Source organism: Pongo abelii, chromosome 4 (genome assembly GCF_028885655.2).
Source record: "Pongo abelii isolate AG06213 chromosome 4, NHGRI_mPonAbe1-v2.0_pri, whole genome shotgun sequence".
In the NCBI taxonomy this organism is placed as follows: domain Eukaryota; kingdom Metazoa; phylum Chordata; class Mammalia; order Primates; family Hominidae; genus Pongo; species Pongo abelii.
In genome coordinates, this window is record NC_071989.2 from 184,402,970 (window position 1) to 184,475,058 (window position 72,089).

The 72,089-nt window shown below is 43.1% G+C and overlaps 1 protein-coding gene across 4 annotated transcripts; it reads left to right on the forward strand.

Annotated features, from left to right (window-relative positions):
* The first annotated feature begins 3,732 nt into the window (after nucleotides 1-3,732).
* Nucleotides 3,733-53,638, forward strand: SFXN1 (sideroflexin 1). Of its 4 annotated transcripts, none has more exons than XM_024247217.3 (11): nucleotides 3,733-3,828; nucleotides 17,281-17,453; nucleotides 34,121-34,291; nucleotides 35,198-35,296; nucleotides 36,543-36,618; nucleotides 37,210-37,295; nucleotides 38,553-38,680; nucleotides 41,705-41,754; nucleotides 46,999-47,048; nucleotides 47,460-47,507; nucleotides 51,670-53,638. In XM_024247217.3, exons 2-11 carry the CDS (start codon nucleotides 17,290-17,292, stop codon nucleotides 51,764-51,766), a joined length of 969 nt encoding a protein of 322 aa, XP_024102985.1. In that variant the 5' UTR covers nucleotides 3,733-3,828; nucleotides 17,281-17,289; the 3' UTR covers nucleotides 51,767-53,638. The 4 variants fall into 4 exon arrangements, with proteins under 4 accessions (XP_024102985.1, XP_054412235.1, XP_009239575.1 ...); XM_009241300.4 differs by having other exon boundaries at nucleotides 3,765-3,856; XM_054556261.2 differs by lacking the exon at nucleotides 3,733-3,828 and having other exon boundaries at nucleotides 34,150-34,291.
* Nucleotides 53,639-72,089: the final 18,451 nt, after the last annotated feature.

A 72,089-nucleotide genomic window follows, 5' to 3' on the forward strand; every position in this document is an offset into this window, starting at 1 on the left:
TTTCAAATTCATTTGATTACGTATTTCTTTTATAATCAAAAACAACATGGCGGCCGGGCGCAGTGGCTCACGCCTGTAATCCCAGCACTTTGGGAGGCCGAGGCGGGCGGATCACGATGTCAAGAGATCGAGACCATCCTGGCCAACATGGTGAAACCCGGTCTCTACTAAAAATACAAAAATTAGCTGGGCATGGTGGCGTGCAACTGTAGTCCCAGCTACTCGGGAGGCTGAGGCAGGAGAACCGCTTGAACCAGCGAATCAGAGGTTGCAGTGAGCCGAGATCGCACCACTGCACTCCAGCCTGGTGACAGAGTGAGGCTCCGGGAAAAAAAAAAAAAAAAAAAAAAAAAAGGCTAATATCATCCGGAATTTAAAGTTTTCATTAAAGAGTTCATTTAAACAAACAACAAAAAATATAGTTCTCATTGGATTACCTTTCCTGTCTTGATGAAAACTTCACTTTGTGATACATTCAGCAAGATCTTTCCTCAGCATCCTGAACTTTTGCTATGCTCAGAAATGCCCCCAACCTTTGCTGATTTAAGCATTGTTTTGTTTTTGCTGTTCCCTGAATGGTCAAAGTCCATATCAAAATGCAAGAGTTTTGCAACTTTTGTTGATGCAAGCCTAGCAAGAATTCCCAAGCATTCGTTTTCTGAATCAAGGAGAAATGTCATTTTAGCTTTATGGAAGCTGTTTCTGAAAGGGTTGTAATTGAAACAATGACTGGAAATCATACAAACCCTTGCTTTCCACTTTTAATTCCCTCTCATCTTTCTTCCTTCATCCATCTGCTTTTCCCGCTTTTTCAAATCTGGTCGCACTAGCTCGGATGTCACCACCTCTGTGAACATCTCCTCTCCCCAGTTAGTCAGGGATGGAAATTCAACTCACAAGAGTTTAAGATTTTAAAAAGAAGGAAAAAAGAAAAGGAAGGGAAAAGGAAAGAGTTGGGGTGGGGGATGGGGGTTATTGACTCCCATAGCTGGAAGCCCAGGAGGTAGACCAGGAGGCAGATCTAGCCTCGGGCTTGACTGAGTCTAGGGCCTGACATGATGTCATCTGACCTCTGTCTCTCTCACATCTTTTAGACTGGCTTCACTTCCACAGCTCTAGCAGCCCTTAATCCACATTCTCTTAGATTAGCTGTCCCAATATATGTGTGTGGTGGGGAAGGGAGGCAGGGAGGAGAGGTTACTTCTCTTCCCCAGCGCCTACATATAAATTCAGGGCAGAATTCTGTTTGGCCCAGCTTGGGCCATGTACCCATGGCGTGGCAGGCAGGAGGAGATCAAATACCATGATGATAATCGGACAAGATCAAATGAAATGCGGGAGGGGAATTCCCCAAGAGAAATTGAGATGCTGGAAAGACGAAAACTACACGTGACAGAATTTTTGAAGAAAAAAAAATCCACAATTCTCCACAAGTCTATATGTCTACACCTGCTTACCATGTTGCTTGGCAGCTCCTCTCAGCAAAAGATAAAGTCTATTTCACCCTGAATAGGGGCTGGCCTTGTTGACCTGCTTTGACCAATAGGATGCCTTGGAAATGAAGGTTTGCCAGTTTCAAGCCTTGGCATCAAGAGGCCTTGAGTGCATCTACTCTCTCTTTTCTCTGCCTTTGCCATGTGAACATGTCCAGGCCAGCCTGCTGGAGGAATGAGACATGGAGCAGAGCCATCCCAACCCAGTTATCCCAGCTGAGGCCCCAGACACATATGAGAGAGCGCTGCCAAGATCGACAATGCCACTGATGGCCCAAAGGTGACCACAGACACATGAGCAAGCTCTGCAGAGCCCAGCTCAGGTCAGCAGAACCTCCCAGCCAGCCCATACATTCAGGAACAAAACTAAATGTTTACTCTTGCATAGTCCCAAGGTTTTGTGGTTGTCATATAGCATTACTGTGGCAACAGACAACTGATACATTTGTATCTACTAAACCTCTGCCACATGCCCATTCTGCAGGCAACTAGTCAATCCCTTCTCTGTGTTCTCATGGCACTTAGTTATACAATATATTCCACATTCTACTGTTGCAAGTTTTCTATTGAATTGTTACGATTTATTTTAAACAAGTATTTACATGTCTATCTCCTTGCTCATAAGCTCTTTGGAGAAACTGGTTTTGGTTTTTCCTTTTTTGAATTTTTTTTATAATTGTTAGTTTTCTTTTGTGTGTGTGAGAGAGAGAGAGACAGGGTCTCACTCTATCACCTAGGTTGGAGTGCAGTGGCACAATCTCAGCCTACTGCAACCTCCACATCCCAGGCTCCAGCAATCCTCCTACCTCAGCCTCCTGAGTAGCTGGAACCATATGCCACCATGCCTAGGTAATTTTTTTGTATTTCTGGTAGAGATGGGGTTTTACCATGTTGTCCAGGCTTAAAATTCTGAGCTCAGATGATCCACCCACTTCGGCCTCCCAAAGTGCTAAGATTATAGGCATGAGCCACAGTGCCCAGCCAAGAAGGGGTGATCTTTCATATATCTTTTTGAGCCCAGCACTTGGCACAGGGTATGGTACAGAGAAAAAGCTAGTTAAACATTCATAGGAATTTGGAGGATGAGGAATACCACTCAAAATATCTGTGACATATTGCTTAAGTTTTAGAAGTTTTATTTTTCACTTTTGGATCATTAATCCACCTGGAGTTCAGTTTCATGTATTATACAAGCAGGCATTTGGCTATCCCAGTACTGTTTAATGAATATCTAACCTTTTTCCCCTGACCTGGGATGCCAACTCAGCAGGTTTCTACATGTGCAGGTTTCTACATGGATGGCAACTCTATTTGGCTCTGCGAGGCTCTTTGTTGACCCTGGAGCAAACACATCACTTTTCTTTTTTACCATTGTTTTATAACAAGTTTTGTATCTGCAGGACAAGTCACTCTGCCTTGCTCTTTTCTTAAAAGCTTGTTTGGCTATTTCTGGCTCTTTATTTTTTTCATATACATTTTGCAGTCCGCTTGTGCAGTTATAACACACACTCCACCAAGCACAATAGTGTTGTCGAATTTTTTTTTTTTTTTTTTGGAATTGTCATAGGTCATTTGGGAGAGAATTTACGTCTTTAAAAATGGAATCTTCCTATGTAATTTATGATGTAATTCGCCATTTATTAGATTTCATTTGCCCTTTAAATATGCCCAGGTTACCCACCTGGTCCAAAACACCATGATTCCTCTCCTGGATAACCACAGCATCTCGCTAAACAGCCTCTCTGCCTGCACATCCCCTCCCACACAGTCTGTTCTCCATAAAAAAGACAGAGTGCTGTTGTTGTTGCTGTTATTGTTGTTGTTGTTGTTTAAGACAAAAATCAGGTCGTGGCACTAAAGTCCTAAAATCGCCTTGTAGCGCCAGTCTTGCCAAGCTCCACACTTTAATTGGGTGAATGAGTGCGTGAACGGATGCTGGCTATGCCAAGGCCCTGGGAATAAAGAAATGATAAAGAAGCAGTCCCTTAAGGGAAACCCAAATGGAACATAGTGGCCCCAGCCCGTGCAGAGCCCCATACCACCATGAGGATGGGCTTGGAGTTCCTCGTGGAGCCGGGGCGCGGTCGCTAAGCCAGAAGCGGAGTCGCGGGCGCGGGGCGGGGCCTGGACCCGGGCCTGGACCCGGAGGGCGGGTCCTTGGGCCTCGTAGCTCCCGGGCCCGGACGCGCGCTCGCAGGCCCGCGCGAGGACGCGCTCCGGGGACGCGCTCCGGGGACGCGCGAGGACGCAGTGGCGGGAGAAGCGTTTCCGGTGGCGGCGGAGGCTGCACCGAGCCGGACCTGCGAGCAGCGCGGGCGGCAGCCCGGGGGAAGCGGTGAGTCGCGGGCGGCAGGCCCAGCCAGGTGGGTGGGAAACGCGCAGAGGGCCCGGCGGAGGCGCGCAGGCTTGGGCAGGCTCGGGCCGTGCACCCGCGGGCCGGCTGCGGGGAGACCCCGGGCTCGGAGGTCGGAAGCCCCTTTGCGGGCAGGGGATGCCTCGGGCCGGGGGGGTCCCTGCACCTGGGGATCCCTGCCCTCCTGCGGCCGGACAACACCACGCTGCCAGCATCCCGAGGCCCAGCATCCCGTGGGCCTGGTCCCCGGTGGGAAGGGCCCCCCTCCGCCGCGTCCCCGCGCGCCTGGCCGCGCTGTCTTCGGCGCCTGCGTGGCGAACTCGCCCCGGGGACACCAAGATGGCTGCCTCGGGGGCAGCGGCAGCCAGGTGGCCCGGTGCCTGGCCCAGCGCTCCGCGCTCTCGGCTTTGCCTCCTGGTGCTGGGGGTCGGAGGGGAGACCACCTGGTTCCTGCCCTAGAACTCGCAATCCAGTAGGGAGGTGCTGTGCAAGGAAGTAGATTCTTGGAATAGTAGTTGGTCCTACGGGGACCTTGCATTTTCACGCTTTTCTCCTGAACTTTCACATCTGTCACAGGTCTCTAACCTGCCCAGAATGACAATAAACAGTCTACTAAGTGCGTGCCAGGTGACGTAGGTCCATATACTTTTACACTCTTCCGGCCCTGCGAGGTACTGGGTGTTGGCTCTATAATCCAAATGAGAAAACTGGGGCTCTGAGAGGTTGAGTGCCCAAGGTCACACAGCTGGCCATACGTAGTCCAAGGCCATCTGAGTCTCAGTCGTAAATGCTGCGTTCTCAAAGACGCTTTTCCTTGGCTATACTGTCTAAAATTGCATCCCCCGTCCCCACACACACCCTTTGTAACACAAACTCTGGGTTTTTTCTCTTTAGTGTCTTTTGTCACTAGTTGAAATTAACGGTGTTTACTTGTTTTCTTCTCCTCATGTGAACAGGGCCTATTTTGTGTTGCTCAACCTATCTATCCCCTGCGCATAACAATTGCCTGCACCAAGAAGGCCCTCAATGAATATTTGTTGACTGCCTGAATGAAAAAGCCTAGCTCTGCTTCACTCCAGAGCTTGGGCACTTAGCTGCTCCGTAGGCAACTCTTTTCTGCGCCCCCATAGCTTATTCCTTGTACATTTCTCATAGTCCTAGTCCCTCTTCTGCCTTGACTTCTAAATTTTGACTTGGGTGCCTCTGGATTCTCCCTTCTTTGTCCATCCCCCTTTTACTGATCTGCTTCAATGTTCTAGGCATTGTTATAGGTGCCCAGGGAGGATGCAGGTAAATGAGGAGGCTTTGCAGCTCCTACAACTTCAGACTTGATATAAAAGATGAGAGGGAACTGTTTGGGAGGATGAATGGGGTGGCTACCAAGAAGTTCTGGGACCTCAGGCAGGTCCTTTCTCTCCTCAGCAGTGAGCAGGTGTCTCACTTTCAAAAATACAGTGTTTGGGCCGGGCGCGGTGGCTCACGCCTGTAATCCCAGCACTTTGGGTGGCCGAGGCGGGCGGATCACGAGGTCAGGAGATCAAGACCATCCTGGCTAACCCGGTGAAACCCCGTCTCTACTAAAAATACAAAAAATTAGCTGGGCGTGGTTGCGGGCGCCTGTAGTCCCAGCTACTCCGGAGGCTGAGGCAGGAGAATGGCGTGAACCCGGGAGGCGGAGCTTGCAGTGAGCCGAGATTCCGCCACTGCACTCCAGCCTGGGCGACAGAGCAAGACTCCGTCTTAAAAAAAAAAAAAAAAAAATACAGTGTTTGGCAGGGAGGAGCTATCAGCTCCCATCTCAGCTCAGTACGTATTCAAAGGTTAGATTGCGGCTTTCAGGCCTCATGGATGTTCAGAAAAGGGATGATATCTGTGGTTACAGTTGTCAGAGAGGAACCTATATGGCAAGGGGTGTCATAATTCAGGATCAGTGAAGTGTTTAGCATGTTCTTAATTTTCTGTAAAAGTTCTATGAAATCCCATGGGGATGGATACAGAAAGGCACCAACTGGCAGGGAATATCCCTTCCTGCCCCTCACTTCCTGCAGAGAAAGCTGAGAGGACAGCCAGGGCAGCAAAGGTGGTAAGAGCAGACGCGTCATCAAACGTTGTTCTGGAAGACTTACGTTGAAGTCAGGCGTCTGTATCCTGTTGTGTAGCAGTGGTGAGCTGCATTCAGTTAGAGCAGAACCATGAGTGTGACCAATTTTTCCTTTGTGGTTAAAGGTAAGAAATCAAAAGTAGTGAATCCATTTTTTAAAAAGGGGGGAACAAAGGGCTGTTGTCCAGAAAGTGAAAAGTCCTTAAATTAGACTATGTATCAAACCTGCACTTAATTACACAAAGTTCAAAGTTACTAAGTTTTTCTTTAGCAGCTGTTAATTTGTAAAATAGTTTTATAGACTTTGGTATATGGCATCTCTGAGTTGATTCTTATACATGGATGGTAAAACTTCATCCAAATATGTCTAAAATACTAGTTTGGTGTTGTTCATCATTTTTTGCAGGCTGATATCACCATCTCAAACAGAAATCAGTAGATTTTTTTTTTTTTTTAGCTGTAGTAACATCACCCATCCTAAGATACTGCTTAAGAAATCCATGCCCATAGTTGATCTTGAGGACTGGAATATGAGCAGTGGTTGTAATGTTACATCCGTGTTTTTGTTTTTTGTTGTTGTTTGTTTGGTTTTTGAGATGGAGTCTCGCCCTGTCGCCCAGGCTGGAGTGCGGTGGCATGATCTCAGCTCACTGCAACCTCTGCCTCCCGGGTTCAAGTGCTTCTCCTGCCTCAACCTCCCGAGTAGCTGGGATTACAGGCGCGTGCCACCATGCCCGGCTAATTTTGTTGTATTTTTAGTAGAGATGGGGTTTCACCACGTTAGCCAAGATGGTCTCGATCTCCTGACCTCATGATCCGCCCACCTCAGCCTCCCAAAGTGCTGGGATTACAAGTGTGAGCCACCGCGCCTGGCACATGGGTGTTTTAAAGTTAATAGAATAGTGGGATCTGTGTGGGAGGGGAGAACATGGCAGTGGGAAAGGCAAGAGGCCTTGATTCTCCATGTCTTCCTGATTCTAGGCAGGCCCCACGTCTCCATGCAGAACTGTCCTGGAACAGGGAAGCATATGCAACACAAATCCATTGCTGAGTGGAAATAGAATGAATCTAATGCTTTGCACAGAATTCAACTCTCTGATCTATAATTCGATCTCCTGTGCGGCCATGCCCATAACAAAGGAATACTGTATGCAGATGACCAGCCCAACAGAAATCAGGGAATTCGATTTTTAGGCTCCTTGAGTTAGTGTGATTGTCCTTGGCAGACACATCTTCTCTGGCCTCCAAAGGGTCGGAATTGAGTTTCAAAGTCAGATAGAACTGTGAAGGCTATGTCATCTTGGGCGTGGTACTCAATTTCTCAGAGTGGCTCTATAAAACAGGGGAAAATATCTTGGAGGGCTGTCATAAGGATTTAGCAATCTAACAATGCATGGAAAGCCTAGTGTCTGGGTGCTCTGTCATGTCCCTTGGACAGTGGACAGCAGTGACTGACCGGCTGTCTCACACCTGCCTGGCCCTAGCTAAACAAACTGGGCAATCAGACTCTTTCAAAATACAGTAGTTTCAACCAACAGCTTTCCAGCTTAATAATGCAGTTATCATTGTTAATCTTTAGCCAAGATTAAAGGTCTTTGTACTAATTCCTAATAAAGCACATTCTCTGCTAACTTGTTTTCTACAAAATTTTGGAAAATTCTTTTTTTCTCCAGTAGTTAAGCATTTTCTTAGCATGCAGCTAAAAATTTGAAATAAAGTTTATCTTGGAGATAAATTCTTTTTCTTACACGTTTCTGATGATCTTCAGGAAGCTCAGGAGCCATTCCTGGCACCAGGAGCTGCATTTATGCACAGGACGGTGGCCAGTGAGGACAGAAGCTTCCACTCGCGGAAAACCAGCTTGTTAATAATGATCCCACTTTTGTTTGGCACCTTAATAAAGATTAATAAAGGCCTCTTATACTCTTCAGTTTGCTGATCCTACCAACTCTATGAGCCAACTCTTATCTGTGTTTTATAGATGACAGAACTGAGGCTCAGAGGTGTAAAGTAATTCACCCAGTCACATGTCTAGAAAGGAAATGACAGAATCAGGACTGAAATCTAGATTATATTTGCTTAAATCCGGTTCTCATTCCATAGGTTATCAGGGTAGATGCTGGGGAGATTACACCACAGAGCGGGGGGCCTCCATCAGCAAAAACCAGCCAGAAAAAAACAGCTGTGTGTTCAGTCTTTCCAAACCCAGGACCAAGCCAGTGTTGAGTACATAAGAGGCCTTCGGTGGATATGGAAGGCATAAGTTAATTTTGTGGGTGAATGAATAAATAAAAAGACTTTGAGAAATCTATTGGGATGAGGCTCCATGAAACTATATTTACTCAAAACCTTAGTTAAAAGATTGAATTTAAACAGTTTTTAATTTCTCTATGAAATTATTTTTGTCTCTTTTTAGGGGTAAAATAATTTTTCAACATATATCATCTCTAAAATAATTTATTCACTTAAATGCAGTATAATGTCATAATTATTAACAGTTCCAGATAGCCAACATCATTGTGAGAATGTCTTTATGTGATAAAACCTTGAAGTCATTTTTCTTCTTAGCATAAGTGGCATCAGCCAAACACAGAATTTTTTTAAGTCCCACTTTTTTCTCATACCCCACCAAAATTTCTTAATACCGTTAAAATCCAAAAATTTCTTTAAAATCATTCATGAAAAAGATTCTTAGAATTAACACCTCAGTTGGCCGAGCACCAGGAAGCCACATTACAGCTATTGCAATACACGGAGACCGTCTGTCACCAATCATTTTCTTCTAGCGCGTCTGTTCTAGCCCCGTTCTCTTCCCTCCATACCCCATTGCACCATTTCTTCAGCTCATGAAAACTGAGCTTGCTGGACATGAGAAACCTGCCAGTGTGCCGCTGTGTAAACCATAACATTTTGCTACTGCCTTTCTGCAGTCCTGAAGCCAGCTAATAACTGCTCAGTAAGCACCTCTTCCACAGCTTCCCTAGGTCCCTCTGTGTCTGTGGTGGGCTGGGGCCTGCTCCCCTGTCTCCTAGCCTCTCTGAGTGCCTGAAGGCACCACCCCAGCGCTTCTGCATAACTCTGAAAGCCTCAGGTGAACAGGGCAAAGAGAGCACCCTCCCCACTGACTGTCGCCTCAGTCTCCCAGGCATCTTTCACTTGCTTCAGGTGCCGTGAAGCTGATGAACCCACACACTCTGGAACACATTCTTTGGCATCCTGTGCAGTCTGTCCCTCTGAGGGACATTCTTCATGATCCTTGCCGCATCTGCAGTGGGAACGCAGATATCTTGTTCTCCAAAACTTTCTTTTGAAGCATCTGTGGTTTCATGATTATTCACACTGTTCCCAGTGTCAGCACAAGGCTGTGCAGCATGACTTCCTCCAGCGCAGTCTGCAGAAATCCGGAGTCGAGAAGCCTCTGTCCTAGCACTGTCCCTATCCTAGGTCATGAAAGACTGTGATTGATGTTCAAAACACCTCTGTAACAAGATGTCTGATCTTTACCCAGTTTCAACCTTCCAGACAAGCCCAGGGGCCATAATTTGCCAGATGGATGGCTGCATAAGCCAGACCATGGAAAAACAAAGGCCATTCCTGCACAGTCACCCCCACCCCAGGACTTCGTTCTCTCCCCACGATGGTGGACCGCAGCAGCCCCGACCCTGCTGACCCGTCACTACCAGGTGTGCGGGGCACATGCCTTCAGCGCATCTCTGCCTTGCCCGGGGCCAGCAGGTGCACGCTGGAATGCTGCGGACCAACCAAGTGGCCCGGCCAGCCCTGACCCCAGCGGGTGGAAGGGGGTGCACCCTGGGGATCCCCACATAGCGGCCAAGGCCTTAGGGATACCAGCATCTCACTCTCTGAATAGACTCTAGACACAAAGTGGAGCCAGCCCAGGGCGCGCCTAGGCACACCCTCCTCAGCCCAGGCCCCATGCGTAAGGAGCGCTCCATGTCAGCGCACTTGCTAGACCCCATTGATTTTTAGAGACGGGTTTTACTATGTTGCCTAGTGTGGTCTCCAACCTCCTAGATTCAAGCAGTCCTTCCACCTCAGTCTCCAAGTAGCTGGGATCACAGGAGCGCACCACCATGCTCAGTGCTGTTGACTTTAATGTGAATAGGAAATAAGTTTTGGTGTTTGCTTTTTTTTTTTAAGTGGGACTCCTGTTTTTTAAAAACGGATCAATTTATCTGGAGTGCAGGCTGCTCCTGTGCTTGAAGGTGGAAGTCAGTTCATGCGTGAAAGAAGTCTTGCCTAATTGAAACATGGCATCATGTTTAATAATTAAAATGTTATCTGATTTGATATCAGCTGTTTTTGTGAGAATGCTAATGTGGCATTCCTGATTAGTCTGTATGTTTGTTTGTTTTTTAATTCTGGGTGCAGAGGAACACAAATTATCAAATCCAGTTGGTATTTCTTATGCCACTATAGTACAACTTGAAATCCTTTTTAAGTAGAGGAAACAGTGTTATATTCATTTCCTATTGCTGTTATAACAAATTACTACATATTTAAGTAGCTTAAAACAACACAAATATATTATCTTAGAGTTCTGGAGGTCAGAAGTCTAGAATAAGTGGGCCTTCCTTCTGGAGGCTCTAGGGCAGAGCCTCTTTCCCTGCCCTTTCCAGCTGCTAAGAGCTGCAGCTCACAGCCCAGCATCACTCCAACCTCTGCTTGTTCCCACATCTGTTTCTCTGGCTCTGCCTCTTCTGGCTCCTTCCGTCTCTTATAGGGAGCCTTGTGATGACATTGGGCCAACCAAATATTCCAGGATCATCTCCGCATCTCTCAAGATCCTTAACTTAATCGTATCAGCAAAGTCCCTGCACCATGTAAGGTAACATATTCACAGTAGTAGGTGCTCAATAAATAGATATTAAAGATAGCAGCATTTTTTATTAGATCTTCTCACAGCTTCTGGGGATTAGAATGAGACATCTTTGGTAGCCATTGTTCTCCCCATCACAGGTACATGCAGTAGGTGCTTCCAGTGCCAGGATTTCGGTGGATTTAACTGGAGTGTGCAGATAAGTAGTTGGAGTCAAGAACTCCTGCTGCTTCCCTTGCTGGAAAGATGGGGTGGCTTTGAATGACATCCCAGAATCTGATTCTTCCATCTGCAAAATGTGCATACGATGTCTGAATCACACTATTGTTGTGAGAAATGAGGTAGAATATTCTCTAATGTGGCAAGCTTAGGCCAGCATCTAGCCCAATTCCTTGTACACAATGGAAATTCTTAAGATGTTAGGGTTCCCCTCTCCATCTCTCTCCTTTTTCCTTGCCTACTAAGGAAGACATTTTTTGTGAGGCCTCCACAGCATTCTTGATCACTTGTACTGTAGAGTAACCTTAAGGTTATTGTGGTATAGAACTTCGTAGTATAAAGGTCAAGTTTTTATTTAAAGGAAAAAAGGGGGGGCCTCCAAGATATCATTTATCTGCAGACATTAATTGGTGTCATACTTCAAGAAAAATGGCTAGAAGAGAGTGGTGAGTGGAAAGCTGGCCAGTGCCCTGGAGGCTGGTCCTTCTTTGAGTTCTCCCAGACTTGTTTCTGCCGCCAGCATCCGCCATGCAACCTGGGCAAGTTATTTCCCCTCTGGACCTCAGCTTCCGCATAATAAGCACATTGGATAAATCATTTTTAAGACTATCCAGCTCTTATACGTGATAATACTTATATTTTATAGAGTAACCATATTTTTGGCTGGGTGCAATGACTCACACCTGTAATCCCAGCATTTTGGAGGCCAGGGTGGGCAGATCACTTGAGCCCAGGAGTTCGAAACCATCCTGGGCAATAGAGTGAAACCTTGTCTCTACAACCAGTACAAAAATTTAAAAAAACAAAAACTAGCTGGACATGGTGGCAGACGCCTGTAGTCCTAGCTACTCAGGAGGCTGAGGTGGGAGGATCACCTGAGCCCAGGACGTCAAGGCTGCAGTGAGCTGTGATTGTACCACTGCACTCCAACCTGGGTGACAGAGTAAGACCCTGTCTCTAAATAAATAAATAATAAAGTAACCAATTCTAAAATGAGACCGTGATGGCAGCAACTTGCCCTAAAGGTTGCCTTATATTTAACAAATTAGGGATAGTTTGTTATTAGGAGCTAGAATTATATAAAAGCTACATATTAATTTTTGTTTTCATTATTTATGTTAAGCATAAAGGAAAAACAGTGATAGTGAGAATTATAGTTAAAAGGGAAGAGAGATTCCTTGGTATTCAATTTCCTGAGAAAAACCCATATCAGATCTCCACCGGGGAACATCACAGATCACCTAGGCCCAAGGACAGGCACAGGAGGGTAGAGAAGGGTGCAGGGAAGGAAATGGCTCACGGCCTCATGTACAGCCACAGCCTGGTGTCCGCCCAGCGTGAAGTCCACACCCAGAGCGCGTGCTGAATCCCACGCCCAGCCTTATGCTGGACCTCCTGGATCAGAACCTCTAGAAGGAGGATAGCATTTGTCTTTATAAGAAGCTCTCCAGGTGATTTTGATGTGTTCCATTGGTGCAGAACCATCAATCTGCACCAGCAGCTTTGCAGGAAATAAACGGTTTCCCAAGGAGGGGAGGTTTAACGTGTTGTTCCTCTTGCTACCACCATCATTGCTGTTAAATCCACCTCCTCCCGCTTCACTATCCAGAAATGGAAGTGACCGGCTACCAAGGTATCTTCCTTTTGGCCAGTCGGGCTACCAATAGATTTACCTCTCATCTTTCAGGATGCCACTCTCTCCTGGTTTTCCACCCACCAGTCACTCCCCAGCCCGCTTTGCTGTGCCTTCAGTCCTTTCTGACCTCTTCACACCAGAGTCCTTGGATCTCTTTATTTACCTTCACTTCCCTGGTGATCTCATCACATCGCATGACTTTAAATATAATCTCTGTCTGACAACTCCCACGGATAGTCTCCAGATTACACTTCTCCCCTGAACTTAGACCTGCTTATTCTGCTGCCCGCGGGACATCTCCACTTGCTGCCTCCTAGGTGCCTCACACTTACTCCGTGCAAATCTGAGCTTCCTGTCTTCTCCCTCGGCCCTCTCCTCCTCCAGTTTTTCCAACCAAACACCTTAGGAACCGTGCTTTTTCTTTCTCTCACATCCCACATCTAAGATGTCAAGAAATCCTGCTGGCACCATTGAAGAAATACCCAGAATTCCAGTACCTCTTGCCACCTGCGCTGCCCCCCAGCTCTGTCTGGATCTCTGCAGCAACCTTGCCACTGTTCCTCCTGTGTCCACTCTTATCTCCCCACTGTTTGTTCTCCACACAGCAGCCAGAGAGATCCTTTTAAATTGTGAGTCCGTTCATTTCAGTCCTCTGATCAGAACCTTCCAATGACTCCCATTTTTTGCAGAGTGAAATGCAAAGGCCTTGCAGTGGCTACATGACCCACATCATCTGTCTCCAACCTAAGCCATTACATCTCTTACCTCCTCATCTCCCATCTCCCGCTTCCTCACTCCGCGCTCCAGCTCATGCCTTCTTGCTATTCTTTGAAGACATCAGATGCATTTCTTTTTTTTTGAGACGGAGTTTCACTCTTGTTGCCCAGGCTGGAGTGCAATGGCGCGATCTCGGCTCACCGCAACCTCCGCCTCCCAGGTTCAAGCGATTCTCCTGCCTCAGCCTCCCGAGTAGCTGGGATTACAGGCATGCACCACCACGCCTGGCTAATTTTGTATTTTTAGTAGAGACGGGGTTTCTCCATGTTGAGGCTGGTCTCGAACTCCTGACCTCAGGTGATCCGCCTGCCTCGGCCTCCCAAAGTGCTGGGATTACAGGCATGAGCCACCGCGCCCGGCCGACACCAGATGCATTTCTGCCTTAAGGTCTTGGCAATGCCTTTTCCCTCTGCCTGGAATGCTCTTCCCCCAGATATCCACATGATTCAATTCTTCACTTTCCTCTGATCTTGCTGCAGTATTACTTTCTCAATGAGACGTGCCTTGACTACCCTGGACGTGGTGGCAGATGCCTGTAGTCCTAGCTACTCGGGAGGCTGAGGTGGGAGGATCACCTGAGCCCAGGACGTCAAGGCCCTGCTCATGATCCTTCTTATCCTATTCTGGGGTATTTTTGTTTGTTTGTTGTTTGTTTGTTTTCCCCAACCATTTACTTCCTTCTAATGTAATGAATAGTTTACTTTTGTGTTTTTTGTTTATTACCTGTTTTCCTTTCACTCTGCCATCCCAGTGTCAGCTCCAATAGGGCAGGAATTTTTGTCTTCTTTGTTCACCGATACAGCCCAAGAGTCTGTCGTGTAGTAAGTAGGTGCTCAATAAATAGATATTAAAGATAGCATCATTTTTTAAGACCTTTTAGAAAAAAACAAAGCCAACAGATTTTTTTTCTCGTAAGTATTTATTCTGTTATGCATTTAAACTATGGTCTACTTGAAGGTAGGAATTATATCTTTTATTGGCTCATTCAGAAATGGGAGGAAATTAGGCCAGATTATCTGTCTTATTCAGTTGTATGATTATGTATGGCATTTATTTGATGACCTCTAAGGATAGAAACAAATGCTGAGTAATACACGTAATTGTAACTTCAAAATGTGGCCTCATGGACAGGGGCCAGCATGTGAACCCACCTGCTTGAATTCCCCTGCACGCCCTGCAGGTTGCTAAGATGCCTCAGCGGAGCCCAAGCCTCTGTAGACAAGTCTGAAGAGCACTGCTTTTCAGAATAGGAACTGGACTCTTTGCTTCTTGTAATACACTTGATATATTCTAATTCAAAATTTATTTTTTGAATACATTTCTTGTATCCCCATGTTGGTGGCAGCAAGAAGGAAGACACTGCAAAACACATTCAACTCCCCTCCTTGGGGAACTGTTTATTCCTGCGAAGCTGCTGGTGCAGATTGATGGTTCTGAACACAGTGGAACGCATCAAAATCATCTGGAGAGCTTTTTAAAAAGACAAATGTTATCCTCCTTCTAGAGATTCTGATCCAGGAGGTCCAGCACAAGGCTGGGCATGGGATTCAGCCTGCACTCTGGGTGTGGACCTCGTGCTGATGGGCACCAGGCTATGGCTGTACATGAGACCATGAGCCATTTCCTTCCCTGCACCCTTCTCTACCCTCCTGTGCCTGCCCTCAGGCCCAGGTGGACGGTGATGTTCCCCGGTGGAGATCTGGTACAGCTTTTTCTCAGAAAATTTAATACAAAGTAATCTCTCTTCCCTTTTAACTATAATTCTCACTATCACTACCACATCCCTATTTCCTTGGAAACTACAAAGTTAAGATGGACTTGCAATGTTGTGTCCAAAAGTTTCCTAATCTGAAACTCTGCACCTGGGCTGGAAATCCAGGCCAGCTTTCTGTGTCAAGAGTGGGATGTTTCACTCTTCACGTTATGATTTCAGGTAGCAAAGTTTCTGACCCTCTGTGATGACAGAGAACAAGGTTTCTCAGTGAGATAAGAAACAGTGGTCACAAAAAAAGAGAACTGTTAGGACACCGTATAGCTGCATTCCGACCTTGGGGAAATAGGCTTCCTGTTAGCTTTGTAGCTGGCCTTCTCTGTGTTTGTTACCCCAGCCTGCTCTAGGAATAGCAGGGCTGATTTTTACCTTCTCACTAGATTCCTCACATCTGTGGACCTAACATGCTCAGTTTTGATCCTGTGGTCCATGATATGTGTTAATTGGAGATTTTGAGAAAGTATACAAGAATGCCCAGCATTCACATCCGACATCTTAATATACCTCCGAACCTGTAAAGCACTAAGAAAGTAACTTAAGGAAAAGTGACCTGAAAAGAGAATTAAAATTAAAACTGGTATTAGAAATGTAGGGAAGGGAAACAGGTATAAGGAAGCAATGGTTTGAAGCCTTTATAGTGGTTAAAATCCTTTGGCCTGCTAATATCATGCAAAGAGAGCTAGTCTGAGGAAATCACTAGCTGTAAGGACAAAGATGCATAGACAGGGATAAGCATTATATGTCATGGTGAAAAACCGCTTAAACATTAAAGATGTAGTTATATATCCAAAATGAACAGCGGCCACAAGGGTGCTCGTGAAATAAGTGCAAAAAAATCAGGATCTTAAAATACATAGTATGATATCAACTAATTTTTTAAATTGTATAATAACATGTATAGAAAATGTCTATAAGGAAATGTACCAAAACAGTAACGATGATTTCAGAGTGCCTGGATTATGGGAGATTTTGTTTCTTTAGTCTTTATTTTCTATAATAAGCTTGTATTTTTCAGAATACCACAGTAAGCATCTATTACAACAATACAAGGCAGTTCTAAAATAAACATGTATTACTCAGAGAAAGAAATTAATTACTTTTGGAAAAAAAAGTAATGGCTCTTTAGCCAGAAAATAAAAATTTTATGAGGATAATTACATGCTACAGAGTTATTCCTATTCATGGAACTGTGCAAATGTGTTTTTCCCAGTATGTTCCTGGTAGCTTGAAGAACGTAATTTTAAATTTTTGATTGGTGGTTTATGTGCTAAACAAGGCTGAATGAATCTGCCATCTTTTTTAGTTGTGTAATTTTTAGCATTTAAACCTTTTTTTAATCATTAGTCATTTCTCCTAGTAGGAATAACAACTTTAGTAGGCTTCAAACAACTTTAGTAGTTTGACATTGGTTGTTTCACTCAGTAAAATGGGTTCAAACTTCAGACCTTGTTACTGTTATTATTTTTAAACTTTTTTTTTTTTTTTCAGAGGCATGGTCTTGCTTTGTCACCCAGACTGGAGTGCAGTGGCGTGATGATAGCTCACTACAGCCTCCAACTCTTGGGCTCAAGCGATCCCCACACCCCACTGCCACCTCAGCCTCCTGAGTAGCTGGAACTATAGGCATGCACCACCATGCCCAGATAAGTTTTTAAAATTTTTTGTAGAGATGGGGTCTTGCTGTGTTGTCCAGGCTGGTCTCAAACGCCTGAGCTCAAGGGATCTTCCCTTCTCGACCTCCCAAAGTGCTGGGAATATAGGTGTGAGCCACCGCACCCATCCTAAAACTTTTCATACCTTTATTTTCTCCAGAGTCATTCTAGGTATCCAACAAGTAAATATTAAAATACTATGTACTTATAAAGATAAATATCTAGGAAACTATTGAAATTTAGTTAAGATCAATTGAGATTTATAGACAAACTTAGCTTTGAATTTAGATGGCCTTTTTGCCATTTATAGCAAAATTATCTTTATAAATAGGAAGAGTATGTACATCTTTACTTGAAAATGTAAGGTGACTGTAAAGTTTCTAAATATGTAGTGACATTGTAAGCCTTACACGAACTTGCCTTTTTGACTCCTTGCAGTCCGGGACCATGTCTGGAGAACTACCACCAAACATTAACATCAAGGAACCTCGATGGGATCAAAGCACTTTCATTGGACGAGCCAATCATTTCTTCACTGTAACTGACCCCAGGAACATTCTGTTAACCAACGAACAACTAGAGAGTGCGAGAAAAATAGTACATGATTACAGGTAACATTAATTATTGTTTTTTGGTTTAATGTATAAGTAGCTCATCATGTTAGGCTGCTATCTTTAAACCTTCACTTAGTGATTTTACAACTTTTTTTTTTTTGCAATGGAATTCTTTTGACCAAAAAAAAAAAAAGAAGAAAAGAGTAAAAAGACCTGTTATATCCCCCATTGCTCACCCTTAACACAGATATCTAGGGTTCATATTAACCTGACAATGGGAGTCATCCCTCTTAGTTGTAGATACCAATCCCTTTTTCCTGGCAGCTTGCCTTCTGTTCTCCGATAGCACCACCACCTCCGCTACGACATCCACAACCCCTCCATGCATTTTTCTGTCTCTGGACAGAAACAGCATTATGCAAAAACAAGTTGCCAAGAATCAGGAGTAGGTTGGTTCCTTCTGAGTTACAGGCCCAGTAAGTAAAATCCTGTAGGTGGGAGCTCAGATGGGAAGGGTGCTGGTGGCAATGCCTACAGGGAATGCAGATGTGGGATGCACGCCATCAGTTGAGAGAACGATGTTGGAGGGAGGAGAAGATGCTACCGGTGTAGAGATATTCCAAGGCAGCAGTTGGCCCCTTTTTCTGTAAAAGATCATATAGGAACTATTTCAGCCTTTGTGGGTCTCTGTCACATATTATTCTTAATTTTTTATTTGTGTTATTTTTTGTTGTTGTTTAACAATCCTTTAAAAAGATGTAAAAACCGCTGGGCGCGGTGGCTCATACCTGTAATCCCAGCACTTTGGGAGGCTGAGGCGGGTGGATCACAAGGTCAGGAGATCGAGACCATCCTGGCTAACACGGTGAAACCCCGTCTCTACTAAAAATACAAAAGATTAGCTGGGCGTGATGGCGGGCGCCTGTAGTCCCAGCTACTCGGGAGGCTGAGGCAGGAGAATGGCGTGAACCCGGGAGGCAGAGCTGGCAGTGAGCCAAGACCGTGCCACTGCACACCAGCCTGGGCGACAAAGCAAGACTCCATCTCAAAAAAAAAAAAAAAATGTAAATACCACTCTTACCTGGTGGGGCACACAGGCCACAACCAGTAGTTTGCTGACTCCTGCACTGGGGAAAGTCAGTCCAAAGCTGGGGATTGGATTGTTAGAAGCTTCGTGCCTAAACGTGCCCAGAAGTGATACATCAGAAGCAGGTCCTTAACCATCATCTAGGTAGAGAGAGAACCAACGACAGTCAATAAACACTGAGTCTGGCCAAGTTCTGCCGTGTGCCAATGTGCGTAAAGAGGGAATTCACAAACAGCAGATATACAAACAGCAGAACATCCTGGAGCCTTACGAGAAAATAGTGAAGACAGGCAAAAGCCATAGAAAGCAGAGAGGTTGAGATGAAAAGACAACTACATGGTTGAAGAAAAGATGGCATAAGGAAGATTGCCAAGAACATACAAATGTAATTGAAATCGAAATGTTTACTGGAGGCAGTGATAAAGGACCAACATCAGAAATCACACATAAGAAAAAGTAGAATTACCGATGGAGAGAATGAACCTGAGAAGCTTCCCGGGGTGACCAGAGGTCGGCAAACTTTTTCCGTAAAGGGCCAGACGACAAGTATTTTAGGCTTTGCAGGCCATGCATTCTTTGTCACATATTCCTGTTTGTTTTTACAACCCTCTAAAACCATAAAAGCTATTCTGAGCTCACAGGCATAGAGAAACAGGCCAGGCCGTGGACTGGTGTTCGCCAATCCCTGATACAGATGGAAAAGAAGGGTATGAAAAAGACTCTCTAAGAGGAAAAGAGAATGGAGACCGAAGATAAAATTAATTGGTGCTCCTAAAAGGGAAACTAGAAAAAATGCAAATAAGCAATATTAAATATATTTCATAGCAACAGAAAGTAAAATGGAATTTTCCTCAGGTGAGGAAAACCATTTCTCTAATTAAAGAGACCTGCCCTATTTCAAGCAGAGACACCCACACATGGCAATTTTTTTCCTTTTTTCTATAAACTTTTAAAACTTCCAAAAGCATCCATGAACAAGAAAACAACCAAAAGCTATTAAAAAGGAACATGTCAGAAAGGGCTCAATCTTTTCATCTCTATACTGAATGCCTGAAGATAGTAAGCAATGTGTGCAAAGTTCTCAGGAGAAAGAGTTGTCACTTGGGAATTTTAGAGCAGATTGTCTTTATTTGCAACAGCAACAGAAAATATGCAAGTGTGGCTGGGCACAGTGACTCATGCCTATAATCCCAGCACTTTGGGAGGCCAAGGTGGGCAGATCGCCTGAGGTCAGGAGTTCGAGACCAGCCTGGCCGACATGGTAAAATCCCGTCTCTACAAAAAAAGTACAAAAAATTAGCTGGGCATGGTGGTGCATGTCTGTAATTCCAGCTACTCAGGTGGCAGAGACAGGAGAATCGCTTGAACCTGGGAGGCAGAGGTTGCAGCGAGCCGAGATCATGCCACTGCACTCCAGCCTGGGCAACAAGCACGAACCTCCGTCTCAAAAAAAAAAAAAAAAAAAAAAAAAAAAGAAAAAGAAAATATGTAAAATATGCGAGTGCATCAAACATAAACTCTTCATAAACCCTTCTTGGGTGGTCAAAAGATAATACAAAATAGAGTTAAAAAAATAAGCTGTAATATAAGGTGATTCCTCAGACAGTTAAACATGAATCACTGTGTAACCCAGCAGCTCCACTTCTGGGAATATACCTGAAAGAAATGAAAGCAGGAACTCGAACAGATGCTTGTACACTCATGTACATAGCAGCATTATTCACAGTAGCCAAAAGTTGGAATCACCCCAGGTGTCCATCAGCAGATGAGTGGATGAACAAATGTGGTCCCGCCATACAGTGGAATCCCATACAATGAAATAGTATTCAGCCTTCAAAAGGAGGGAGATTCTGATGCATGCTACAACATGGTTGATCCATGAAGACATTATGTTGAGTAAAATAAGCTAGTCACAAAAGGACAAATATTCTGTGATTTCATTTATATGAGGTACCTAGAGTAGTCAAATTCACAGAGACAGAAAGTAGAGGGGAAGTTGCGGGGGGCTGGGGGAAGAGAGAATGGGGAGGTAGTGTTTAATGGGGACAGAGTTTTAGTGGGGGAAGATGAAAATGTTCTAGACGTGGATAGCGGTGATGACCGCACAATAATGGGAATGTACTTAATGCCACAGAATTGTATACTTAAAAATGGTTAAAATGGCTGGGGGTGGTGGCACACGCCTGTAATCCCAGCACTTTGGGAGGCCAAGGTGGGAGGATCACTTGAGGTCAGGAGTTTGAGACCAGCCTGACCAACATGGTGAAACCCCGTCTCTACTAAAAATACAAAAATTAGCCGAGCATGGTGATGCATGCCTATAATCCCAGCTATTCAGGAGGCTGAGGCAGGAGAATCGCTAGAACCCGGGAGGCGGAGGTTGCAGTGAGTTGAGATCGCACCACTGCACTCCAGCCTGGGCAACAGAGCAAGACTTCATCTCAAAAAAAAAAAGGGTTAAAATGGTAAATTTTATGTTACAAATCTTTTACTACAATAAAAAAAGAAAAATATAAGAAAGTCATATAAATAGACAAGTGATGAATGTTGAAACACATAGAAATAGTTGTATCTCTAGTGTGAAATACTGTATAGAATAAAAGAAATTAAAAGTGGCTTTTTTTTTTTTTTTTTTTTTTGAGACAGAGTTTCACTCTCGTTGCCCAGGCTGGAGTGTAGTGGTGCAATCTCGGCTCACGGCAACCTCCGCCTCCCAGGTTCAAGCGATTCTTCTGCCTCAGCCTCCCGAGTAGCTGGGATTACAGGCATGTGCCACCACACCTGACTAATTTTGTATTTTTAGTAGAGACGGGCTTTCTCCATGTTGGTCAGGCTGGTCTCAAACTCCTGACCTCAAGTGATCCACCCTCCTCAGCCTCCCAAAGTGGTGGGGTTACAGGCATGAGCCACTGCGCCTGGCCTTAAAAGTGTTTTATAAAAAATTGTAATAGATAGCCAGGCATGGTGACGCGCACCTGTAATCCCAGCTCGGGAGGCTGAGGCAGGAGAATCTCTTGAACCCGGGAGGCAGAGGTTGCAGTGAGCCGAGATCGCTCTCTGCACTCCAGCCTGGGCAACAGAGTGAGACTCCATCTCAAAAAAAAAAAATACTAATAGCTGTCTGTATCTAAAGCCCTAGATTGTAGTGTCAAAAAACAAAAAGGAAATGGAAGAATTAAAACATCTTGTCTCAAATAGGAACAAAACTCAGAAATATACATGATTTTGCTCCTTACTATATTCAATAAATGCATTAACATGTTTCATTTTAAAGTTAGTAGAATATGCACGAACAGAAAATTGTAAGCCTTGATAATTTACTAACATAACAACAAATTAAAAATTTTTTAAATCAAATCAAAGACTTTAAAATTGGGTGGAAACACTTAAAAAGCTCAGTGATGATATGACATCCCACTTAGAATACCTGAAGCTTGCATGATGTAATTGTACTTACGAAATTACAGTACATTTTTCCAAAAATCCCTAAATGTCTCCCTTTTTTTTCTCTTCACCTTTTTAAAGCATATAGACTCTTAAAGTCTGGGTGATAAATTGCCTAGGCCTGTTCCAAATTAGCTTTGGAGTATTTGTTAGGTTCTGTGCTGATATATACTCTTTCTTTTTTTTTTTTTTTTTTTGAGACAGAGTCTTGCTTGGTCACCCAGGCTAGAGTGCAGTGGTGCGCCAGCTCACTGCAACGTCCGCCTCCCGGGTTCAAGCAATTCTTCCTGCCTCAGCCTCCCAAGTAGCTGGAATTACGGGCGCCTGCCACCATGCCCAGCTAATTTTCGTGTTTTTAGTACAGATGGTGTTTCACGATGTTGGCCAGGCTGGTTTTGAACTCCTGGACTCAAGTGATCTGCCCACCTCAGCCTCCCAAAGTCCTGGAATTACAGGCGTGAGCCACCATGCCTCGCCTGTATATTTTTATATATATAAATTAGTAAGCCAGTTGTTAAATCAGTATGTAAGAAATAACTCAGAGTTTCCTACCTCCCCATCAAGAGATAAATCAGCCATCAGCCTTCAGGGCAGATTAGTTCAAGGGCTAGTTAGGGTTGAAGAGATACCATGTTTTAAGTATGACTGCCAATATATAGTTCTAGTGGGATTCCCACAATGCTATTTGAACAATGCTATATGAACCAAAAAGAAAGTAATAAAAATGGCTAACATTAAAAATCAGGACAAAGGTAATTGCAAATAAAAAGTAAGAAATTACAATTCTAGGCAAATAGATCGAAATATTTTGATATTGATAAAGATATAGTGAATGCCGAACAGACAGTATTCATGAGCCGGTGGTGTTCCATCAAAATATACAAAGAAAGGGTGGTTAGCAATACAAATAGAACTCGATTAAAACACAATCATAGGGCCGGGCGCAGTGACCCATGCCTGTAATCCCAGCATTTTTTAAGGCCGAGGCGGGTAGATCACCTCGGGTTAGGAGTTCGAGAGCAGCCTGGCCAACATGGTGAAATCCTGTCTGTACAAAAAACACAAAAAGTTAGCCGGGTGTGGTGGCGGGCACCTGTAATCCCAGCTACTCGGGAGGCTGAGGCAGGAGAATTGCTTGAATCCAGGAGGCGGAGGTTGTAGTGAGCTGAGATCGCGCCACTGCACTCCACTGCAGGTGACAAGAGCAAAACTCCGTCTCAAAAAGAAAAAAAAACACAATTGTAGTAGGAAATTCTAACATACCTTTTATCATCTTTGATAGATCATCTAATCACATTAGAATTTTTATGCTCTTTTAATTCTTTGATCAAAACAAAAAAAAATAAAATTACAAAGTAAAAACAATGAGAAAATTAATAAGAAACCTTAAGGAATTGTACTCAGGGGAAAGTTTATAGCTTTACATATCTCTGTGATTAAACAATAAAAGCCAACAATGAATGAACTGAGAATCCAGCCTAAGAAATTAGAGAACAACAGAATAATAGGAAAATAGTAAACCCTGCAAGGTACTTCCTGAGTGCTGGATACTGACTGCTTTAATCATTTCACATTTACTAATTTAACCCTCACAAGCTTTGAAGGTAGATAATGTTATTTCCATTTTTCAGATTAAGAAATGGAGGCAGTAACAGAATCCTGCTGCAGTAGGTGGTAGAGCCAGGATTAAAACCCAGACGATCTGACCGCAGAGTTCATGCTGTTAACTGCTACCTACACTGCTTTTCAAAACAGAGAGGAGTTCATTTTAAAAGCCAGAAATTAATTAATAGGATTAAAACATAAATGTAAGAAACTGTCCTTTGATAAATCCAGAAAAGGATAAGCCTCTGGTAAGTCTAACCAATCTAAAGGAAACAAATAAAACTCAAAATATATAACAAAAGGAGTAAGAAAGCTACCTAAAAGAGAAATAGAATATAAAAATAAAGCCTACTATATAGCTTTTTTGCTAAAGATTTTAAAAATCTTAGTGAAATATGTAACATTCTATGAATACAGTATATAGGTTACCAAAATTGACTCAATCCAAAAGAAGGCAGGGAAAGGGGGGAAAAAAGGAATGAGGAGGAGATGAGACAAACAGAAAACAAATAGCAAGATGGTAATAAAATAAAAATCTTTCCCACAAAAATCTCAAAGGCCAGATGGCTTTACACAGGTAAAGAAAGAATTTTTTCACAGGAAGAATATCAAACCGGCCAGGCGCAGTGACTCACGCCTGTAATCCCAGCACTTTGGGAGGCTGAGGCGGGCGAATCACCTGAGGCCGGGAGTTCGAGACCATCCTGGCCAACATGGTGAAACCCCGTCTCTACTGAAAATACAGAAATTAGCCGAGTGTGGTGGCTTATGCCTGTTATCCCAGCTACCCGGGAGGCTGAGGCAGGAGAATTGCTTGTACCCAGGAGTCGGAGGTTGCAGTGAGCCGAGATGGCACCACTGCACTCCGGCCTGGGTGACAGAGTGAGACTCTGTCTCAAGAAAAAAAAAAAAGATATCAAACCACAAACTCCAGCAGAAAGCAGAAGAGTGAGGAAACACTTCATCATTCATTTCATGAAGCTACAAATACCCTGATGCAAAACCAGAAAAAGGGATTAGTGGAAAAATGACTAATACCCCTCATAAACATAGACACAAAAATTCTTAACAGAATTTAACAAATCTACCCAGAAAGGGCAATACCCAAAATAAGCAGAACTCAAGTGGAGTTATGACAAGAATGCAAGATTGGTTTAACATTTAAAAATCACTGTATCAGTAGACTAAAACAGAAAACCATATTATCATATCAATAGATGCAGAAAAAGCAGACAAAATCCAGCATCCATTCATGATACAGCTGTCAGCAAACTAGGAATAGAAGGGGAAGGTACAACTACAAAAACCCTACAACTGACATCAAACCTAATGGTGAAAGTATGAACACATTCCTCCTAAGACTGGGGAGCAAGGTGAGGATTTCTGCTCTCATTACTTTTCTTCAGCATTGTGCTAGAGGTTCTAACTAGGGCAATAAGAGAAAATTTAAACCTTTTTTTTTTCAAAAAAGACAAAGATAGGATATGAAAAAGTAAAACTTTCCTTATTCACAGAAAACGTGATCATCTATATAGAAAGAATTTACCAGGCCAGGTGCAGTGGCTCATGCCTGTAATCCCAGCATTCTGGGAGGCCAAGGCGGGTGGATCACCTGAGGTCAGAAGTTCAAGACCAGCCTGGCCAACATGGTGAAACCTTGTCTCTACTAAAAATACAAAATTAGCCAGGCCTGGTGGCGCATGCCTGTAATCCCAGCTACTTGGGATGCTGAGGCAGGAGAATCACTTGAACCTGGGAGGTGGAGGTTGCAGTGAGCTGAGATTGCACCATTGTACTCCAGCCTGGGTGACAAGAGCAAAACTCTGTCTCAAGAAAAAAAAAAAAGAATTTACAAAAAAAACAACTAGGATAAATGGGTTTAGTAAGGTTACGAGATACAAGATCAGTATAAAAAATCAATTTCATTTCTATCTAGTAGCAATTAATGACTATAATTTTGAAATTTTTTAAATAATGCCATTTTCAGTAGCAACAAAAATATTAAGTACTTGGAGATCACTTTAACAAAATATAGAAAATGCCTGTACACCAACACACACACACACACTCACACAAATTACAGAGAAAAAAAACAGAGCTTGGGTTTTTTTTAAAATGGAGAGATATACAGTGTTCCTGTATTGGAAGACTCAATAATGTTAAGATGTCATCTCTTCCCAAATTGATGTAAGATTCATTGTAATCATCAAAACCCCAGCAGGCTCTTTTTAGACACTGACAAGCTACTTCTAACATTTATGTGGAAATACAGGGAGCCTAGAATATTGGAAACAATTTTGAAAAAGAATGAGGCTGAGAAACTCACACTACCTGGTCTTAAGACTGACTATAAATTAGCTCTCGTAGTACCGACAGTTTAGCATTGTTGTAAGGAGACACATTTAGATCCATGTAATAGAAGAGAAACCTGAAATAGGCACAAATATGTATAGTTAGCTGATTTTACGTCAAGGAGCCAAGATAATTCAATGAGGAAAGGATACTCTGTTCAATGAATAGTTCTGGAAAAATTAGATTGTTATGTAAAAGATGGATCTTGATCCTTATCTCATCCTGTAAACAAAACTTAGCTTGAAATGGATAGTAGACCTAAATATACTAGCTAACACTATTCAACTTCTAGAGAAAACGGGAGAAAATCTTTATGACTTTGATATGGGCAAAGATTTTTTTTTTTTTTTTTTTTGAGACAGAGTCTCGCTCTGTCACCCAGGCTGGAGTGCAGTGGCACGATCTCAGCTCACTGCAACCTCCGCCTCCCAGGTTCAAGCTATTCTCCTGCCTAAGCCTCCTGAGTAGCTGGGATTACAGGCGTGTGCCACCACGCCCAGCTAATTTTTTGTATTTTTAATAGAGATAGGGTTTCACTGTGTTAGCCAGGATGGTCTCGATCTCCTGACCTCGTGATCCACCCGCCTCGGCCTCCCAAAGTGCTGGGATTACAAGCGGGAGCCACCGCGCCCGGCAGTATGGGCAAAAATTTCTTAGATAAGATATAAGAATGAACAATGATCAATTGAAATGGAAAGAAGAGAAAAACACTGATAAATTGGACTTTATCAAAAGTAAAGTCTTTTTATGACAGAAGACACTGTTTAGAAAATAAAAATGCAATTCACAGACTGAAGGAAAATATTTGCAAAACTTATATCTCATGAAGAATTTGTATCCAGAAGATATAAAGAACTCTATCAATATTGAACTATATCACTTGAACTATATCCATCCAGTAATTACTCAACCCAATTTTTTTAAATGGACAAAAGATTTGAGTAGACTGAGGACACTTCACCATAGAAAATACAGGAATAGCAAGTAAGCATATGGAACTATGCTCAGCATATTAGTTACTAGGGAAATGCAAATCCACAAGAAGATGCTACTTCACACCTACTTCATAATCACCCAGTGGGTTCACCTTACCTGCTGCCTAGACAGAACCGATTTATCAAGACGGGAATTGCAATGGAGAAAGAGTAATTCACGCAGAGCCAACTGTGAGGGAGACCGGAGTTTTATTATTATTCAAATCAGTCTCCCCGAGCATTCGGTGATCAGAGTTTTTAAAGAAAATTTGGCAGATAGGGGCTTGGGAAGTGGGGAGTGCTGATTGGTCAGGTTGGAGATGGAATCATAGAGGGTCAAAGCGAGGTTTTTTAATGTTTTCTCTTCCTGGGTGCGATGGCAGAACTTGTTGGGCCAGATTACTGGTCTGGATGGTGTCAGCTGATCCAAAGTGCAAAACATCTCAAGCACTGATCTTAGGTTTTACAATACAGTGATGTTAGCCCCAGGAGCAATTTGGGGAGGTTCAGATTCTTGAAGCCAGAGATTGCATGACCTCTAAACTGTAAATTCTAATCTTGTAGCTAATTTGGTAGTCCTGTAAAGACAGACTGGACCCCAGGCAAGACGAGGGTTTTGGGGGGTGTTACCAATTTTGTTTCAGAGTCAGACCATGAACTGAATTCCTTCCCAAGGTTAGTTCAGCCTATGCCCAGGAATGAACAAGGACAGCTTAAGGATTACAAGCAAGATAGAGTTGGTTAGTTCTGATTTCTTTCACTGTCATAATTTCCTTAGTTATAATTTTGCAAAAGCAGTTTCATAATAACTAAAAAGAGAATTGATAAATAACTGGTACTGGCCGGGCACAGTGGCTCATGCCTGTAATCCCAGCACTTTGGGAGGCGGAGGCGAGAGGATCGCCTGAGCTCAGGAGTTCAAGACCAGCCTGGACAACATGGAGAAACCCTGTCTCTACTAAAAATATAAAAAATTAGCCAGTCGTGGTGGCACATGCCTGTAATCCCAGCTACTTGGGAGGCTGAGGCAGGAGAATCGCTTGAACCCGGGAAGCAAAGGTTGCAGTGAGCCAAGATCATGCCATTGCACTCCAGCCTGGGCAACAAGAGCAAAACTCCATCTCAAAATAATAATAATAATAAATAAATAAATAACTGGTACATCCATCCATCGAACGGATTAACCAACTCATATAAACAACAGGGTGCATCTCAAAAGCATTATGCAAAGTGAAAGAGGTCAGACACAAAATACACAAAATATATATCCACTCACTGTATCATTCCATTTGTGTGAAATTCTTGAAAAGGTAATATAGTGTTAGAAAATAGATCCATTGGCTGGCAGGAAGTGAGGAAGTAACTCCAGAGGGGCCCAAGGGAACTGTTGGAGACATGGAAATATCCTGTACCACAATTCTGGGGCGGTTACATCACTGAGTACATTTTTTCAAAACATCAAATTGGACACTTAAAGTGGATGACTTTTATGGCATTTAAATTATACCTCAATAAAGCTGATTTAATTTTAAAGTGTTACGAGATCATAGGAAAAAAGGAAATGCTTCCCGATTCATTGCAACCCTGATACAATAAATGATAAAAAAAAAAAATACAAAAAGAAACAATGGCCTGTCTTACAAATTGATAATGCAAAAATCCAAAATAAAACACCAACACATAACATCCAACCTTGTGTTAAAACATGAACTGGTAGAATTTATTCCGAGAATGAAAAGGTGATTTATATTTAGGACATTTATTAATGTAATTTATCACATCAGTATGTCAGAGCAAAAAAGCCACAACTTGATAGATGCCCAAAAGAAGGTAAAATTATATATCTGTTTCCCATAAAATAATCAGCTAGGAATAATGTGTAGTACTTCTTTAATTATTAAGAATGCATATCCCACATCGGTAGTGAGCAATGCACGAAATAATGGAACACTAGAGCTGAACTTCCCAAAAAGACCTCTAAAGAAAAGGAACCCTGGCCGGGCGTGGTGGCTCACGCCTGTAATCCCAACACTTTGGGAGGCCGAGGCGGGTGGATCACCAGAGCTCAGGAATTCGAGACCAGCCTGACTAACGTGGTGAAACCCTGTTTCTACTAAAAATACAAAAAATTACCCAGGCATGGTGGCACGCACCTGTAATCCCAGCTACTCGGGAGGCTGAGGCACGAGACTTGCTTGAACCCGGGAGGCAGAGGTTGCAGTGGGCCGAGATTGCGCCATTGCACTCCAGCTTGGGAAACAAGAGTGACACTCCATCTCAAAAAAAAAAAAAAAAAAGGAAATCCTATGGAATACTTAGAGAAAGAAAAGAGGGGGGCGGGGGAAGGGAGAGAGGGATCAAGGGAGGCAGAGAGAAAAAGGGAGAGGGTTTTGGTAGTCAAATTTGAGAAAGTTTGCATTCCACTCTTGAGAATGTCACATTCTATTAACTGTTCAAAGTTTCCAAAAAGTCCAGGAGTGAAAATAAAGCTACTTAATCATTTTTCCCAAACTTGGACATGAGCCCTTTCTTTTTTTTCCATAATGTATGTAATATGTATGAGAATACTCGGCCGGGCGAGGTGGCTCACGCCTGTAATCCCAGCACTTTGGGAGGCCAGGGCAGGCAAATCACCTGAGGTCAGGAGTTCAACACCAGCCTGGCCAACGTGGTGAAACCCCATCTCTACTACAAATACAAAAACTAGACGGGCGTGGTGGCGCACACCTGTAGTCCCAGGTACTCCAGAGGCTGAGGCAGGAGAAGCACTTGAACCTGGGAGGTGAAGGTTGCAGTGAGCCAACATTGCATGCCTGCACTCCAGTCTGGCAACAGAGCAAGACTCCATCTCAAAAAAAAAAAAAAAAAAAAAAAAAGAGACCATAACCAACTGAAAAACCATAGAACAAATTAAAATACAATGAGGGGGCTACTTACAATAGACACAAAACAACAGTAGTTGCCTGTATAACAGCAACAAGCAATTAGACATTGTTTTTTATTCACTTCATAAGAACAATTTTTTTTTTTTTTTTGAGACGGAGTCTTGCTCTGTCGCCCAGGCTGGAGTGCAGTGGCGCAATCTCGGCTCACTGCAAGCTCCGCCTCCCAGGTTCACGCCATTCTCCTGCCTCAGCCTCCTGAACAGCTGGGGCTAGAGGCGCCCGCCACCACGCCCAGCTGATTTTTTGTATTTTTAGTAGAGATGTGGTTTCACAATGTTAGCCAGGATGGTCTTGATCTCCTGACCTCGTGATCCACCTGCCTCGGTCTCCCAACGTACTGGGATTACAGGCATGAGCCATTGCGTCCGGCCAGAACAATTTTTTAAAAATGTAAAGTACGTGGGAAGAAACGTACCCAGAAATTTGCGTCAATGATGAAAACATCTGGAATCATGTTAAGTTTGAGTAAATGGAGAAATGGAGAAATGTGCCTGGGTAGAAAGGCTGGAGAGTGTAGCGGTGTCAGTTTTCTCCAGATTAATACAATTTCAGTCAAATTACAATTGTGATCACCTGTAAAATTGATAAAATAATTCTGACCGGGTGCAGTGACTCATGCCTGTTATCCCAGCACTTTGGGAGTCCGAGGCAGGGGCATCACCTGAGGTCAAGAGTTCAAGACCAGCCTGGCCAACATGGTGAAACCCCATCTCTACTAAAAATACAAAAAAAAAAGCTGACTGTGGTGGCAGGTGCCTGTAATCCCAGTTACCCGGGAGGCTGGGGCAGGAGCATCACTTGAACCCAGGAGGCGGAGGTTGCAGTGAGCCAAGATCGCACCATTGCACTCCAGCCTGGGCGACAAGAGCGCAACTCCGTCTCAATAATAATAATAATAATAATAATAATAATTCTAAGGTTTATCTGGGAGAATAAATTAGTATAAAGCATTTTAGAAAAACAAAAAGAAGAATAGCGTGTGGGACGGTTGCTCTACCCAACATTAAAATTGACTGTCAAGTTAAAATGGTGGGTATTGGCATCAGAATGTGTAGATAAGTGGAAACACAATAGAAAATCTAGAAATCAAGGCTAATATTCACAAACTTTCAACTGATGCAGGCCAGCCGAAAGAGAAAATTAAGAACGTTTCACATTTTATTTTCTTTTCTTTTGAGACTTAGTTTCGTTCTTGTCCAGGCTGGAGTGCAGCAGCACTGTCTTGACTCACTGCAGTCTCCGCCTCCCGGGTTCAAGCAATTCTGCCTCAGCCCTCCGAGTAGCTGGGATTACAGGTGCCTGCCACCATGCCCGGCTAAGTTTTATATTTTTTAGTAGAAATGGGATTTCACCATGTTAGCCAGGCTGGTGTCAAACTCCTGACCTCAGGTGATCTGCCCACCTCGGCCTCCCAGAGTGCTGGGATTACAGGCGTGAGCCATTGCGCTGGGTCCACATTTTCATATTAAGATAAATTCCAAATTCATTAAAAACCTAAATGACAAAAAGAAAACAACTATTCTGAGAATGCTAGAAATATCGGTGAACATTTGTATAATCTTTCTAGATAGAAACTTTATTCCTACCTGATTACATAAAAATAATAATTTTCAGGACAGCAGATAACACAACCAAAAAAATAAAAATTGGGGTTAATCGCAGTGTATCAAGTATGCGTACAAATTACATAAATAACAATGATGCTGCTGTGGATGGTGATTTTTTAAAAAAAGACTAGTCAAGTAGAGAAAAAAGATAGAAGACATAGCCAAAGTTTTAATGTTGTACATAGCTTTTGTTCCAGCAAATTTACTCATTTCTTTCAGAATAATCTTGAATGTGGGGATAGATTTATGTATGAGGATTTATTTACTTCCTCATCCTTTACAAGTGGAGTAAAATTAGAAGCACTTAATATGCCCAACACTAGGAGATTGGTATATATTGCAGTATCTTATAATCATATAGGAGAATACTATAAAGTACTTAAAAAGATGGTGTATTCATTTCTTTTTTTCTGAGACAGAGTCTCACTCTGTTGCCCAGGCTGGAGTGCAGTAGCGCAATCTCAGCTTACTGCAACCTCCGCCCCCCAGGTTCAAGTGATTCTCCTGCCTCAGCCTCCTGAGCAGCTGGGATTATAGGCACCTGCCACTGCACCTGGCTAATTTCTGTATTTTTAGTAGAGATGGGTTTTCACCATGTTGGCCAGGCTGGTCTTGAACTCCTGACCTCGTGAGCCACCACACCCAGCCTATTAATTTCTTAAGGCTGCCATAACAAATTGCCGCCAACTTGAGCCTCACAGTTACGGAGGCTCGAGGTCTGATATCAAGGTGTCAACAGGGCCGTGCTCCCTCTAAGAATCCTTCCTTGGGGCTTCCAAGGTTCTAGAGGCTCTAGGAATGTTTTGGTGCACCTTGGCTTATGGGTACATTGCTGTCATCTCTGCCTCCATCACTTGGCCTTCTGCTGTGTCTGAATGCACATGGCCTTCCTATGAGGACACCATTCATTGAATTTAGGGACCACTCTAATCCAGTATGCCATTTGAACTAATTGCATCTGCAAAGACCCCATTTCCAAATAGGGTCACATTCTGAGGTTGCAGGTGGACATGAGTTTTGGGAGAGACACTGTTCAACCCAGTATAGATTATATAGAAGAATATCTGAAGACACAGAGAAATCGTTTACAGTATATTACTGAATAAAGAAGGTGGTTATAAAGCAGCAGGTCTGGTGTGATGCCTTTAAGTAAACACATCACTTTTAGATTCTAGAAGAGAGACTGAAAATATACGCATGAAAACATTACCAGTGGAGATGATTAGGTAAAGACTCGAGTGATTTTAATTGCTCTAATGGATTCCTGTATTTTCTCAATTTTTGACAATGAATATGTGCTTCTTTGATAAAGGGAAGAAGAATGATGTACCTAATTTTTTTTTTTCATCGAGAGTCTTCTGAGGCTGGGCATGGTGGCTCACGCCTGTAATCCAGCACTTTGGAGGCCATGGCAGGCAGATCACCTAAGCCCAAGAGTTCAGAACCAGCCTGGGCAACATGGTGAAATCCTGTGTCTACAAAAAATGCAAAAAAATTAACCAGGCATGGTGGCGCATGCCTATAGTCCCAGCTACTCAGGAAACTGAGGTGGGAGGATCACTTGAGCTCAGCAGTTCAAGGCTGTGGTGAGCTGAGATCATGCCATTGCACTCCAGCCTGGGTGACAGAGTGAGACCCTGTCTTAAAAAAAAAAAAAAAAAAAAAATTCTTCCTGAACTAGCTTTTCATTCTATAGGTATAAAAATGAATTAATATCCTTGATTACCATAACTTTTGTCTAATTGTTTAAAGTATTTTAGAGTTTACAAATTCAAAATACATTATAAAATATGTCACTTGAAGAATATTTCAAAATTGAATGCTTTCCTATTCCCTATATAATTTCTTTTCTGGCTTTTCCAAACTACAGATAATTTGAGATGAATAGGTTTGATTTTTGTTTGTTTGTTTGTTTTTTTTGAGAGCGTCTTTCTCTGCCCAGGCTGGAGTACAGTGGTATGATCACTGCTCACTGCAGCCTCAACCTCCTGGGCTCAAGTGATGCTCTTGCCTCAGCCTCCCAGGTAGCTGGGACCACAGGCATATGCCACAATGCCTGACTAGTTTTTATTTATTTTTATTTTTTTGTAGTCACCATGTTGCTCAGGCTGGTTTTGAACTCCTGGGCTCAAGCAATCCTCCTGCCTCAGCCTCCCAAAGTGCTGAGATTACAGGCATAAGCCACCGTGCCCAGCCTGAAATGTTCATTTTAAGTGTTTATTGTCCTGTGTGTTTTGAAATTTTTACTGACTATATGTAACAAATTTGTCACTCCATCTAGGCACAAGTGTTTTAGCTGAGCATAAACTTTTTTTTTTTTTTTTTTTTTTTTTTTGAGACAGAGTCTCGCTTTGTCACCAGGCTGGAGTGCAATGGTGCGATCTCGGCTCACTGTAACCTCTGCATCCCAGATTCAAGCAATTCTCTTGCCTTAGCCTCCCGAGTAGCTGGGATTACAGGCGTGCACCACCACACCTGGCTAATTTTTGTGTCTTTAGTAGAGACGGGTTTCACCATCTTGGCCAGGATGATCTCGATCTCTTGACCTTGTGATCCACCTGCCTCAGCCTCCCAAAGTGCTGGGATTACAGGCATAAGCCACCACACCCGGCCAGAGCATAAACTTTTAAAACCTTGTAGCCACTTGTCTCTAGGGCACTGGGGAGATATTTGAAATGAGCAATTGCCATATTATTTGTTGTTTTCTCAGGCAAGGAATTGTTCCTCCTGGTCTTACAGAAAATGAATTGTGGAGAGCAAAGTACATCTATGATTCAGCTTTTCATCCTGACACTGGTGAGAAGATGATTTTGATAGGAAGAATGTCAGCCCAGGTTCCCATGAACATGACCATCACAGGTTGTATGATGACGTTTTACAGGTATGTTATGAATATGTAGCAACAGTGTGTTCACCATTACAGAAGCTCAAAGTATATTTTTGTATGTAAATAATTTTGTTGAAATAAGTATTACTTCATAAGTATATGAAGTGACAAACAAGGTATTTAGCTTGATTGAATCGTTCCGTAATGTACTTATGAATCAAAACATCATGTTGAACTCCTTTAGTATATACCATAAAAAATAAAATTGAAGACAATAAAAAACAAAAAATGGGATATTATCGATGTAAAAGAAAAAAAGTCATTTCACTTTTAGTTCCATTATGTTTGAATGTTGCTACTCTGGGACTCTTTTTTTTTTTTAACCCTTCCCCTCTGCTAAATAGCATCTTCTTAGTTGTTCAAAAGGAGGTTGAATTTTTTTTCTAAATCTTAGCCCCAAAAGAGAGTGAAGTGGAGAAAGAAAATAAAAGAGTCTGCAGGCAAATTCTCCTTTGACTCCATTCATATAGATATAGGTATAGGTGTAAGTGTAGATATAGGCACATTAAAGGTGTATGTGTAGACATAGACATAAAGCATTGCAAGTGCTGTTAGGAGGGCCCAGGACCATTTAGCCTACAAATTGTATCTTTTTTCCCCAAGAGAAGGGATCTGGCATTTATTGAATGTCTATTCTGGACCAGGCTGTCTACAAATTTTATCTTACTTCATCCTCATAGTAACCCTCTGAGCTTGATGTTATCTATATCTACGGAACGAGGAAACTGATGATCCCAGAGGATAAAAGCTTGCCCAGCAAACAGATCCTAAGCCTGTGGCCTTGTGGGTTTCTCCCTTCCCCAGTATGTCTCCTCTCTGGTTACTGGTGTTCACGTTTTCTGTTCCGTGCAGCGGCTGGGCCCAGTGATAGTGGGTATGTGATGGATGGCTCTGTTTTAGGACTACGCCGGCTGTGCTGTTCTGGCAGTGGATTAACCAGTCCTTCAATGCCGTCGTCAATTACACCAACAGAAGTGGAGACGCGCCCCTCACTGTCAAGTAAGGCCAGGAGATTTGACCACTCTCTGCAGTTCTCCAACCTTCATTTTATTAAGTGGTGATACTCTCCTATTTAAAAAAGCCTATGTGTGCATATTTTTATATTGTTCAGAATATTATGTAGCATCCTTTTTTGTAGCTTTTTTTCTTTTTTAAAGTAAAGTGTTTCATTTTCTCTCTCCCTATCAAGAAAACAGTCTTCTTCCAGCCTGCCTTCTCAGACATTACTCGTGCCTTTGGAGGTACTGGTAGGATGATACCTCCTTCTCACCCTGGAGCTCATGGCCCTGTAGAACACACAGCAGGCAGCACTGGTCTGGCCTCTGATAAGTGACAGGCTGTTCCCCCATCTACCCTGCCTGAGTTGACAGACACCAACGTTAAAAGTAGAGGAGACAAAGTGTGGTCTCTGCAGAAATCAAGGGGAGACCATGGCAGTGTGACCTTTATATCTGATATGTTTTTAAAATAGCTCCTCTGTGGAGTCCAAAAGAAAGCAATGAGTTTTAATTTTTTGTCACCTGTTAAAAAAAAAAAATAGGCTCACAAGATTAGTTAACCAAAAATGTTAGTTAGCATAATTGTATTACACTTGAAAGAAAAGTGCTTCTCTTTTTTATCACTTAAAATTGCTTTTGACAACCCATATTCTTCTACTATTGTTATATGGAGCAAAGGATCTTGAAATCTGCAACCGAGTGGTGTTTATCGCAATTAAAATTTCTTTTAAAGGAAAAGAGAATTGCTTGGGCTTTATAGTTTTGGGATGATAAGACTTAGTATTTTTATACAGTTCAGATATCATTTTTTAAATGGCAGCACTTCATTTTTGCTTTCAGTGTGTATATTAATATTTTGAGAAATATTTTTAAGCAAATATGCCCCAAACATTTAGCCCAATATGCACTCCCCTGTATTCATAGCTTCCTGCACACAGCTTCCCTCCTTCTCACCAATACAAAGTCTGTATGTTTATTTATTTATTTTAACCAACTCACTTCAAAGACTATATGTCTACTTTTTTGGAGTTATAGTCAAGATACGTGTGAAGGATCCCATTTTTTATGGATCTGCTTGCTTTTTCTTTAGATTCCCCTATTTGTGGAGTGATAGTGAATGTTGTTTTGTAGACTCTTCATTCTGAATCATGCTCTTTTATATTTCCCTTTTATTTCTCCAAATAATGTTGCACCAGAGTTTCCTGACATGCCCTCGTCGTCTACACGATATCCTTTTTCCTTTTCAGTGAGTTGGGAACAGCTTACGTTTCTGCAACAACTGGTGCTGTAGCAACAGCTCTAGGACTCAATGCATTGACCAAGGTACTCAGATTTTTATTTCCATAATAAAGCTGCTTAATTTGTGATCACCTGCCTGGCTCTAAATCCCTCTATTATTTCTTAAAATAGTTCAAGTCATAGGGATTTCTTGTTATAGTCCTTATCTTCAGCTGCATATTTTAGTTATATCTTCCAATAAGTTTGGGAAGAGTTGTCACCAATAACACCTACCAGGACTGTGGTCTGTGCCTGACTCTGTGTACAAAGTGCTAAATGTTCACCCATCCTGACAGCCCCCCAGAGGCATTGCAGAGGGCAGTGTGCCTCAGGCCACAGCTCTGAAGAGAGGCAAGAGCATTTCTCTCTCTCTCTCGCTCTCTTCTCTCTCCACTCCAAAGCCCATACTACTGCAACCACACTTAGCTACAATGCCTTAGAAGCTTGCATGGTCCCAGCACACCCATGTGGGAAATATACAAATACTGCTAGGAAAAGTTTTGAAAGTGTTCTTGGCCTGAGTTTCTATGCAAATAGGACTCTGCATTTTTCAGAGTTTTCAAGAAGAAATAAGTTATTTCCATTCACTAGTGCAGGAAAAATAAGATAAAGCTTTTGAAATTTTCTCCTCTGCAGCATGTCTCACCACTGATAGGACGTTTTGTTCCCTTTGCTGCCGTAGCTGCTGCTAATTGCATTAATATTCCATTAATGAGGCAAAGGTAAGATGAATATGCACTCTTAGTAGGGATGTGTGCTTGACAGGGGAGTCTCTTGTAATAAATAGCTTTGTTGAAACTTTCAAATGTTTGTTTTAATATGTATAGGTGAAATTATACGAGATCTTGGATTTCTTTCAAAATACTGTGGGGTTGGCAATGACGATGGGCATGTTGATAAAACAAGCTTAGCGATGAGTTACTGATTATTGAAGCAGACTGAGGAGTGCGGGGAGGGGGCTGATGCTGGAATAGTCTTTCTGTGTCTGTATGATAAAAAGTTTACAAGATATATCTCAAGCTTACATTGAGTTGGGCTTGGGTTGGACAAAGTCTATCCAAAGAAAGTTTATTCTCTAAAATAGATTCCTTTTTTTTCCTCCAGAATTTTCTTTTGGGGCTTAAAGTACATTATTCTATATGTTTGGAAGTATTGTTTTAGAACTGGCAAAAATTAAAGGAGAAGAAAGAACAACAAAAGCATTTTGGAATGGATAACGAAAAACAGGGGTAACGGTAGAAGTTATACTTAGTGTTAGTAAATGTAGTTAATAAATATACAATAGGGCCATGTGCGAGTGACTGTTTCCCTGTCAGCATATTAAGTTTGTTGACTTAATAATGCTGTGTGTTGTATCTGTTTCTTATTTGGAAAGTTGCTCAAATTTGCACATGAGCATAGATTGAAGTTCGCATATCCACCCTTTGAATTGTATTGTTCCTGAAAAAGGTACACCCTGTTTTAAAAGTTTACTAGTGTTGTTTTACTTTTATTTCTATCAAAGGAGAATTAAACTTGTCCATGGTATTTAAAAATAGATGTGTCTGCTGGGGGCAGTGGCTCATGCCTGTAATCTCAGCACTTTGGGAGGCCGAGGCGAGTGGATCACCTGAGGTCAGGAGTTCAAGACCAGCCTGGCCAACATGGCAAAACCCCGTCTCTACCAAAAATACAAAAATTGGCCGGCACACTGTCACACACCTGTAATTCTAGCTACTCGGGAGGCTGAGGCAGGAGAATCGCTTTGAACCCGGGAGGCGGAGGTTGCAGTCAGTGGAGATAGCACCACTACACTCCAGCCTGGGCAACAGAGTGAGACTGTAAAAAAAAAAAAAAAAAAATAGATGTGTCAGTACCAAAAATGACACTTGAGTGGGTATTTGCATTAAGTAGAGGCTTGATCTTTCCCAACATAGTACTATTTCAGGACGTTTATTGAAGGCATTGGTGGAGCTCTCTGTATGTGTTTTGCTCTGCAGGGAACTCAAAGTTGGCATTCCTGTCACAGATGAGAATGGGAACCGCTTGGGGGAGTCGGCGAACGCTGCGAAACAAGCCATCACGCAAGTTGTCGTGTCCAGGATTCTCATGGCAGCCCCTGGCATGGGTTAGCAGGACTTTGTCATTTATTCCATAAATACAGGTTGAACCAGCGTTCACGGATCCGTGAACCAGAAAACAAACACAAATATCGCACCTCTTAGTGGAAATTGCCTTCCAGTGGGGGTGGCAGAAAATAAACAAGTAAATAAAGTATATAGTATGTGCAGTGGTGATGAGGGCAAGGGGGCTAGGGCGTGTGGGTAGGGCAGCCAGGGAAGAGCACTGGGTGGAGGTGTGGGAGTGAGCCAAGTGGGTATCGGTGATGAATATTCTGGCAGAGGGAACCACAGGCAGGGGTTTGCCTGGTGTGTTGCAGGCATTACAGGTGCAGGTGCAGCTGGGGCACAGTGAGAGGGGTGGGGAGCAGTAGGAAGGGAGTCAGGAGGCCACAGACGGCAGAGCGTGGATGGCAGCCCTGGCGTTTCACACTTGGGTTTTAGTCTGAGAGGTAAGAAGCCAGGCAGGGTTTTGAATGCAGGAGCAGCACAATCTGACTTAGGTTTTATCTGTGTGACTCTGGGTGGTGGGTTGAGAATGGGCTGAAGGAGAACGAGAATGTTCAGTGGAGGCTGTCCAGGAGGCTGCCTCAGTAACCCAGGCAAGAGGCGGTGATGGGCTGGACCAGGGCCATACAGTGGGACTTTGACCAGAAGGGACTGATGGAGCAAATTGGAATGGTTAGAGCGCTACTGATAAAATGTGTGCCAAGCAACTACTCAGTTTTCCCTATAGGGACTGGGGTCAGCATGACCAAAAATAGAAAGTCTACATTGTATTTAGTTCTGCTGAGAATCTCTAGTCCACCCTAAGGCTGCTTAGAGCTACCTTCAGACCAGGGGCCTAAAGAAAGTTCTCAGACTGAGAAATCAGAGGGCCTGGGAGTTAGAGTGCTCTTCACAGAAAAAAAAAAAACAGAAATTAGTGTGTTTAATTTTCATCATCGAAACTGAATGCAAACAGCACTTGGCAATTAAAATGAAGCTCTCCAATGAAGTATACTTCATCAGCTGCTGTCAAGTCATCCATTAATACTTTTTTGCGATTTTTAAATTCCTTTTGTCACTGTGACTGCTCATCAGCAGGCAAGGAAGAGCAGGCAACAAAAGTTGAAGAAAAGTGCGTGAAGGAAAACTTTGAGGAACATTATATTCACATTCCAGCAAATTGGGGAAAAACTGCTATTATCTGATTTAACACAGGAGTGCCTTGGTGCCCTGTCTGAGGCTAATGTGTTCCGTAGGGGTGGCTGCACAGCCACGGTCCTGAAACATGAGGAAAGTATCCCCTGAGTCCAGGGACCAGCACGTTTGTCACTAACCTAAGAGGAGGCTATGGAGCCCACCCCGGTGTGCCTACTGAGCCCTGATTTCCAGATTTGCTGAAATCGAGGTTGCAGCTCCAGCTTCTGCCCTGGGTTTGTTTTGTTGTTGTCGTTGTTGTTTTTGAGACAGGATATTGCCCTGTCCCTCAGGCTGGAGTGCAGTGCTGTGATCATATGGCTCACTGCAGCCTCAACTTCCCTGGGCTCAGGTCCTCAGCCTCCCAGGTAGCTGGGACTGCAGGCATGCACCACCACACCCAGCTAATTTTTATATATTTTGTAGAAACGGGGTTTTGGCATGTTGCCCAATTGGTCTAGAACTCCTGGGCTCAAATGATCCGCCCACCCCGGCCTCCCAAAACGCTAGGTTTACAGTTGTGAACCACCGTGTCCGTGTCCGGCCCTGGGTTTGCTTTTGATTGTGATCTTTTCTGTTTTGAATTGCCTTACTCCTCTTAGAGTTCAGCCAGCCCAGACGGACAAATCCATTTCTAATGATTTGGTTATTTTAAACACTATTTAGTCCCCAGAGAAGAAATACAATCTTTCTGTCCTAGTGCAATTTATAAGAGTAATTGACATATCGAAGTAGTGGATATGACAGTTTAGCCTGATAAAAGTTGTCAGCAAATGAACGAATGGTGTCCACTGCATACCCAGTGTTTTACATGCATTATTATATCCAATTTCCTCCATTTTATAGAAAAAGAAAACAGAAAGCTGAGGCTCAGAGAAGTTAGGTAACTTCTCCAGGGTCACCCAGCTAGCAAGTGGTCTAGCCCAGCGGTCCCAAACCTTTTTAGCACCAGGGACCCATTTCATGGAAGACAATTTTTTCATGGACCGGGGATCAGGGGGGTGGTTTCAGGATGATTCAAGCACATTAAATGTATTGTGCACTTTAGTTCTATTATTATTACATTGTAATATATAATGAAATAATTAGACAAGTCACCATCATGTTGAATCAGTGGGAGCCCTGAGCTTGTTTTCCTGCAGCTAGGCAGTCCCATCCGGGGGTGATGGGAGACAGTGACGGATCATCAGGCACTAGATTCTCATAAGGAGCGGGCAGCCTAGATCCCTTGTATGTGCAGTTCTCAATGGAGTTCAGGCTCCTGTGAGAATGTAATACGGTCGCTGATCTGACAGGAGGCAGAGCTCAGGCATAATGCAAGCAATGGGGAGCAGCTGTAAATACAGCTAAAGCTTCATTCACTCGCCCATTGCCCTCCTCCTACTGTGCAGCCCTGTTCCTAACAGGCCAGAGATCCATATACCAGTCCATGACCCAGAGGTTGGGGCCCCTGGTCTAGCCTGTACGGAAGCAGTTTCTGCCTGACTCCAAGGCAGGATTCTTTACACCATCCTCCCTGCCTTGTACCCTTTGTTTCATTAATACAGGAAGAAAAAGTTCCTGATATTTTTATTTTTGCCTATTTAAACTTAAAGTTCTTTTCAAGATTATAAAACTTTCTGGCTGGCAGAGGATGTGATGATAATTTTCAAAAATTTAGAAAATCAGAACAGTTTTCAATTTAATGAATTCAAATGTAATAATTTAAAGAATTGCTACAAACTGTTTTTACTGTGACAGTGCAAATAGCCTAAAAGTGACGGAAGCTTTCTGTCAAACGGTTGAAAAAAAAGTGTAAGCTGAAAATTGGCATTAAATAAAGATTTAAGTGGATCTATCTTTATTTCCAGCCATCCCTCCATTCATTATGAACACCTTGGAAAAGAAAGCCTTTTTGAAGGTAAGCTGTGGTCCTTTTGTCATTTTCTCAACCCTTTTTATTCCTTTTCAGATTTCAAACTGTACAGACTATTTCCTACCTAAACAGTAAAGAAATTGAAGGCCAGTTTCCTGGGCTCTTATGTAAATAAAAAGATGTTCCCAGGAAGATTTTATTTCTAATCTCAGATATTTGAAAAAGCTTTTTGTAAATAAAGACTGCCACTATTGAGAGGTTGTAACTCAGTTACACACACAGTCATCTATTGGATGCCTGGCTGGGTAAAAATGAAGAGGTGATGTGAATTTGGAATGACATGTGTACAAGTCAGTAGTCATCCTATCAGGAATGAAAAAAATCATTCGGAGTAGCAGCTTCATGGGGTCTCAGTTTGGGAACAGTTACCACAGTTCCTCTCGTCTCATCTCAGTGACAAACACTGAACAGAAGACATAGTTGGGCATGTTGCATAAGTTTCTTGCTGTGACAGATGGAAATTTCTGTAGATGTACCTTGGCATTTTCTGATGCGAAGGAGCTGGCAAATGATAAAAGCAGTTAGCCCCATCTTAGCCCACCATTGCCGCATTGTTCCAGGCTGTTACACAATGATAAGATGAATAACTATTGTGTTATTCCCCACTTTCATCTTAAGTTGTGGTTTTTTTTAGCTTTGCTTGATATCATACCCTTTGATCATCATTTGGAAGTGTGCCACCATGCCTACTCTTCCCACTGAAGCCCCCTACCTGCCCCACTCCCCACAAGGAAGGGCCCACTGGCTTCAGAACCCCATTGTGAAGGTCCAGAGAGATGATCAGGATGGCTCATGGCTCAGTCCTGGCACCTCACTGGCTACAAGGGGGCCTGGTTGTAGCTGTACTCCTTCAGACCTCAATGAGAGATATTGCTCTAAAAAAGTAATGGCTAAATACCATTAAGGTACCCATACATACCTACCACTCCCCAAGTTCGTGGTTGCTGGTATATGTCGGTGTTGCATTTCACCCACGTAGAGAGGACCACAGGACAGAAATGATAGTATAGTCATTGCTAAAATAGACACAGAGGCAGCTTATATTAAAATCCCTACTTTTCCACGTTCAAAACACTTTCACATTCTATTGTGAAGGTGGGCTTCACCATGCCTCTTCCGCAAAGCCTGAAGAGGTCACTTCCTTGGCAGCTCATGATGCCCATGGCAGTGGTGTTCACCTTCATTGGCCTTCTGCTTGTTCCCACTGCCCCAGGGCCAGGTGTGCCTCCTCTGCAAGGGGGTACTTATCTGGGCTTTTACCTTAGAAATGACCAGACTCCTCCACAAACATGAAACTAATTGAACATTCTGGGCTTTTTTAAATGGTGATGCTTGGGGAGCATTCAGCATGACTCATCCATCCCCCCACGCCTTATCTCTCCCCAAGTGGAGAGCTGGAAAAAAGGCATCAGCTGTGGGCAGGTGACTCACGGAAATTTTTGCAGTAAACCAAAAAGTTCACCGCCTAAAATCTGGTGCTTCTGTGAACAGTTTTCTTGAAGAATAGTTCCTGTTGTCTCTTTAAACTTGGATCATTCTTGATGGCACTTTCATTGGGAGTGAAATTGATATGGTTTGGGTCCTATGCTAATTCTTATTCCTTAAGTTCTAATTCTTTTATATTCCCTTTTATAAAAGTAGACTGCTGTGTCTACTCAGTAGGCTTTCAGGACTGCTAATTGAATGGGAATGTAACATTTATTTTGTTCATTCATGTTTTTTTCAGCAGCCCTTTGCTGAATGCTTGTTTATGCCAAGCAATATGGTAGACACTAGAGTCCCAGAAAGAGGATATGACCCCTGCTCTCAGGGAGCACGTAGCATGGTATGGGGAAGAGGCGCAAGACACATTGTTAAAATACACAGTGTTTAAAGTTTGGGGCACAGAGGGAGCGCATAGGAGGTATCTTACCCAACTGGTGCAGGTGAGCAGAGACTTCTTTGAAGAGGACTGGCTGAGGGCCACATGCTCTACAAAAGCTCAGCAAGTACACAGAGCATGAATTGTTGGAGATTTGTGGATGGTTAGGTTGGCTGGGATGTAGGCAATGTGTAAGGAATTGACTGTACCATATATAAAAATTAGCTCTCAGTGATTCGTAGACTCTAATGTAAAAGTCTACAACTGTAGAACTTCTAGAAGAAAATACAATAGAACACGGGCTAGGCAAAGACTTATTAGACTCAACACAAAAAGCACAGTCCATAAAAGAAAAATTGATGAATTGGACTTCGTTGGATTTTTTAAATTCTGTTCTTTAAAACTATACAGAAAATGCAAAGAGAAGAAACAGCACGGGAAAAAAATGTTTACAAGGCATGTATGTGATAAAGGACTTGTGTCCAGAATACATAAAGGACCCTCAACACTTAAGCTGGGCAAAAGGTTTGAACAGACACTCTACCAAGTACATACAGTTCTCAAGCACCTAGAAAATGTTTAGTATCTTTAGTAATTGGGAAATCTAAATTAAAACCACAGGAGCTGCCATTAAACGCCTATTAGAATGTCAAAAACTAAAAAGATTGATCATAGCAAGTGTTGGTGAGGAAATGGAAGAACTGAAACCCTCCCCACTGCTGGTGAGAATGTGGTACGTTATTTCTGTGAGAAAATAGTGAGGCAGTTTCTTACAAAGTTAAACAGATGCTGCCCTATGATCCAACCATTTCCTTCCTAGATCTTTACCTAGGAAAAATAGAAGCACATGTTCATAAAAGACAAATGTTCATAGCAGCTTTATTTGTAATAGCCAAAAACTAGAAACAGCTCAAATGCCAATAAAAGGAAAATGGATAAACACCTTGTGAATACAAGGGAATACTTAGCAATAAAAAGTAACAAACTAGTGCTACACACAACATGAAGGAGTCTCAAAGTAATTACACAAAAGAATAGATACTGTATATCGAGTCCTAGAAAATGTAAACTAATATCTAGTGACAGAAGATAAGAGGTTGCCATATAGTGGGGTGCAGGGTTTATGGAAGAGGGAGGAACTGCAAAGCGGTACAAGGAACAAGAAAAACATTCAGGGTGGTGAATATTTTCATTATTTTGGTTGTGTTTATGGCTTCACAGCCACATATGTATGTCAGAATTTACACATATTAAATATGGGCAGTTGTATGTCAATAAAACTATTAGAAAAAGATCACTGGGGGAGAAAGAATTAGTCATTAACTTTTGAGGGGGTTTTTTGCTTTTTTTATATTTTTTTTATTTTTGAGACCGAGTCTTGCTCTGTCACCAGGCTGGAATGCAATGACACAACCTCGGCTCACTGCAAATTCCGCCTCCCGGGTTCAAGCAATTCTTCTGCCTCAGCCTCCCGAGTAGGTGGGACTACAGGCATGTACCACCATGCCTAGCTAATTTTTATATTTTTAATGGAGATGGGGTTTCACCATGTTAGCCAGGATGGTCTCGATCTCTTGACCTTGTGATCTGCCTGCCTCAGCCTCCCAAAATGTTGGGATTACAGGCGTGAGCCACCACACCCAGCCTAACTTTTGAGCTTTTTACTTCATTGAATATATATATATAAATATATATATACACACACACACACACACATATATTTATATATCTTTTAAACATATAATTACTCTCTTTAATTCATTTGGACTTTTCATCTAAACATCCTCTGTTTGCACAGTTCTGTTAGGTAAGATATGTTCCTACCTTGAGAAATGTTGTGAGTATCTAGTGAAACACCAAACATCCTCAGCTGACTAATGTAGTATCAGACTTTCTAGTTGTGAGGTAGGGGTGAATAAGGCAGGATAGGGTGCTGGGGTAGGGGCTGGAAGAAGACATGGCATCAGGTTGGGTTTTGCAGGATACTGAAATTGTCTAGGAGCCTTGTCTGTGCGAGGAGCCTTTCCATCAGAATGCCCACCTCCAAGGTGGTACACAGCTGCTCTCTTTTGGGTAACAGGTTAGCCCAGTTTGCTGCAGACCAGAGTCTACTTACAATGAGGAGGCTGCTCTCACAGGGTCAAGTTCATCCATGCACAGGCTCTCGCTAAGTACTATGTTTACCCTCCCATCACCAAGTCTGTCCCGGCCCAGATGTCACCTGGCTAGGAAGTGCTAGGGGAGTATTTAGCATCTCCTTATGACAATCCTTCATCATCAAACAGAGACAGTTGCCAAAGATACAGTGTTTTCCTTTTCATTCTATCTTTTGAGGAGAGGGGCCCCTCTGTGTAACCTGTGAGGACTAGTTTCCTTGACGATGCTTCTCCCTTCCTCTCTAATCCACCCCTTTCCCCCCTCACGCCAACCCTCCTGATGAACCTTTTCTCCAGAGGAGTCTCTTTGGGGACCATGGTACGCCTCCCATGCACATTGTCTTCTAACAGCTTGTGTTGACTCCTAATTAAGCTGGCTGATTTCATTACAACCAGCTCACACCTTGGTTGCAGTGATTTCTGTGGCCTTATTTATATAACCATATATCTCATCACTCTTTATATTGTGTATTTAAGTACCACTCCTTTTTTAAAACTAAAAATCTAACAGCGTTTATTCTCCAGAAGACCAACTTGTTCATTTCCATTAAAAAAAAAAAGTGTGACTAGCAAAAATGTTTTATGCCAGAAATAGTTTTAACCATACTGACAGCAACTAAAACCAAGAAAGACGAGGTGCAAAGTGGGGTGAGGGATGGTAAGCATTTGTTGGGTTTCTGTTATGTTCCAGCCACCATACTAGGTGCTTTATGAATGTAATCTGGCATATCTTCATCCACACACTTTTAGGAAGCTGTTAATGATGTTCATTTTGTACCATAACAAGGAAACGGAAGCTTGGAGAGGCCAGGCTCTGCCTGTGGTTCTCCACAGTCAGGAACTAACCGGAAGGCTGGAGACTTGAGACCTTGGCACCAGGCTGTCCTACCTCCCCAGCCAGGGGATTCATTACAATTAAAAGACAGATACCTCCCCACCTCCATTATATACCCAAGCAGTGCTCAGATTAAATGCGGGAGTGGGGGAAAAAATAGAAACCACTTGATCTTTGCATGTGTGCTGATTTACAGATCAAAGAAGGTTACAGGAAGTTAGGCTAACACCCTTGTTGCAGCGTTTCCCCCAAATTTCACTAACCACATTCTAACTGGATCTTGAAATGTGGTGAGAGGTTCCTTCCAGTTAATCAGAAGAAATTGCCTCTAAGACCCTGTATAAAAAGCATTCAAAGCCATTTATTTCTCAACACAGAGGTTCCCATGGATGAGTGCACCCATTCAAGTTGGGTTAGTTGGCTTCTGGTGAGTAGAAATTACTTTTACATAATTAATTTCTTTTTAAAATATAAATACACAGCGTATGAAAGGTGACTGGGTAATATGGGATACAAATTTTGAAAATGAGGCCATCTCAGAACATCTGGAATGCATGGCCCCAAATAATTAAATAGAAGTAAACTGTCTTTAGAGAAACCTACAACATGGGGGACTATTCGTGTGATTCTTTTTTCAATTGTTATCTCTATGCCTTTTTCATTATTTTGGCAATCCTAGGTAATAAAACTTACACAAACAGGACTTATTTTTGTTAGACAACACAGAATGCAATGCTCTGAAGAAAGAAGGGATTGTTATAAAAGTAAAATAGAAAAATAACCTGAAAAATTAACCATTTAAAATGGTCTGACTTTTTTTTTTTTTATTTTTTTTAAGTTTGGTGTTTGCTACACCCCTGTGTTGTGCACTGTTTCCTCAGAAAAGGTATGTATTTGTTATTCTTCAGAATAATCATGAGTATTAATCCTAAAAACCAATTGAAGGCGCAGGTGCCATTATTCCATTTCATTGGCAGGGAAGTTGAGACTCAAAAGATACTGAAGCCAGGGTCTCTTAAAAGGAAGGGATGGAGGCAGAAATCAAACCCACATCTGTCTAATTTCAGATGTACCCAGCTCTTTTCTACCCACTTCCATTAAATTTGAAAATGCTTTATTCTTTTGTAAGAATCAGATTAACTCTGATGCAAATTTGCTTTTATGAAAATTTAAAATATGGTCCAATCCACTGGCAAATGCATCTGTAATACAGATATGATAGGATGCAAGTTCCACCCCCAGGGACAGCAATTATGTGCACTTAGCTTAGGTGGTTGGTATATTTGCTTCCCTTCTTCCCACTTAGTTTTTTGCCTTAAAAGCTTTCTTGTGCATGCCTTTCATCACAAACTGCCCTTGAATCCTGCCTTTGATGTGAGAACAGGACTAACTGGCGTTAAATCGGCATTTTCTACATCAGGTCTCCAGCCTGCTCTTGACCTGACACCAACACACAAAGCAGCGGCATTTTGTTGTCTGTCATTTTCTGTAAGTGTTACCAGGCCCCTTGCCTTGGTAATACCCTTTCCTTTGTGGGCCGGTAGGTCCCGAACATATGGTCTTTAATCCCCTAGCCTTGTGGAGTTGGTTTTGGATGAGGTGTTCTGTTCTAGAACTAATGCTGTCAGATCCCTCTACCTGATCAAGAACTCCACCTTGTATCTGCTCTCCCACTCTGTCTCTGACCCTGCTGTTCTTGAATAGAAATTTAAACCTCATAAGACAGGAGCCCTTCATCACCTTGGGGCCTACTGAGGAGCCCCCCTTGAAGAGGGCAGGACCTTCAGAACTTGCTCTGGGAGCCTGATTCAGATGAATTTCCTCATCTCTACAGAGGGATAATGATACCTGTTTAATTGTACAAACCCCAGAGTCTTGGGGCTCAACCTGAGAATGTCCATTTCTGTAGTATGTGGCTTATGAACACTGGTGTTCAGCAGCTGGCCTTGATTTAGCAGTTTACACTTTGAGCACATAAAATGCCAAGGGGTGTGCCTGATACCAAGTTGTAAAACACCTAAGAAATGTAACAGTAATTATTTTCAGATTGAAAGGGTTTTAGATTTGAAAACCCGTAGAGAAACTTTCTTCTACTTTAGCCTTGATTTTCTTTTGAGTGCTGCAAGAAAAAAAATATAGCCCAACATTTATTTTTTATGATTCATTTAAACTCTAGGGGTAGAAATGAAAAGCTTTCTGTAACTACTAGTGTCCTTAGGTCAAGGCCCTCAGAAAGCGTGTGGTTTTACATTTGAGAAACCAATCCTCTTTTGTTTTACTGTATTTTAAAATAGCTTCTTACTCTGTTTTGTTGTTTATACATTGTTTATATGTTTGGCTTCTTGAGGTCTCTGGCTCCTCAGTTTTTCCTTGGCTCGTAACATAGTATCCTCATTGATCCAAGCATGACCCTGTTTTGCTTATTTTTATTTTACTTATACTAATAATATAATGAATATCCACAAATTCAGTGCCCAATGAGGCAGGAGAATCGCTCGAACGCAGTAGGCAGAGGCTGTGGTGAGCCAAGATCACGCTACTGCATTCCAGCCTGGGCAACGGTGCGAGATTCCATCTCAAAAAAAATATATATATATATATCTCTCTCTCCAATAAGTTACATCTTATAGGCTCCTCCCAACCTGTGTCCCTGCCTCCCCTGCAGATTTAACCACTATGCTGAATTTCATGCTCTTGCATTTTATATTTGTGTATGTATCTTTAGTTTGTCTTAGGAACTTTTTAGACAAGGGTGTCACACTGTCATAAGATGTATAGTCTTCTAGTACTTGTTCTTTTTATTCAGTATCAGAACTAAGATTCATCTACATTATTGTGTGTACCTGTAGTCCGTTCATTGTTATTGTTGTATAATAGTGCATTATATGAATGCACCACAGTTTCCCTTCTCCTATGTGAACAAGTGATAATGAAAACATTCTTTATTAACATTTTTGAGAAGCAGCAAATGTGTTGCTTTGAGAGATATTTATAGCATTAAATGTTTATATTATGAAGAATATAAATGTCCCAACTTAAAAAAAAAAAAAGCACAAAAGAATAAACATCAGAAGAGAAGGAAGGAAGGAGATTAAATCAGAAATCAATAAAATAAATAACAGAAAGAGTAGAGGATCAACAAAGTGAAAACTTGGTTCTTTGAAAATAGAAACAAAAACAGACAATTGTCTGGTGAGATTAATCAAAACAGAGAAAGAGAAAAGCACAAATAATATGAATGAAAAAGAGGTATAACTGTAGATTCAACAGTGATTAAAAATAATATCAACATTATACCAACAGATTTGAAAACAGGCAAAATAGACAAATTTCTGGAAAAAATATTAGCAAAGCTGAAAAATTAGAAAGTCAGAACAGGCCAGATAGTCATTAAGGAAGCTGAAGCAGCATTTAATCTTCCTCCTACAAAGAAAACACAAGAAACAGGTAGTGTTACAGGTAAGTTTCTCCCAACTGTCAAGGAACAGATTATTCCAATTTCAAACAAACTCTCCTGGAAGATAAAAAAGAGAATACTCCCCATCATCCACCAAGGTTTGAATAACTTTAATTCCAAGATCAGACTTGGGCCTTTAACATACATTCATAGTAATTACAGATACTTAGAGATCAATGGCAAAACAGAAAGACCAAGAGGTGGCATAGCAGGGCTTTGGGATCAAGAAAGATCTGCCTTCAACATCTCAGTTGCACCTCAGGTTTCCTTATCTGTACAATTATAATACTGGACTTACAGAGTTTTCATAAGGGTTAAAATGCATAATGTCTGGCCCAGCAAGTGAGCTATAAGTCATAGCCATTATCGTTACCATCATCAGTGTCATCATCATCATTTAAAATTACTCAGAGGCCCACTACATAAACAATAGCCATCATGGGATTTTTTTTCCTACCCTTTTTCTATATTCGTAATTTTTAAAATTTGTTTTGCATATTTTAAATATAAACTTACATCCTGACTTTTTTTTAACCTTACAGTCTATCACATGTCAACTATATTAATCAATTTTTTTATTGTTTTTTAGAGACAGGGTCTCACTCTCTTGCCCAGGCTGGAGTGTAACGGCACAGTCATAGCTCACTACAGCCTTGAACTTCTGGGCTCAAGCAATCCTCCTGCCTCAGCATCCTGAGTAGCTGGAGCCACAGGCATACACCAACACATCTGTCTTATTTTTTATTTTTATAGATACAAAAATTTGGGTCTCACTAGGTTGCCCAGGCTGGTCTCAAACTCCTGGCCTCAAGAAATCCTCCTGCTTCAGCCTCGCAAAGCTCTGAGATTACAGGTGTGAGCCACTGCGCCCAGCCTCTAATATTTTTTTTAAACTAATCACATATCAAAATATTAGCAGTTTTTCTGGTAGGTATTCTGGACAATTTTTCTTCATGTTAATGAGTGTGCGTTTCTCTTAAAGAATAAGCTTTAATATATATACACCCATAATACCTTCAAATACAGTTTTAAGCACTTAAAGACTAAGAGTGGTTATCTCTCAGCGGGATTATAAATGTTTTGGGGTTTTTTTTTGTACATTTTAGTATTTTCTGAAATTTTTTTAACAAGCATGTATTATATACAGTAAACAAAAGTACATTAATGTAGGCAGATTCTCAGTGTTATACATTTCACTGACTGCATATCTCTTTTTTTATCAATGGTGAACATTGCAAATGATTGATACATTTTTCTTAGGAGTGGCATTGCCACAAATGGTTTTTCCAACACCAGCAGGGTCTGAGAGTGTCATCACCATACACTCTTGCCAGCAATAAGAGATTTCACCTTTTAATGATATGAGAGGGAAAAGTTGGGTGTTGGGTTCTCCAGTGCATTTCTTTCATTATGAGTGACATTTTTCTGAAAGGAACATGATCTCGTTTTCTAGCCGCATGAAGCATTTCTCCAACAAGACCCACTGTACCAGTCCTGGGATCTTCACACCTGTGCCTTCTCCCTGCCCTTTCTAGGTCCTGATTCTCACCTCTGCCTGTGTAATAACCCTGTCATTTCTCCCTTATCCCAGTTCCATGTCTGTGACAAGCTTGGAGGCGGAGTTGCAAGCTAAGATCCAAGAGAGCCATCCTGAATTGCGACGTGTGTACTTTAATAAGGGATTGTAAAGCAGGGAGGAAACCTCTGCAGCTCATTCTGCCACTGCAAAGCTGGTGTAGCCATGCTGGTGAGAAAAATCCTGTTCAACCTGGGTTCTCCCAGTTACAGAAACCTTTTAAAGATCCACATTAGCCTTTTAGAATAAAGCTGCTACTTTAACAGAGCACCTGGCGTGGGCCAAGTGCCTGATACTCCCTTACATTGAATCATGTTATGATTTATAGAAATACCCTTCCTGTAGCTTTTATAGTCATTGTTTTTCAAAGACAATATACCAGCCCTCACCCAGGGTTTTAAAAAAGCACTGGTAGACATAGAATAGGTGCTCAGTATATGGTCAGTAAATGTTCTATTGATTATCAATCAGTGAAAAAAGAAACCTGTTTAAAATACTGAATTTTCATCTCACTCCCATTGCAAATCAAGGAGATCTCAGCAGTGAACTGGGAAAATACAAAAGCTCTGGGCTAATCTATAAAAACTTACCCCGAAATATTAAGGGCAGTTTGCTTCTAGTTTGGGGATTGTGCTGGCCCAATGAAGGTGATGAAGTTTTTGAATTTGGAGGGTAAAAGCTCCTTCACACCCCTTCCAAAAGTCAGTCACAGACCACTGCAACATGCCTTCCCTGCTGGATCATTATATACATTCAGATTGTGGGTGGATTGCCTTGGTTGACTTTTAATTTATTGTTTTATGTTCTTATAAAGATGATAATCTTACCTTGCAGTTATTGACTTTATATTCAATTATTTACATCAAATAATGAAATAACTGAAATGTACAAATGTCAAATTTTGGAAGTATATTCAATACCAATGCTATATAAGTGGGCTGAATCCAGTTCATTGGTTTTTTTTGGTAAGAAGTAAGACTACAGTTCCAGCTACCTACATGTCTTTTCTTGTCATCCTTATAGATCTCTTTGGCTTTCAGAAAGATACAGTGATAATGTGTGTATGAATCAGTCACAATGAATTTTACTTGAATATTGTATGTTGCATTCCACTTCATTTGAAAATAATGAAACCATGTACCACTGTTTACAGCATCTGTAGTGATTTCACAGATAATATATTTAATGTAACAGATTATGTTTCAACTCTGTAGATGTTTAACGTCATAGACAGTCGGCCCTCTGTATCCGTGAGCTCTGTATCTGTGAATTCAACCAAGTTTGGATGGAAAATATATATTTTTTTTTTTGAGACAGAGTCTCGCTCTGTCACCCGGGCTGGAGTGCAGTGGCGCAGTCTCGGCCCACTGCAAGCTCCGCCTCCCGGGTTCACGCCATTCTCCTGCCTCAGCCTCTCCGAGTAGCTGGGACTACAGGCGCCCAGCACCACGCCCGGCTAATTTTTTTGTATTTTCAGTAGAGACGGGGTTTCACCGTGGTCACGATCTCCTGACCTTGTGATCCGCCCGCCTCGGCCTCCCAAAGTGCTGGGATTACAAGCGTGAGCCACCGCACCCGGCCTGAAAATATTTTTAAAAAGATAAAAAATATACATAACAATGAAAAATAATGCAAATTTAAAAACCAATACAGTATAACAACTATTTACATAGTGCTTACATTGTATTAGGTGTTATAAGCAATCTAGATATGATTTAGCAGGTATACAGGAGGATGTGCCTAGGTTATATGCAAATACTGTGCCATTTTATATCAGGAACTTGAGCATCTGCAGATATTGGTATCGGAGGGCGGTCCTGGAGCCAAGCATCCACGGATACTGAGGGGTGACGTTTCATGAAGTGTAGATCGTTGTATTCAGAGATTGTAAATGACAAAAATATAGAAACTATTTAGTTTTGGCAGATTTTTTTTCTGACAATGTGACCAGACTGAATTTCCTCATAAAGAAAAAATGGCGTGCCTTGTGTCTGTGTTTCTCTTTTCTCTGAAAGAATTAATAGATCTGAAGCTTTGGGCCACTCGGAGCCTTCCTTGATGCTGCCAGAATCTTCTCATTTAGATATTCTGTCTTAAACCATTGGAAGCAAAACGCTTTTCCGTGACATTCTGGCCTTGGACAGATTCTGTTATCCTCGACGTGTCTCTTTATAAAGTGGTAAAAGCCTGAAATTCAGGGCAGATCTCCATGAGGTGCTGAAGGGCTCTTTTCATAAGAAGCTAAGGCACTGCTGCCTGCCCCAGGTGTCCCGCTCCTCTCAGAGTCCTCCCCCTACCAGGTAATCTGTAGCTCCATTTCAGAATGTTAACCTCCAGTGAAGAGCTAATGACTGGTTAGAAGATTGACAAACTAACCAAAATTTTACACACTCCAGTTATGTGTGTTAAAGGTTATAAAAGGAATGGCCGGGTGCGGTGGCTCACCCCTGTAATCCCAGCACTTTGGGAGGCCGAGGCGGGTGGATCACCTGAGGTCAGGAGTTTGAGACCAGCCTGGCCAACATGGAGAAACCCCATCTCTACTAAAAATACAAAAAATTAGCCAGGCTTGGTGGCGCACGCCTGTAATCCCAGCTACTTGGGAGGCTGAGGTAGGAGAATCGCTTGAACCCAGGAGGTGTGGAGGTTGCAGTGAGCCAAGATCGCACCATTGCACTCCAGCCTGGGCAACAAGAGTGAAACTCCATCTCAAAAAAAAAAAAAGAGATTATAAAAGGGATGATGAACATGGAGCTGTGTCTTTTTAAACGTTGTTTTTTGATGCTTCAGACTCTTAATGCTTTTATATAAAGCTATCAACTATGTATGTTAATCACGGTTTATAACAAAGAACAAATAAACCAAGATTGGCAATCCTTGCCAATCTTTTAGAAATACCTTTTCTGGAGAAAAAAATCCACATGAAGTGCAATAAGCTTGTAAAGCTAAGTAGTTATTAATATTTCTATTAACATGATACAAGGGATTATGATTGTAAGTGTTTACTGACTGGCAGTTTTTATTTCAGTATTAGCACAGCGTCTTGCCAGTGTTGGAGGCCATGTATTATTTCATTTCAACTGGATGAAATGTTAAATAAACTCAGAATGAAAATAAATTCTCTCTTTTATTTGTACATAAAGGATAAAGCAGTTTGTATGTTACAACTGATGGTACTTTTCATTCAAATTTAATATCTACAGTACCATCAGCAACTCCTAATGAAAAGATATTTTTGTATTATGCCTTTAACAAGAAATATATTTCTATTTTGGACTACCAGTCTTCCACCTTTTTGAACCTCATATACATAGAGGCACACCCACCCACCCCCCAAACTCCTATGACAATGTGATTCCAGGAATATTAATGATGGGTGTGGGGGATAGATTTCAGCTTTAAACTTTGATGGCCACACCACTGCACATGACGGTGATGTAAACGTGCTTCTATATTATTGATCTGATTCTAACCTGGAACTGGCATTTACTAACAGAGAAAGTCTAAATTGACCTAAGATTAAGGAGTGCCTTAATAAAAGACTTGATACAGAGCTGAGCATTTTAACTTCCCTGGCCATGTTTCTGCATTTGTTTTGCTACAGTAACTCTGTTGTCACTGAAATTATTTAAATATATGCAAGAGCGTGGGTCTAGAAGTCAGACCGAGCCAGGTCCAATCTACATTGTGCCCATTTATAAAATACGCATTTGGGCCAATGACATTCTCTGTGACCTTCAGTTTTGTGGTTTTTGTTTTGACTGTTTGGAGAAATCATTGAATCATAGAGTTGTTATAAAGATTAAATGAGCTAATCCCTGCACAGCAGCCACCATATTACCTGGCACTTAGTAAACATTCAATGAATGCTTGCCTCTTGTATATTTGCTCTAGAGACAGTGGGTGTGCATGCAAAATGCCAGTATATCATTGCTAAAGGTAAGATTTCAGAACCCTGGCAACTTTGCCAGAGATAGCACACAACTTAACTAAAAATAACAGATTAAAATGGTCAAGTGGAGACTTTAAATCCATCCCTTAAAAATGTCCAACAATTAAGGTTTTGCATAAATGAGACAGAAGTAGGAAGAGTCTCCACTCACAGATGAGAAAACGGGCTTGCATTAGTGAAGTGCATGCTCCAGGCTGCTCCTGGTCACTTGAAAACCAGATCTGACACCCACACCTACAGCCCTGTCCAAAAATGTAGACAACTGGAATATGCTAATAAAATTATTTTTCTTCTGCGTATTGAGAGTTTTACTAAAAGCTGCAGGAAAATAAGATTACATTTGGTGGGATGAGATAAGGCATCACTTAAACCCTGGATAGTCAAAGTGTGGTCCGCAGACCAGAGACATCCAGACTTGTTAGAAATGCAGATTATTAGACCAGACCCCAGACCTGTTGAGCCAGGATCTGACGGATACCAAGAGCCCCAGGTGATATCCCTGAATATGTCGCAGCTTGAGAAGTTCTGGCTACAACCACATTCCTGGTGTTCCCAGGGGTCTGAGCTTCATTGGGTCAATTTGAGGAAAACTTGTGATTTTCCATGAATTTGAATATTTACCCCTCACCAGATTCCAAGAAACCATGGGAAGGGGTCATCATTGACGTACTTGGGGGCACAGTAACAATGAGATGATGGCAAGGATTTGGATTTCTGTTCTCCATTGCCATATCCCCAGCACCTAGAACAATTGACACTAGCCCAGGGGCCATGTGGTCATTGGGTTCAACCTGGGCTATTTCTAGGAATCTGCAAAGTATACTTACCTCCTATCCAAATGTGGAAAAGAATCCGTTTTGTGTTACAAAGAGGTCAGCACCAGCATGTGGAAAGAACAGGGAATATGAGATTTTCTGAGAAGAGGGCTAGAGGGGAAATGACTGTGAGCAACCACATTATAAGCGTTGTTCTAGAATGAGCCCTTTCATCGCAGAGGACACAGTGCCTCTGAGTTTCTGGAACAGAAGTAAACCAGGGCTGATACACATAGGGGCTTGTTTAATTCTCACTGAACCCATAATATCCCCACTTTCAAAGAAAAGAAATTTGATGCTCAGGGAAGTGGACTGACTTACCCAGTGTCACACCATGGCAGAACCACGATCTTTTTTTTTTTTTTTTTTTTTTTTTTTGTGTGTGTGAGACGGAGTCTCACTCTGTTGCCCAGGCTGGAGTGCAGTGGTGCAGTCTCGGCTCACTGCAATCTCCACCTCCCAGGTTCAAGTGATTCTGCCTCAGCCTCCCGAGTAGCTGGGACTACAGGTGCCTGCCACCACGCCCAGCTAATTTTTTGTATTTTTAGTAGAGACAGCGTTTCACCGTGTTAGCCAGGATGGTCTCGATCCCTTGACCTCATGATCTGCCCACCTCGGCCCCCCCAAAGTGCTGGGATTACAGGTGTGAGCCATCATGCCTGACCCAGAACCACGATCTTAATTTGTACCTCCCAAATTCTCATAGCTTCCCCATCAACAGGAATAATTATAACCAGCTTTAGAACAACATTTCACAATCTCCAAAGTGTTCTTTACATACATTCTTCCTTGCAATTCCCCCAAGGGTTCCTGTGAGCATAATCTCCATTCAAAAGGTGGGGAAAGTCTTGAAGAGGTGAAATCGTTTGCCACCAACCTTACCCGAGATATTCAAAAGACCACGAAGGGTTCTGTTCACATTCACATACACACAGATACAAGGTATGTAGAACATGTAGAGTTCCAATGAGCACCCAGCCAAGGTCAAAGGTAATTTCCAGGTGGGGCCTCATATTAGAGTCACAGAAGCAATGGTTCTCAAAGTGTGGTCCCTGGACCAGAGCATTAGCATCACTGGGACCTTAGAAATTCCCATTCTCAGGCCTATCTCGTACTTACCAAATCAGAAACTCAAGCTGGGACCCAGCCAACTTTTAACAAGCCTTCTGAATGATTCTGATGGACATTCAAACTTGAGAACCATTGGTCAGGAGGATGAATGCTTGCAGCTGGACCTCCCAGGCTTGGATTCAGCTCAGTTCTTCAAATTGAGGTAGGCTAACCTCTCTAAACCTCAGTTTTCTCATCTGTAAAATGAAGATATACTACTTCCCTCATTGAGTTATTGTGAGGATACAGTGAGTATTAGCACATAGGCAGCCCTTAACCTGATACCTGGCACAGTGCACATCCAATACATTTTAGCTAAATTTAAGATGGAGTGTGATCCCTGGGACAAAAGGCTGACAACATTTTGCTGGTGACCCTATTGGGAAACAGCTACTCTCATGACTGCTGATAAGAGTGCAAATTGCTACAATATCTCTACAAGACTTTGGCAGTATCTATCAAAAGATATAAAAGCATAACTCTCTTTTAGCAGTTTCACTCCTGAAACCTAATCCCACAGATGTATACACTCATGTTCACAGAAGAACAAGGCTACTCCTATGGAAGCCATATGAATGGAGCCTGTTGGGTATATTTGGAGGAAGGGGAGGTTGGAGGATGTTTTCCAAAGATGGTGAGAAATTTTCAGGCAGAAAAAAATACTAAGTGTATACTACTATGGGGTAATCCAACGTATAAAAATAAATTTTTCTCTGGGCGCAGTGGCTCATGCCTGTAATCCCAGCACTTTGGGAGGCCAAGGCAGGTGAATCACAAGGTCAGGAAATCAAGACCATCCTGACTAACACGGTGAAACCCCATCTCTACTAAAAATACAAAAAATTAGCCAGGCGTGGTGGCGAGCGCCTGTAATCCCAGCTACTCAGGAGGCTGAGGCGGGAGAATTGCTTGAACCTGGGAGGTGGAGGTTGCAGTGAGCCGCGATTGCGCCACTGCACTCCTGCCTGGGCAACAGAGCAAGACTCCGTCTCAAAAAATAAATAAATTTTTATCTTGGGAATTTTTTTAAATTTCTGATTTGAATTCTTGCTAAGTAGATATATATATATAATGATTGACTGTCATAAATATAAACTAAATTGGGAAGGAAGGCTATCTCTACGTGATGAAACTGAAAGTCATTTTTAAATTTTCTTTATGCTTTTCTATTTTTGCAGATTCTTTTCTGCTTCTGCACTCAGGACATATTAAATGCTATTTAAAAAATTCTATGTACATTCTAATCTCAATTTTGTAATAAATACATCGATACGCATAAAAGACATATAAGAAGAATATACACCAAAATGGTTAACAGTTGGTGTCTCTCAGTTTGCAGGTAATCTTTATTTTATTTACACTTTTCTGATTCCCAAATTTTCTGGAATGCACCTGTATTCATATTATTATCAGAAAACCATCCAGTTCAGGCCTTTGAGTAATGTCATAGCTTGAAGCAACACCCAAGTCTCTAGGCCTCCTCGCAGGGTGGGCGATGATTCCGGCCCAGGTTCCCATGCTGGCAGCCCTGGGACAACTCTCAGCTCTCCCAGCTCGAAAGCCCTGGGGATACTGAGCCAATCGTGGACCCTTCCCTAGATTCCAGCTCCCTACTGGAAAAGATGGAAACAGCGTGGACCTCAGGAGCCTTGTCAGGCCTGAATCAGGCTCTGATTTTCGAGCCAGGAGAGCGGCGCAGCGCTGAGAGGCGACGCCAGGGCGCAGCATTGTCTGCAAGATCGCGCTGCCGGAGCCGGGCGCTCCCCGCAGCTGCCGGCAGGTGGCCCAGGGCAACCGCTTGCCGCCTGCGGACGTGCATCTACCAGGCGAAGTCAGGAAAGAGGTAGAGGAAGCTACAAGAAAGACATGGTCTCTCCTGCTGCGGCAAGCTGGAAAGATGCCCTGGCTTGGCGTCCCACAGATAGGAGTGGATTCATCCATTCCGGATGTATTTTTTAGGGTACATTGTACCGGGTACCTGGTTGGGGGTGGGAGGGGAAGACACAAAACAAGGGTGGACCAGCCCCCGTCCTTGCCCTCAGCATCGTCCTTGCCCTCAGCATCGTCAGTACTGTCACACACAGGTCAATTAACACCAGGTTCTGCAGGAGCACGGAGGCTGAGCCCTGAACCTTGGCGGTGGGAAGGGAGCAGGGAATGGGGAGGGCCTTAGGGGATGAAACCTCAGCCACACCAGAAGGATGAGCAGGACTTCCTCACTGGGAGCAGAAAATGGCAGAAAAAAAACAGGGCGTCTAGATAAGGGAGACAGTACATACAAAGACCTGGAGACCAGGGAAAGTGTGGCTGAGTGTAGTGTGCAGGAAGATCCCACCAGGATGCCGAGTCATGAGGGCCCTGCAGTGCCCACAGAAGCAGCATGGATTTCATCCTAAAAGTTGGGGCTCCTTCGGAGAAGTTTTGTGCAGAGAAGGAGCAGTAGTTAAATCTTAGCTCTGCCACTGTTTCTGTGATACGAGACAAGCCACTTGCCTTCTCTGGCCCTCAGTTTTCTCCTCTGTAAAATGAGTACAATAAAAGCTACCTTACAGTCTTTTTGTGAAGACAGAGAACCCTGAGTCAATGCCCAGTATGTGTGACTTGCCTTCCCTTGTCCTTTTATTTCTTTTTATTTTTTATATACTTTAAGTTCTAAGGTACATGTGCACAACGTGCAGGTTTGATACATAGGTATACATGTGCCATATTGGTTTGCTGCGCCCATCAACTCATCATTTACATTAGGTATTTATCCTAATGCTATCCCTCCCCCAGCCCCCCACCCCCTGACAGGCCCCGGTGTGTGATGTTCCCTGCCCTGTGTCCAAGTGATCTCATTGTTCAATTCCCACCTATGAGTGAGAACATGCAGTATTTGGTTTTCTGTCCTTGTGATAGTTTGCTCAGAATGATGGTTTCCAGCTTCATCTATGTCCCTGCAAAGGACATGAACTCATCCTTTTTTATTTGTCCTTTTATTTCTCTGCAATAACATTCAGATGGAAAAGACAGATAAGCGAGCCATCTCCAGCACGGCCACAGTGTCAGCCTGGCAAAAATTAGTAGTCCAGGGGAGTCATCTCAGCTGGTTTCCAGGGGCCAGGAAATCATTTTCATCATGTTTGATTGCAATCAAGAACAAGTTCTGCCCTCTTATTCCTGTTAACAATAAAAATGTATCTTTAAAAATGCACCTTATTCTGATTATAAAAATACTATCTCCAGGAAAGATGGTAGCTGAGAGAACAATTTTTTTAAAAAAAATTAAAAATAGGGAAGAAAATGCCAACTCCATTGAATGCAAAATACCCAACCTCATGATACAAACTCTAAATAATAATTTTCATCCAGAATGTAGGAGGGGGGAATTCTGGGACCCACTTCTGGAGTGGAGCAGCATCAGGTAAGTGAGAGAAGGGCTGGGCGATGGGTAGGACATGAGGGTGCAGGTGCAGACACGTGCGAGGAGGACAGGAACCAAGAAGAACATTCTCCTCTGATCTGGTTCCCTCACTGAGGGGTGAGTCACAACAGGAAGTCCAGTGATAATCAAGATCCGATGAGGAGGAAGAAGATACCACAACCGAGAGAGAAGTTGAGGCTGTATTCAGCTTTCCTGGGAAGCTCAGCTACCTGCACTCGTTTGCAAGACAAAATCTGGGTCATGGAGAATTAACAAAAGAATCCTAAGCAGCTAAGTTGAGCCTCACAATAAAAAGCAGAGAGAGTAAGAAGAGGGGGCAGATAGAGAGGGTCCACAGCAACTGAGAGTGGTAAGTAGGCAAGAGGCAGTTTTGGAGAGAGAGGTTGCAGAGAAAGGCAGAGACGGAAGACGCCATCCTTAAAACTTGGCTAAGCATGGACAGGACATGCCCATTTCGGTGTAGAGCAAGGCTTCTCATCCCTGGCTTCATTCCAAAATCACCTGCCAAGCGTTTCAAAGTATCTGTTGCTGAGGCCCCATCCAAACCTATTATATCTCAATACCCAAGGGAGGCCTGCGAATTGGAATTTTGAGCTCCCCAGGCCGGTCTGAGATGCAGTCAGGATTGAGAATTGCTGTTCTAGAGGCAGAATTGGGCTTTGATCTACTTTAATAACTTTGGGGGTTGATGGATGGTATTTTTAAATGCATTATACTGATGTGAATGCCCAGACCTGAGCTAAGAATATCGACATTTATTATCTCATTTAAATCCAGTGTGTCCCTGTTTACAGATAGTGGTGGCTAACATTCATCGAACAGTTATTTTACTTAGACAACACCTCATTTAATCTCACAACAACCCTTTGAAATAACTAGTTATCCCCTGCTACACAGATGAAATTATGGCATAGAGCATTTAGGTAACTTGCCCAAGATCAGCCAGTTAATAAACGGCAGAGGCAGAACTGAGCCTACGCATCTGGCTCTAGGGCCTCCTGGTCAATACACCAACATCTGCCCAGGTTCCCCCTTCGCTTGCCTTTCATCAGAGGGAGGGGCAGGCCAGCCTCTGATCCCAAGGTAACCACAACCAAGACTCCACTCAGATTAGCCTGGGAGAAGGAACCTAAATGAGGCTGAATGCAAGCAGCAGATGTCCCCGCACAGCAATTCATTTGCTACTGGGAACATGGCTCGGCAAAGACTCCAGTATGAATGGAGTTTGCAATTTGAAAGATGATGTGTCTGGAGCCCTGCGGCGTGCTCTATTCTGGCGTGCACCTGCCTCCTCCATTCATTCCCATCCCCGCTCCCATCCTCGCTCCACCTCAAACTCCTCTTCTTCCCCCTGCACTCCTTCACACCTCAGCCTCTCTGACCTAAAAAACTTGGTTTATTTTTACTATAAAAATAATAGGCCACACGCAGTGGTTCACATCCTAGCACTTTGGGAGGCTGAGGCAGAGGATAGCTTGAGCATAGGAGTTCAAGATAGGGCATAGCAAGACCCTGTCTCTACAAAAAAATTAAAAATTAGCCAGGCGTGGTGGGCATACCTCCCAAGTAGCTATGGTCCCAGCTACTTGGGAGGCTGGGGCAGGAGGATCACTTAAGCCAAGGAGTTTGAGGCTATAGTGAGCTATGATCGTGCCACTGCACTCCAGCCTGGGTGACAGAGACAGACCCTGTCTCTAAAAAATAAAAATTAAAATTAAATTAAAATAATACTTTCTCATAAGAATAAGATAGCACAGAAGTATATCCCAACCCTGCATGCCGCCATCTCCTGCTGGGTACAATTTCCTGTGTGTTCATCCAGGCCTAGCATAGGCTCATACAAACATTATGCTCATCTGTAAATATTTCTGCTTTTGAACTGTCTGTAAAAATTAAATCATGTTATACAAATTATACTACAACCTTATTTTTTTCTCGTTAAAAATATGCCATGAACTTTTTTCAAGACAAAATATATTAATCTTTCTCATTTTTAAGAGCTTCATAGAATTCTGATATACTAATTCCTATAATTTATTATCATTCCCCTATTGATGAACATTTATTTCCACAATTTTGCTACTATACACACACACGCAAAATGCTGTCGTGAGTCCCCTTGTTCATAGCTTTATATTCTTGTGCTATTGTTTCTGTAAAAGAGGTTCCTAGAAGTGAGATTAGCTAGTTCATAGGATGTGAGCATGTACATTTCTTTTTTTTTTTTTTTTTTTTGAGATAGAGTCTCACTTCATCACCCAAGCTGGAGTGCAGTGGCCTGATCTTGGCTCACTGCAACCTCCACCTCCCGGCTTCACACAATTCTCCTGTCTCGGCCTCCCAAGTAGCTGGGACTATAGGCGCCTGCCACCGCACCTGGCTAATATTTTCTATTTTTTAGTAGAGATAAGGTTTCACCGTGTTAGCCAGGATGGTCTCGATCTCCTGACCTCGTGATCTGCCCGCCTTGCCCTCCCAAAGTGCTGGGATTACAGGCATGAGCCACTGCGCCCGGCCTGAGCATGTGCATTTTTAATGATGATGATGATAATCATCTTGCTAACTGTATTTAGCACTTACTTTGATATGCCAGGCATTATAAGAACATTATATTCATTATCTTATTTAGTCCTTCCAACAGTCCTGTAAGATAGATTTTGTTATTATCTTCATTTTCATGCAATAGCATTAAGGCCTAGAGAGGTTGGGTTCTTGCTTCAAATAATACAGCTAATAAATGAACTGTCTGCCAAAAAGGCGGTACCAATTTTCACCCTAGCCACAGGGCCATTTCCCCAACAGGATATCATTGTCTTTGTGAGAACGAAAATCTAAAGGTACCTCTTTTTGGGTTTGCTTTCTCACCCCTTGAGGTGAACATCTGTGGCTTCCATGATCACCACCCTATTTCAGACCATTTTCTCTCCCTATTGGACCAGAGCCTCCACGGGCTCCTGCTCCCAGATTTTCCCCTTCCAGTCCATCCTCCCCAGTACCAGAACACTCACACTCTCCCCTAAAGCCGTTTGGTCTCTCATTGCCACCAGGATAAACTCCTGGCTCCTTGGTCTACTATTTGAGGTCCTCCATGACCACATCCCTACCAGCCTGTGAAAGTCACTGTCCTTTCTCTGGCCTTTCTGTCCTCTTCCTGTCAGCTTTTCCAAACCATGACCCTGCACCACTTTCACATCTCTGAGCCTGTGCACATGCCATTTCTTCTTTCTGGAAGGCCTTTCCATCTTTGATTTTCCTGGCAAACTCTTACCCATCTTTCAAAGCCCAGTTTAAATGGCCTCTCTTGAAGCCAGGATGAAACCAAGGAGAACACCAAACTCTTAGTGACAGCAAGCTTGCAAGTGAGAGTTATTCTGTTTCATACTTTTTGTGCTTTCTAAATGTTTTGCAATGAGTAGCTGTTACTTTCATAATGAGAAAAAATAAAATACCTTTAATTTTTTAGCATCTTTTCCTTTGAAATTTCTTAGTCTATGCTTTATGAAGTAGTCATAAAGCATACTTGGACATGCTTGTAATCTCAGCTACTGGAAAGGCTGAAACACGAGAATCACTTGAATCCGGGAGGCAGAGGTTACAGTGAGCCAAGATTGTACCATTGCACTAAAGCCTGGGTGACAGAGTGAAACTTTCTTTTAAAAAAAAAAAAAAAGAGTGGATTTGGAGGACAACCACCTGAGACTGCGCTGGAAGAGCTGGAGTCACAGCTTGTCCCACTGGCCAAGTGCCTTATGTCCCTGACCTAGAGAATGCTAAATTACTCTCTGAGAAGAATCTTTGCTTGCCTCTTGGTTCATATTTGAGTCAAAGTAGGCATCCTTTTCCTCTGAGAAAATATCCAGGATGCCTGGCATATAGCCGACCCTCGATAAGGGGTTGCTGAATGCATTAAGTAACAAAGAAGTCAAGCACACACACAGTTTGGCTAACTTCTAAAGCATAAGCTCCTCACGCATCCAAAAGATTTCTCCTTCATCTCCTCTTCCACAGGGACTAGGGATGGGCATGACCCTGAAGCAAGTGCTTCCATGTGATAATTCCAGGATCCTGCTAGTCTTTGGTAGCTGTGCGAGTGTATGTTACACTTCTGGCTCTGTGATGGGCCTGTTTCTCACTCCCAAATGCTGCAGGTACTGTGTGAGAGCAGAGGGGTGGAGGAGAAGGACTCTGCTCCACTGCATGATGTGAAATTCTGACTCCTTTGACCTCTCTGCAGGAGGGCAGCCTTGCAAATATGCAGCAGCCAGGAAACATGTCTTTTGCCCCTGGTGGACTTAAATTGTAAGGTTTCAGAGAATTATCTTTTCTCCTTGGAAGGTGTTTTATGGGTACATGTGTATTAACTATTACTGAGTAATAAACCCCTCCGAACACAGTGCCTTAAAACGACAAGGCCTTTATTATTTATCCTGAGTCTGTGGGTTGGTTGGGCCATTCTCTGGCTGGTCTCACCTGGGCTCACTCATGTAGCTGCATGCAGTTGCTGGCAGTTCCGAGATGGCCTCAGCCACGTGCTTGGTAGTAGGTGCTGGCTGTTGGCTCGGGCACCTCAGTGCTCGTCCACATGGCTTCTCCTCCTGCAAAAGGCCAAACTGGCTTCCTTGCACAGTGGCCTCAGGACAGCATCCCAAGAGACACCAATACACAAGGCTCTGCTTGGGTCATGTTTACTGACGTCCCACTGGCCAAGTCACATGGATAAACCCAGAGTCAGCCAGCCAGGCAGGAGGCTTGGAGCTCGCCTCTTGATGGGAGCAGTAGTAAGGAATGTGTGGCCAATTTCAATTCACCACAACATGTACGAGAGTCAGAGACAGAGGGAAGCGGAACCTGATCCTCACCTAGCGGCTGGACAACTGACATGACAGAATGATGTATCCACGGCACAGAAGTGGGGAGATGTCAAAGAGTGGATTTGGGCTGGGCGTGGCGGCTCAGGCCTGTAATCCCAGCACTTTGGGAGGCCAGGCGGGTGGATCACTTGAGGCCAGGAGTTCGAGACCTGCCTGGACAGCATGGCGAAACCCCATCTCTACTAAAAATGCAAAAATCAGCCAGGTGTGTTGGCACATGCTTCTAATCCCAGCTACTGGAAAGGCTGAGACATGAGAATCGCTTGAATCCAGGAGGCTGAGGTTGCAGTGAGCCAAGATTGCACCATTGCACTAAAGCCTGGGTTACAGAGCGAAACTTTGTTAAAAAAAAAAAAGAGTGGATTTGGAGGACAACCACCTGAGATTGCGCTGGAAGAGCTGGAGCCACAGGCTCCCCCAGCTGTCCCACAGAGCCCTGCTCTCTGAGGCTTTACCTTACACAGAAGAGGAACTGAGGACATGCATTGCTGGAGGAATGGAAGGAAATGCTAGTGAAAGACAGGTCCCACCAGTAGGGAGAGAATTTTCCAAAAGCTGCATGAAGACCGAAAGAAAAACAATCTCTTTAAGGAGGTTGCAGACCTCAGCAAGGCCAAGAACTGGGTGTGCTTCAGAGGCGACTCCCTGGGGCAGCCACAAAGGTGCATGCTCCAATCTCCCTTCAGGAAGAGTGTGCATTTCAGCTACAAGACATGCAACTGGCTGCTCCTGCTGCTACAGCTTTCAGGGTCCATCTCTGCATGCAGGTTCTAGCCAAGGCCATACTCTTCCCAGGAAGCCCCCTCAGCCAGTGACTGAGCATGGTGGGGGTACTGGGGCTTGGCCATTTCTGTCAAATGTGGGATTCTTCTAAAACCCATCTTTGCTCTAGGACTTTGTGCTGCATTCACAGAATGTCAGATCGGCATCACAGTCTGAAGGTTTTCCCTACTTCCACCCTCTTTTACCTTTCATAGCTGCTGTGCCCAATATACCCTTTGCTTGGCTAACATTTGCTGAGCACGTATCATACATCAGGCACTGTGCTAAGGGATCTATGTGCCTTGCCATTTAGTCTCTACAGCAATCCTATCAGATAGCAACTGATAGCACTCCACGTTATAGGTGAGGAAACAGGAACAGAAGGATGATGTGGCTCATCTTGTGTGTGGGGAGAGGGGAAGCACAGCCAGGAAGAGGTCCAATCAAGATTGGGTTTGGGGATCGGATCTGCACCCTCCACAGGGGAGACACACTTCTCGCTGCTCTGTCCTTTCCCCTGGATGTTTTCCAGGCTCTAATTTCCTCTAGATTTGAAAAATGAACTTTCCTTCTTGGAATTTGTCCAATTTTGGAATGAAGTTTCCTGGTCTAGTCACAAATTCATTAGCAAGAGCTCAGATTAAGGGCTTCCCCTCAGTATGGTGTTCCTCAAAGTCCTGCCTTGGGGACTTGACTGACCAAGTAAAGGAAAGCACTCACTGTGCAGATAGCACGGGAAGAACTGCTTTGGCTTCCCCAAGATCAGCAGGCCCTGAAAGGCAAAGACCTTCAAAGGCAAAGGCACCTGAAAGGGTTTGGAAGGTGCAGCAGGTTAGAGGAAGAGTGGGGCTTCTCCGCTTCTGAGAACAGCATGAGGAAGCTCCCAGCAGGGTGCCTGGCTCTCCAAGTCACACAGGGTTAGTCACCCCTCTTGTCCCAGAGGCTCTGCTTAGCTCTTCTGTCAGTCAGAATCTCAATTTCATCTATACCTCACAGCCACAGACTTTCAACTGTAGACTTCCATGGTCTAGATATCCTCTAGCCCACTGTCACCCCCAAGGAGCTGGTCTCCAAAGTCTCATCTGTGTAGGAGATTCAGCAGATCCAATGCATGAAATAGACCAGAGCAAGAATTTGATTTTGAAATGAAATCAAAACAGAATCAACCAGCACAAACCTGGCTTCCAGCCCAGGCACCATGTCCTGGAAAATAAGTCACCGTGTGAATTTGGGACAATCACTTACCTCTTTGAGCCCGTTTTCTCATCTGCAAATGGGAATAATAATAGTACCTGCCTAATGAGGATTTCATAAGGATCACAGGCAGTATGCTCAGCTCCGCACCTGGCACAAAGCCAGCTCTTAATATATCTTAGTTACCATCTCATTTTGGGTCCCTTAAAGAGTAGGACTTCTTGACTCTACTTCAAGGTTGACTTATGAGGTAATCTCAGGAAGCACAGTTGGAAGAGTGAAAGGAGAAAAGCCACTAAAAGTTGTCATCCCAAGTGGCTTCCTACTGTGGGCACCTAGGGCTCAGGCCCTCTGAGAAACAGTGTGGAATATGCATGAGAACTGCCGGGAAGCTGGAGGGCTTGTCCCCAGACTCCCAAGCCTCATTTGTAAGGGATGCCCTGGGAGGCAGTGACAAGCCCCACAGCACATCTGGGTGCACCTGTGTGAAGAGGGAAACCCTCAGCCCAGTGAAGAGAGCCCAGTGTTCGAGAAGGAGCGTGGTCAGCTTGCAGGCCAACTCAGGAGGGCCAGGAGTGTGTGGGGGGCATTCTTTCTGCTCCAGTTCCCATTATTGTTACTGTAATGACAAACACGGGTAACAGGGTATATTATCTTGTGTTACTCACATAAATATATATACCACGACAACTCAGTCCAATTTTCATTGTCTTCTGTGATGCTTGAATTTCAATAAATACCCTAACAGGCTTCATGGAAAGAAGAGGAAAGACCAGTTATTTTACTAAGGGCTGTCATGGCCAGGGACTGTGCTAAGCATGTAATCCACATACAATTCATGAACTTGGATATGAATATCCCCATTTTGCAGGGAACAAAACTGAAGCAAAGAGAGGTTATATATCTTGTTCAAAATTCTACAGCCTGTAAAAGGCAGAAATGTGATGCAAATACACAAAATAAGACTCTGCTGTCAACCATCTAAACCTTTGTGGAATTGAACTGAAAATGGCATGATTCTACGAAGTGGTTTGGAAGCCTGGTGAGTGGGTGGGGCAGGCCAGCACTCAGTCAGGCACCAAGAAGGCTGAGTTCGAAGGCTGGGCGCGGCGGCTCACACCTGTAATCCCAGCACTTTGGGAGGCAGAGTCGAGTGGATCCCCTGAGGTCAGGAGTTCGAGACCAACCTGACCAAATGGCAAAACCCCATCTCTACTAAAAATACAAAAATTAGCCAGGCATGGTGGCAGGCACCTGTAATCCCAGCTACTCGGGAGGCTGAGACATGGGAATAGCTTGAACCCAGGAGGCGGAGGTTGCAGTGAGCTGAGATGGCACCATTGCACTCCAGCCTGGGCAACAGAGTGAGACTCTGTCTCAAAAAAAAAAAGAAGACTGAGTTCATAACTTTATTAGACACCTCCCAAGGGCTTTCCTCTAGACCAGAAGGATGTCTCTTCTGTTCTTAGGGAAGCTGTGTGGAGTACCCTTGACATAACTAACTCCATCTTAGGGAAAGGCTCCACTTGATAATTCATAGGGCACTCTGCCAACAAGGATAAGATGTTTTGTTTAATAAACAAATTTAAAAAGTAAAGACTGCATCCAACCAGATAAGGACACAAACAAGCATCCTCTTCCACTATCAGTTCTCACCAGAGTACTCTGTGACTATAAAAGATTAGGCCTTCAGCAGCTCAAAATGGTCGTCTTAACTGACACCATCTCGCTGTCACTTGTGATAAGAACTTGGCATCTGCTGCCAAAGGCTCTGCCACCTCAAAGACTCTTCCTTGCAAGACCAACAGACTGCCCAGCCCAGAACAGGACACCTTGTGTCTTCTTCGGTCCCCTGGACTCATTTATTAACCCTTTCTCCTATATCTTTTTCCTCTTGATGTTAAATGCTACATTGTTTGTGTGGAGTGTTTAATCTATAACACTTCAAGTACACTATCACGCATGGTTTGCAGTATTGACTGACTTACGAAGTGCCCGCAGCTCTGACTACGCAGTAAATGGGAAGTGTTAAGAACTGCCTCCTTGGGAACTCCACAGAGCTCATGGCTTTTGTGATTGAATCACAATCAATACAAGCCTGACGCTGTGGAAAGACACAAGCATGTGTGGACCCGGCTATTTCTAACCTGGCACTGCTCGTGACAGAAGCCAAAGTGACAATTTGCATACGTAGAATGAGAATGGTCGGCCTTCAGATGGACTTCATTCATTGTTAGTAGTGCTCCCTTTCATTCTCAACTGTCCTGGTTTGGACAAGACATTGCATGTCTCCCTATACAAAATGCTATTAAATTAACAAAGAGCTTCCGCACAGGTTATTTGACTTTATTATCCCCACAACCTTAAGAGGGGAGCAGGAGAATCGCTTGAGCCAGGAAAGCGGAGGTTGCAGTGGGCTAAGATCGCGTCACTGCACTCCAGCCTGGGCGACTAGAGCTAAAGCTTTGTCTACAAAAAAAAAAAAAGAAAAGAAAAGTTTAGAGCAGAAGTGAAAAGAAGTAAACTGGAAGAGGGCCAAGCAGGTGACTTGAGAGATTCAACTGTGCTGTTTGACCTTTGACTTGGGGTTTTACATGTTGGCACCCTTCCCTGATTCTTCCCTGGGGTGGGCTGTCTGCATGCACAGTGGCCTGCTAGCACTTGGGAGGGGCTGCAAGCTCAGTGTGTTTACTGGAGTTGTACGCATGCTCGTTTGAGGCATTCTGCCATTACCAGCCAGGCGCTTAAACCCTGCCATGTTGCCTCTTAGTGCGCATGCTTGAGCCCACTCCCCCAACTGTTGCTATCTTATTGGGAAGCTGCTGATCACCAATTTCAGGTGTTTTTTTGTTTTTGTTTTTGCTTTTTTTTTTTTTTGAGACGCGGAGTCTTGTTCTGTTGCCCAGGCTGGAGTGCAGTGGCCTCATCTCGGCTCACTGCAAGCTGCGCCTCCCCGGTTCACGCCATTCTCTTGCCTCAGCCTCCCGAGTAGCTGGGACTACCCGCGCCCGCCACTGCGCCCGGCTAATTTTTTGTATTTTTTTAGTAGAGACGGGGTTTCACCGCGTTATCCAGGATGGTCTCTATCTCCTGACCTCGTGATGCGCCCGCCTCGGCCTCCCAAAGTGCTGGGATTACAGGCGTGAGCCACCGTGACCGGCCTCATATTTTTATTTTATTTTGTTTTGTTTTATTATTTTATTTTATTTTATTTTATTTTATTTTATTTTTTATTTTATTTTATTTTATTTTACAGGCGTGAGCCACCATGACCGGCCTCATATTTTTATTTTATTTTGTTTTGTTTTGTTTTATTATTTTATTTTATTTTATTTTTTATTTTATTTTTTTTTTTATTTTTTTATTTTTTTATTTTTTTGAGAAGGAGTCTCGCTCTGTCGCCCAGGCTGGAGTGCAGTGGTGCGATCTCGGCTCACTGCGAGCTCCGCCTCCCGGGTTCACGCCATTCTCCTGCCTCAGCCTCCCGAGTAGCTGGAACTACAGGCGCCCGCCACCACGCCATGCTAATTTTTTGTATTTTTAGTAGAGACAGGGTTTCACCGTGTTGGCCAGGATGGTCTCCATCTCCTGACCTCGTGATCCACCCACCTCGGCCTCCCAAAGTGCTGGGATTACAGGCTGAGCCACCGCACCGGGCCCCAGGTGTTTATATCCATTGGGAGACGGCCTTTCCCTGGCGCCGGCTGCCACCAAGTATTATTTTAGAGACACAGTTTACAACTGCCTGACCATCACCTGATGGTCTCCTCCCATTCCTGGTGGGAAGGAAGGGGGACCCTCTCCTCTCCTGCTCATGTCTGCCTGACTACCTACTGTAACAAAATCACCACTTTGTACACCTTGAATATATTCAGTCTTCGTGTCTCAATGTAATATTTTAAAATTAAAACAAGAAAAAACAGGCTTGAGTCCTTGTCTCAAAGTCCTTGGGATTCTTCACATACTATAGCGTGGCTACAGCTCTTTGAACCTTTCTCTAGGTTTAAATCCTGGTTTTGGCACAGCTAAGTGACTCTACCTGGGCAAATCTCAGATTCTTCATCTGCAAAATAAGATAATCAGAGCAAGTGCCCACCTCGTGAGCTGCTGGGAGGAGAAACGAGATAAAGCATGGGGAGAGCTTGGCACCATGCCCTGTACACAGGAAGCCCTCAGCAAAATGCAAGCCAGTATTTCCTTTATCAGGCGGGAAACACCACCCAGATCTAACCTAGGGGATGGAGTGAGCTTTAGGAAACCAGAGGATTGGGGTTTTGTTTTTTGTTTTTTGTTTTTAGCTCTTAGAC

Excerpts from the sequence above, each read along its gene's own strand:
- SFXN1 (XM_024247217.3), top strand. The coding sequence starts at position 17,290 with ATGTCTGGAGAACTACCACCAAACATTAACATCAAGGAACCTCGATGG. Across the intron at positions 36,619-37,209 it reads GACTCAATGCATTGACCAAG|CATGTCTCACCACTGATAGG; the intron begins GTACTCAGATTT and ends TCTCCTCTGCAG. Across the intron at positions 38,681-41,704 it reads CATGGCAGCCCCTGGCATGG|CCATCCCTCCATTCATTATG; the intron begins GTTAGCAGGACT and ends CTTTATTTCCAG.